Source organism: Coloeus monedula (genome assembly GCF_965178545.1).
Source record: "Coloeus monedula genome assembly, chromosome: 4".
NCBI classification, from domain to species: Eukaryota; Metazoa; Chordata; class Aves; order Passeriformes; family Corvidae; genus Coloeus; species Coloeus monedula.
This window is the reverse complement of record NC_138784.1, coordinates 33,824,744-33,896,832: the sequence shown is the minus strand read 5'-3', so window position 1 is coordinate 33,896,832 and position 72,089 is coordinate 33,824,744. Positions and strand designations below refer to the sequence as shown.

Below are 72,089 nucleotides of genomic sequence, written 5' to 3'. Positions count from 1 at the left end.
TAAATCTTTTGCACATGAAAATTTTGCCAAAATTTTGCAGTTAATGTTTTAAAAATATATTGACATTATTAAAGGCCTAAATAGAATCCTGCTATTTTTTTTTCAATTAGGATGAAAAGCTTATTTTATGAAACAGCTATGTTTTTAGTAAAATTTTTATTCACAGTATAATCACAGCGTCTTTTTTGCATAACTAGAGAAATAAAAATACCAATAAGACAGTATTTTTCTTGCTCAGAAATACTCAGGTATGATACCTGAGCAAGCTTTTTGCTGAAAAAGCTTTCTCTTCTTTCCTTCTTCCTAGCATCATGTTTTAAGTCCATCTGCCTTTGCCCTCTCAGAAACCCACAGCTGGTGTTGATACTGTCAATCCTACACTGAATCCTAGATTAGATTTGGAAAAAGCTCATGATGAAGTGCTTGAACAGTACCTCTTTTCATCTGCATCTTATTTTATTCTGGGCTTGTTGTACAGACATGATGGAATACGAAACTAAATGGAGACTTATGAAAATCCTCATTGAATGTTAGTATCTACCATCTCAGTACTCTGGCATTTCCTTCCAAATTAGCTGTTGTTTTAATATTCAAAAGAGATTAATTGTTCTTCTGTTGAGCCTGATGACATGTTGCTGGGAAAGTCACTGGCTGTATGAGTTGTTCCTTTTGGTTCAAGAACTCGAGTCATATTGCAGCTATTTGCCCCCTTCTGCAAAACAAGATGCTGTAAATAAACATAGACTTAGAAATACTACTCTGAATCTTGGTAAGATAATAAAATTGATCAGGGTATAAACTTTGGTAAGAGCTCTTCCATGGTGTTTGTCTTAGAATCTTTTTATACAAAAATGAACTTTATATAAAGTCTCTCTTTGAATATTGGTAACTCCAATGGTTTCCAATTAAGAGGCAGAACATTCACTTGTATATGAAATATATGGAATTGCTGGTATGGAATTGCTGGTATAGAAAAGATAATTTTCTAGTGATTATTCTAGGAAAAATACACATCTCATATGCTACATATTTTCTCATCTTTTCTTCATTAGGGATCACTCAGCCCAGGTAATTTTAGTCTTTCTTGCTATGTGAAATCAGTAAATAATTTCACTTAGCTCTTCCTTTTTCTTCCACATCACCCCCTTCATAGTATTTGTTTACAATTGTCATGTGTGTTTGTGGTTTGTAGTTTTGGTTTGGTTTCTTTTCACTGTCCAATAACTAATAAGGAATGGAAACCGAGTTTCAAAGAGATTAAACTCAATTAAAGCACAGCATATTGTTGTAGTGCTAGGTTTAGTTTAGCAAGCTGCAGCTTTTCCTGAGAGCTCAGCGGAGCTGCTTAGGGCAGTGCATTGTTGCACTCCCATAGTCCTTTTCCGACTCCGCGGTTTTGCTCCGGTAGCTATCAGCCCTACAACACAGTGACAGTGAAGGAGGCCAGAAGGGTCTCCCCATGAGGGTTTCAGAGGACTTTTAATCACATCTTGTCCCACCGACCCCCAGAGGCAGAGAGACCTCCTGATCCGGGTGCAGGGCGGTTTTCTCAGGGACTCAGGGGCAGTACATGGGTGGAGTTGGGGTACAGGAACCAATAGGGAGAGCCCAAGGGAGTGGCCAGGGCTAAGGGCAAGGAACGGGGAGGGGGGAACAATGTGGGATAGGAAAAACAATGGGTAAACAAATCGCCACCGTATATGACCAGTTTTGAAGCAAGGCAGAATATATATTTTTGCTGTAAGGATACAGAGTTAAATTTTTCTATGCTTTTTACACTGTCATGGGTCAGAAAGGAATGCTTTCTCCTTGGGAAAATGGAGGCAGTATCTGTAAAAAACCACAGTGTCCAGGCTTGGGTTTCTGATGCGTTCACTTGTCATACACACAGCACAATGCAATGTTAACTCACTCTTTTGAAAGATTGAAAGCTTTTTCTCTTCTCAGTCTCCCTAGTTAAATGAAGAATATTATTTTATGTCTTGGTGCATATGCAAAAAAAGCCAAAAACACAACCCTCACAGATAACTTACTTGAGTGTAAAGCAGATTGTGCACTGGGTCTAACAGCTATTCGTCTGAAGGGTGAAGTGAAAGTATGTAGGGCATTGTATTCCAACAAATTTCCCATTAAACTGGAGAAATGTAATCACTGAGTGTATTTCATTACCCTGCATTTAATGAAGGGAACAGGGACACATAGTATGAGGCAGAGAGCAACAGGACCTAAAGAAAACACACAGTGTGGGTATGGTACCCTTCTAAAAGTATGCTAAACATTGGCAAGCTTTGGACCAGACAATCTCCATGCTGCCCTTCCAACCTGTGTTCTCATCCTATGGTTTTGGTCAGATACTGTGGTTTAAGCATAGACAAATAAACATGTACCTCTCAATTCTTCCACTTCGGGGACTGAACTGTCCCTTTTATGGCTCTATTACTGGCTCTGGGGTTTTTTATGTGTGATAACACATGCCCAAGAAAACAGATATTCACTTGCTTCCCTGTTAATCTTTAAGTTTTTCAGTGTGTTATAGGAAAAAATTTAGAGCAAAACAATTCACATCCCCAAGCACTCTCAGTATTTCTGCTAACAATGGAGAACTTGTCCTTTCAGCCTCGCCTAAAACCATTTACATGAGACAGCCCTGCCTTTGCTCGCCTTCAGTTGACACCAGCCATTGGAAGCTGGCATATGCACAAGAATGTTTCATGGGGCTGTGCATGTTCAGATGAAATATGTATGCTCCAGTGTGTTCTGCTGTGCTCATGTATCTGTCCTGCTCAGTCAGGAGGAGATGAGCAGCTTCCCAAACAATCTGTGCTGCAATAGCAGAAGGTCCATTTGGGGAGCTGCATTCCTGGAAATACAGTGAAAAATAAGGAATTCAGAAAAGCATGTTCTGAATCAGACTGCAATACTAAGCAACAGTCTCAGTAATGGTGCTTTCTGCCAAACGTTGTTTCACTTGCCTTCAGAACTGTCTGCATTAATGACTACTTCCACTTGCTAGTTATTTACATAAAGTATTGTTCTCATGTCACTGCTAGCAGCTAGATAGCAGCTTCTTGCTAGGTGAGATGAAAAAGCAACAGATAGACCAAGTCGCAGATGAATTCAGAGAAAGCTGTGTTTAATGTGTTGGTAGTGTCTCGGTTTTGGAGACAAAACTTCAGGAGGAAACACTCCACAATGAGTGTCTCCTCTGAAGGAAAAAGGGCCTCCCCTTTTCCTCCACCAATAAGACAAGTGGGTCACAGCAAGTGAGAGTGGAAAAAACCCAAACTGTTTATTAACAACAAACAAAAACAGGGATAAACAGGGAAAAAAATCCTTCAAAATACAACAAATGCCTGGAAAGGGAACAGAGACATGGGTTCGGACCAGCCGGGGTCACTCCACGGCAGGGCCACGCACAGGCTCCCCAGACCGCAGAGGAGGGAAGTGAGGCAGTGAGGCAAGGGGAGAAGGGAAGGGAAAAAGAACAAGACAAACCAACAGAACCTTTTTCCTGCTACCTGGAACACAAAAGAACCCCAAAGAGCAGCACAGCACTCCTGGCTCACTACCTCCCGAGCCCAGCTGAGCCCGGCCGAGCCCGGCCGAGTCCCCGAGCCGCTGGGCCCGGCCGTTCAACTGCCCTACACTTGGGTCCATCCTAAAGAAACAGGGTCCTTGGGCATTGAGCGGATGGTTAAGGAATAAAGCGTCTTCATAACATCACTCCAGGACAGGTAGGGAGGATGAAGTATTCCTCCCACAATGTCCCCACCATGCACAAGGTCAAATACATCACCTCTGGGGATGCCCTTACAAGAGACCCTCACAGACAGGTGAAGAGGATGAGCCAAGGTGGTCTGTGCTTCCCTGCATCTCATAATTTGATGTGTTTCCTTGTTTCCAAACCTTTCCTGGCAAAAATGGGTGGACTTATAGGAACAAAAAAAAAAAAAAAAAAAAAAAAGAGAATATCAAGATTCTTGAGGAGAAGTCATAGGAAAAAAGAAATTGCAGACCTGCTCAGTGTCTGTGCTAGGTAGCACTTTTCCACAGTCTCTGGTGGGAATGCATGGTGTCTAACCCTCATGACCAGCTGTGAAGATCTTCACACAGCTAGAGAGGTCACCAGGCTGTCTGCCAAGTCTGGTGTTGCCGCATTGTTCCCACTTGTGTCTTAAATCAGCTTCAGGTTCCTGATGGTGGATAAGCAAATACAAGTAAGTCTGAAACATTAAATTCCTCCCCTGAACTTAAGTGTCTTCCCAGAGAAAAGGAGACCATTCAAATACATTCATACAAATTCATACAAATACACTTCAGTGTGATTTAAATTCTGCTCAAAAGGAGCTTCTTTTGTGCTTCTGGCCTGTGACACAGAACTGGCTACAGATCCAGAGGTTTTATCTGAAAAGCAAACCTTATCATATGCATATCCATTGGTAACACAAGTCAGCTAAAGACAATTCTAATATGCATTGAATAAATTAGAGCTCCAAAGGGTGCTATACTTATACTGCAACTTGACAGTGAGTGACTCTTCATAAAAGAATGAGAAAGGCTGAATGTAAAGCCCATGTCTAAAACCACAGGTTTTACTGCACTTTGCTGCTGAAACGTCAGATCCAACTGATCTCATTCCAGTATGACTCAGAGAGCTCTTCATTGTTTTGATTAATCTGCTCAAAAACATAAAACTTGATGACTTAGGATGGCTGTAATAATTGAAGCCGAAAAATCAGAGCATTTTTACTTAACTGAACAGGTATTTAGAGACATAATTACTATATAACTTATGCAATGTGCACTTACTGAAGGCAGTGAAATAAAATACATCAATATTTTGAAAAATTCCTGTAATAATCAAATTTTTTAAAATCTTGGGTGAATAATTACTTTCTGGACTAACGTGTTTCCCGGCTTTGTACAACACATTGATCTAAAGGATTTTAATACTTTTCCATTTTCGGCAGTTTTATTGCACCAGAAATGTGGCTGCAATGGTGACTTAGCAGCAAAATTAATTTCTATCAAAGCACAGTTTAAATTAAAGCAAGAAAACCTTATTAACCTAATTTAATAGACTCTAAATGTATAGAAAGGTTTTGAAGAGAGAAAGGTAATAGTCTGCTGTCCATTCTTTAGGAAAGAAAGTAACACAGTGCAGCAAGGGAGCAGTGAGACACTAAAGGACATTATTTTAGTGAACAAAGACTGCTGTTAGTTGAGTAGACGCAGAGAGATGATGAGCACATTAGCACTGGCAAGTAAAAATTACTTATTTCATAACTGATTAAGATAATACTGACTCTGTACTGGATAGAGGACAGGTTATTCTTCTAGCCTGTTTTCCTAACATACTGAAGTAAGAAACCGATCAATTTTGGAGCTTTACAACATAGTAGGAACTTTTGATAGAACATTTCATTTTATATTTCTAGACACAGGGGAGAGGGAAACTTAGTTATAAGCAGGGGGAAGAAAAGAAGGTGGTATCTCAAAACCTGAAATATCTTTTATTTCTTTGAGGCTTATTAATATTTGTATCTTTGTTATGCTACCTACTTAATATAATGAGGTTTATCTAGATCCACCTTATCATGCCAAACCTGAGTTAGAGCCACATAATATTAAATAGATCTTTCAAAAAATTGGTTAAGATTTTTTTAAACTGAAAATGCTTTAATATTTTTTAACTTTTTATTTGATGAAATGCTCTAGTTTTTTGTTCCTAGAGGTAGGCAGAAAAGGTCAAACAGGAGCTGAAGACACACACAACCAAAAGTGGGTTAAATTTAAGAGAAAACTATTACCAACAATCGTGAAGAAGGGGGGGGAAAAAAGGAAAAAAAAGTACAATAGTCCTTGGAATAAACAATGCAGATACTATGCTTGGCTGAATTCTAAATGTAACATTTTTGTAGACAGTAATCAATTTCAGACATGGTAAAGTAAATATTCCCAGTGGATGGATAAAATGTAACTGATGTTATTTTCTAGGGCAAAAACTGAGTCTTTGTCCTCAAGGTTAATGCGGGAAGCAAAATCTGCACATCAGAGCTTGCGGCAAACAAAGTGACTCAAAAGCTTTTCTTGAACCCAGAGATGTAATGTCTTAGAAAAATCACTTAAAAATTCATTACCATTCCATGTCTCTTTGTAGCTGCAAGGGCCAATAAGTTTGGTCATTTTTGCCCCACTGGTGCTCTGAAGTCCTGGCTGTCATTGAGGAACTGTCTGGAATGAGCAAAGCATGCCTCAAATAACGGGAAACTAGGCAAGAAGGGAGAGTTTAATCGTCTTGATTATTGTAAATCTAGTTTCTAGGGAATACCTTCAAAACTGGAGCTCATCCTTTGATATTTCTGAAGATCTTGTAGTATGACCAAGTGTCAGCTTCTGTGTTGCTATTCTCAGTTTGTTCTCAGGATGGCTGATTTGCCAGCCCACTCTGTCAGCATGTTTGTGTGTTTATTTTTAGTAGCAGACTGCAGACAGATGATTGCTATTGGCTGTGGTGTGATTTCTTCACATTTTCAGGTGTCCATTATCAGTCCTTTCCTGGATGTTGCCTCTCCCTCCAGAGCTTGCAGAATGTATGATGAGAGAGGTCCTCAACCCCTTGTAGTGCTCTATCGCCTACCTCAGCTTCATTTATTAAATAGGAGCAGTTTTTAAAGTGTTTCAAGTTTTCCTGATTCATTTGGTATTGAAACAGTGAGAAAGGCATACCTGAGCTCTTCTGCCAGCTTTCCTTTGAAAGCAGTAACCTCAGGCAGCGGAGCTGGGATATGGTGGGAAACTGTAACACACACAACCACTAGAGACTTCCCTGCAGATAAGCTTTCACTAGAGATGTAGCTTTGGTTGATTTCCAGAAGTGCTAAGATCCAAAACATGTTGAAACAGAAAGAATCTTTTAATGAGATGGGAAACAATTCATAAATAGTTGCAATGGAGTTCAATTCAGAAATGTATTTGGTGGCTGCGAAGGCAAGTTGCTGACCTTACTGATAGAGCAGAGAAGTATTTCAGGTCATAAAAATGGTTGTGAACAGAAAAGATACCTTACACTCTTCAAAAAAACCACACTTGTGTTGTTTTGCTGCTTCCTCCTCAAACAGATTTTTACATTTCCATGAAAAGTAACATCTTATCAAGTAGATGGCATGTTCTGTTATTTCAAATGCTTTATTTAATTGCCAGAATCAGATGATGCTTGCCTCTGTGTCCTGCAGGTGAACTTTGCCCTTACTAGAGCACTGTTATAACTTCATGGAACCACAAAGAAAAGTTTGAAGTGGAAATGATGTATTTTTTTTACATAATGACAGTTAATACTTTTCTGCATAGTAAAACTGCTTTCATATCACTTTCAATTCAGATTAAATAGTTATTTGCAATGTAAAATGTCCATTATAAATTGGCAGATTAAATTCAGGAATACCTGTGTGAAATTCCAAGGTTTATATGCAAGAGTTTCATATAACTATCTGGTAAGCAGGAATTAATAATTTGATATCATCTCCCTGTCTTTAATGCGTATTCTGCCCTCCAAAGAAGTCACAGAATTCCAGAACCTCGAAGTAATTTTCTCTAAAAAATAAATTACATGCAAACCTCCAAAACCTGATCTCTTGAGTGCATAGCTGCTGACTTGTTTATTGGATGTCAGGTTTTTTTTAAGTTTTTGGGTTGCTTTCTGTCACTATTTACAGAGCTAGGCAGACTTAGCAGAATTTAAAACATTGCTGTTTTTGTAAAGACTATTTTATTTTTTTGCTGATGCACAGTTTCTCAGAGGTATTACATTTTTCTAATCTTAAAAATGTAGAAAAGTCAAAGTTTCTAGTTTATTTTCAAGCCACTGTCATGATATTTAGACATGGTATTTACAAAACCCTTAGGGAATTTGACAATAATTTTGGACTGACTTCCTGCATTGTTGTTTATCTTTATATTTTCTTTAGAAATAGTGTTTTTATTTTGCTGCTTTTATTTTTAATATTGGCATGAGGGACTTGCTCCCCATCCCACCCCACACCCATCATTGCACACAAGGAGAATATATTCCTCCTATTACTCAATAGCTAAATCCCTAAAGCATTTGTCTGTGAAGGAGGGAAAATGACATAAAGGGCTTCTAAATCTCCTGCTCACCAAGCTGAGTGCATGGCCATGCTTCTCTCTCCCTTTGAATCCCTTTGAATTTGCTGTGCAAAATAAAGTGCAGTACTCCTGAGACCAGGGCAGATAGAAGCCAAAGACTGGCACTGCATGGCTTTCCACAGCCTGTGGAGCAGCACTGCTGTTGTGGCGTGAGGAGGCAGTGGACACTGTTTGCCTCCAAGGACAGACACCGTTGTGTCTGACTGGTCAGCACAACCAAGCCTGGCCTGGATGGCCATAAGAAGGTGCAGAAGGTGCTGGAATAGGTGCATTGCATGTGTTTGGTCTGGAAACATGTGTTGCTCCTCGGCCTTTGTCAACACAGCAAGGTTTGGGAATGAACATGGAGTTTAGGGTGGGAAGAGCACAGAGCTTGAGTTGATTCATGGTTGGATAGGCAAGGGCCAGAGGAGGTGGTGGGGATGTGACAGGATGAAACCCAGCAAAATGAGCTCAGGCTATAATCAGTCTGAGCAAGGTCAACAAGAGGGTCACGAGAAGGAAAGATTAGACTTCAGTCCTGTTCAGGAAGTTTTATCAGCAGGAACCCTATGAAAGACAACTGCACGAAGAAGCATCTGATTAAATTGACCGGCTCTTGCTATCTTAAATCTGATGGGCAAATATTTTTAGAGGAAAACAGGGTTAGCATATTTATTCAGCATAAACTGTTTGTTCCTCTGGGGAAAAACTGTGGGAATTTTTGTACTTGCAGCTGGCGCGCATACTGCTGTGCAGTGCAGTTTGCAGTCAGACCAGCAGTAGCCCGGTTATAGCTGACCCCAGAAGTCTGATCTTTTGCTAAACATTTTGAAGTGTTTTCTTCCTAAATATTTACTCAAATGTTTACTGTCTACATAAAAACTGCTAATGGTAGGGCTGCTAACTGCAACCAGGATACATGATGCTTTAATTGCAGAGTATGACTCAACAGGAGAGAACTGGGAGTCTGGGTGGGGGCTGAAGGAAGGACTGGATGACAGGAGACAAAGGTGTGTGTATGCAAGAGAGAAAACCTGGGGCTTTGCTGAGTTTCCACTTATAGTCCAGGTTGAAATACAGAAGACCAGTTATGCAGCCCAGAGCCAGATTTTTGGCTCTCAATGAAATAATGTTGGTGGCCTATATGGAAATATAGATGGATTCATTGCCCAAACCCCCAGGGACGTGGTAGGTGTGTGTGGTTCTGGCACATGTAGCCATGGAGCAGGAAGGGTGATGGTGCTGAGCTGCCAAGGGAGGAGGAGAACAGCACAGCGTGGGATGCCCAGCGAACCTTTTAATCAGTGCATGGAACTTGGCAATCCTGAGGCTCGCTCTCGCCAAGGGTTGGATTTGTGAAGAGATTCTGTAACATGCAGCCATTCCTTCAGGGTATATGACTGAAGTTCATGGCAGTTACCTGATTTGCTAAAAAATTTTCTAAATCCACGCACTGCCTCCTCCTCCACCCTGACCTGAAGCCCTCATCCCACACACATGCACACTACATTACAGGTACGTTAGGATGCCCACTTAAACTTTTCTATATAGCAGTGATTCTATTTGAAATGCAGTGAGTAGCCAGTTATAGCACCTAATAGCATTCTTTATTCCCACAACTCTTTGTTTGATCCAAAGTTTAGAGCATTTAAATTAAAATCAAGAAAACACCGTGCTTACTGAGGCAATTGGATTCCTCTGGAACAATATGAAACAAGACTTAACAACAAACTGCCAAGTGGTACCACCATGTCAATTAGATATTTTCTTCTCAACTTCTGGCAAAGGAGTAATTGCCTCTAAGAACTCATTGCTTTATTCTCAGGGATGATATTTAAAAGATTTAGATGCTATGTCTCTGCCTTCACTGATGCTATTAATTGGTTTTGAGACACATCCCCATTTTGTCATTTCTAAAGGTGAAGGCTGTTCTGTGTTTTGTTAATGATGACAGCATTGCTGAGAAAAAGGAAGGTCTAAAATATTTGACTTTAAGAACATGACAGATTAAATAACCTGGGGGGTCCTAATAATCATCATTCACAATGTAGGAGATGACAAGGTGAAATTTCTAAGATGACATTTTGTCACTTGTGGTAGTCACTTAAAATGACAAAAGCTATACATTCTGCTCTGCAGCTTCTTTACTCTAATTGGGCCAATTTTGCTATCATGCTATTATCCTGCAGAGCAGAACTGGTGACAAACAAAGAGGCTTTTGTGATCCCAGCTGAATATTTTTCCATGAGCTCAAGAAAATATCTTGCCAAAAAAGAATGAAAATTGTCCCCGCATTTTGTGACTGGCCAGAAGCCCAAGGCTCATGTCTGTCTGGAAAAAGTCTCATCTATATTTTTAGTTCCTGGTTGCTTATGGTGGGATTTTGTAGAAGGAGCCACAAGTCAGAGGAACTATAATTGCATTAGGGATTTTTCCTGTTATGTGTTGAAATAACTTACCTTGGGATATGGCGGAGGAAAAAGAGAACTAAACTTCCATTCCCTCACTCTCTGCAATTTTGTCAGTCTGCTTTAATTTAACCATGTTTTCCACTATACACCAGCACATAATTCTCTTTAAGTATGTAATGACACAAAACTTGATTGTGTTAGCACATGCTTCTTTGTAGCTATTGGGAAACTTAATCCATTTTAGAAATGTTTGAACTTTGGGAGAAAATTTATCATCAACAGCTACATGAAGAGTAGTAAGGAAGTGGTTCTATAAGCTGTTAATGTAGTGTGAAATCCTGAAACAACCCATCTTGTTAAGACAAAAACACATTATTCATTATCATTCAGAAACTTTGGGCAAAAATATGTTTCGTAACACACATTTGTTAACATGGAGTAAATTTACACTGGAATGTAACATGGAGTGTATGTAGCGTGGGCATATATCCAACTCATCTAAAACACAGTTATTTCATGGAACTGTTAAGCTGTTAAAATGTATTGCTATCAAGAAACAGTTGTTTATTATAATAAGCATTGTTTTTCTGCATGAAGGAATTAGGAAAATGTTATTATTAATGCTGTCCATGACTTGGAGAAAGATAGGCTTTGTTTCCTTCTACTGAACGAGATATTTATATTCATTGTTTTGGAGAACTAAAATTAGAAAACTGAAGGTAAATATTTCTCTCAATCCTCTAGGACATTTAAGTCTGCAGGGTTCAGATTGAGCAGTGGTGGTGGTGGTGTATAGTTAGTCAGCATTATGTAAGGCACCAAACATTGTAAGACAAACCACCAAAAATATCACGGTGGTGTCTCTTTGGCTGAAGAGGTACACATTTTCCCATACTTTCCCTCTTGCCCTTTAGTCCATCTACATATGTTACATTTCATAGAATCATACATTAGTTTGGGTTGCAGAAGTCCTTTAAAGACTATCTAGAACAGCTCCCCTGAAATGAGCAGGAACATCTTCAACTAGATCAGGTTGTTTTGAGCTCTATTCAACCTGACCTTCAATGTTTCCAGGGAACTCTCTGGACAACTTGTTCCAATATTTTACTTTTCTCATTGTAGAAAATTCCTTCTTTACATCTAGTCTGAATCTGTCCTCTTTTGGTTTAAAACCACTGTCCTTTTTCTGTTGCAACAGTTCTACTAAAAAGTCAGTCTCTATCTTTCGTATAAGCCCCGCTCTAAGTACTAGAAGGCTGCAATAAGGTCTCCCCAGAGCCTTCTCTTCTCCAAGCTAAATAGCCCCAGCTCTCTCACCCTTTCTTCATAGGAACATGTTTCATCCCCTTAAACATTTTTGTGTCCCTCTTCTGGACCCTCTCCAACAGGTCCATGACTCTTCTGTGTGGGGACCCCAGAGCTGGATGCAATACTTCAAGTGGAGTCTCACCAGAGTGGAGCACAGCAGAGGGCCAGAGTCACTTCCCTCAACCTGCTGGCCACGCTGCCTATTTATGCAGCTTGAGATACATTTGGGACCACTCAGCTTGGTGTTGTCTGTAAACATGGTAAGGGAGCACTTGCTCCCATTGTCTGTGACAATGATGAAGACATTAAACATGACCCTTCCCAGTACGGACCACTGAGGGACACCCCTCACCGCCAATCTCCATCTGGACATTGAACCAGATTATCAGCTACCAGCTCCTGACTTCAGCAAGAGTTGTTTTGTTAGCTAAGAATGCTCACATCTAATTTCTAGGTACCCTGCTGTTACTTCTGCCTTCCCGAAATTCCAAGTCAAATTGGACTTTTTGTTGCATTAATGCAGTTTCCACATGAAATACGTTCATTTCCAACTCTGCAGCTAAATGTTGCTCATGCAGCCTCAGCTGAAACTGAGTGCCATCATACTGCCAACCCACCTGAGCCTCCAGAGCTGCTCCTCAGGGCATGACTCCTGCTACACCATCAGTGCAGGTTGCTCCATGGCCTTCTTCAAGCCATCAGCTCTACGCTTCTGGCTGTGTCCAGATCAGCGGCCACAGCTTTAATTTATGTCTATACCCCAAATTCTGGCATCTCCAAATTATGTTCCCTTGTGTCCCAGTCCATTAATCCTGCTCTACTCTTCCTCATCAGTCCTGTCTGTACCTCACGCTTATTTTCAAATCCCTCTGTATCTGCCTACTGCAACTTCCCCTCTCATTATTCCAAGGCTCCTTAATGCTCTCTGAGGCAGGCTGAAAGTCTCAGCAGGTTTACCTCTTAAGCTGTCATCTTTCCATTCTCTCTCAGGAATGGAGAAGTGCCAAACTTCCCTGAGCAGCTCAGTTTTTTCCATCCCATCCTAGACTTCTTACAGAAAAGCCAAAATAAACTGCTGAAACCTTATAGGAAGGATGCCATCCTTACAGGATAAGCTCTGGTTTCTACTGAAAGACCCTGGTAAATGCCATTCACTGGAAAAAAGTGCATCAACATGAAATGTCTGCATCAAGTGAAGGAGTCTGCATCAAGTAGCATATGTTCTGACAGAGAATTCTTCCAGATGATGATAGGACTTAAAAAGGTCTTAAATGGGACTGACGCAATGCAATATACTAATTATTTGACAGTGCATAATATCTTTATTTAGAACAATAAAGTATATGTATATAATGTAAATTCCAAATATGAACTGGTATAAAAAGGGATCTGGTAAAACATCTACCTTTAAGAGGACACATATGTACATACACATCACATTTTATAAACTTTGTTGATTACCTTCAGTCAGAATGTAACTATGCAAAACTGTGCTGACATTTACATTGAAATAAATGAATTTGCCCATGATGCAACCAGCAAATGTCTGTGTCTCTATCACTAAAGAGTCTGAAGTTTCTGCGTTCCATCAATTTGATAACAAAATAGCAACATGCCACCATTACTGTAAATCTGCATTTAAGACAGTTGAATCATATTCCTGAATTGAAGAATGTTGGATAATTCTTAAATGTAAATCTAACTCAAAATATCAGTATTTTATATGTACAGTGAGATTTTCAATTTAATAATTCTATTTTGTGTACTGAACAGTTTCAGCGTATTACGTAGAGAACAGAGAAAACAGAGCTGCTGCAGATGAGAATCTAAAAAATGTGCAGGTTGTACACATACTCCATAGTAAAACACATTTTATAAGCTTGCTTATAAAATGACCTCGTGGTGAAGTAAGTACCATTAATTCATTCAAGTAAACACATGTCTAAAGTAGAACAGTTAGTATAAGACTATCTGCTTTTTTATTCTCACAAGGCCACTATTAATTGCATGCAAATTCAACTATTTCAAAGGAAACCTAAAAATGTTACGTTTCTCACCAAACCACAGACATCCAAAAGCCAAATTTGGTTGACTTATATATATAAAAAAAATAAACCACCCATTTTTTCCCCAATTTTATTTTAAGAGGAAGGGTGTTAATTTTCCGACGGTGTTAATGCATGGGCCCTGTCTACCCAAAAAGAAGACTGAAAAACCTGATCACTCTCTAGAAGTTAAACAGCTTACAATGGAATACAGAAGCAATTAAAGGACTATTTCTGCCACCCCATCTCCAACTGAAGAGTAACTTGATCTATTTCCATTGATTTCAAAGTCTGTAGTCTTTCAAAATTTCACTATGCCCAAAGTAAAGATCTCCTCAGCAGGCACAGAAAGTTTTCAGTAAATTCACGACCTGCTTCCAAGTGCCATGCCATCTAGTGTATCCACGCATGTCTAGAAGTCTCCTTCTGCTTTGCAAGAGGATTGAGAATGCCCAATGTTGTGTTCAGATCTCTTAAAAGGGGGGAAAAGAATGGGAAAACCAAAAGAATGTGGTCCAACAACAGTTCTGCTATTCCAGGTGTCATATGACTTTCATGCACATTCAAAGAACAGTGTTTGTGATGTGAAGGTCAAAAGTTTATACATGAATTTTCTTTCTGTTCTCATATAACCTTAAATTTACCTTGCTCTACAGAAGAGATTAAAGTGTCTGACATTATTTGAAAGCGACTTACTTTAAGATGTTGCTCCTGGAAGGTGAACATTTTGTCATGGTCAAAGTGTGTTTATTATATGTTTCAATTCATAAATGTTATTTTCTATAGTACTGAAGATTAAGAAGCCTAAAATATCATGCTTTTGAATATTAAAGTATTTGGGTATTTGATTTTCCGTAAAGAATGCATTTAGGAAAATGAATATTTTTTATCTACAAAGAGCATTAATAAATACCAGATTTTTGTTTTACTGAATATAAGAAAAAAAACAAACCCTCAAATATATAAGTTAGCCTCAAGAGCACATTGTATGAAGTATTCAAAGTTTTTATACAATGTGTAAGGATTGTATAAACACACTTCCATTTACTGTGGATACTTTTCCATTCAATCAAAACCAACACACAATTATTCTCTGCATTACCAATAAGGTGCAAATTTCCATCAATTAGGTCATGCTGACATTTCTTTTAGAGTAACTCTTCAATAAATTTGAAACTCAATATCTGAGAGCCTTGTGGGTAAAGAACTACACAAAGGAGACTAAGCTTCAGATGGGGAATTCCATTGTTTGAGCAATGCACTTACTTTTTAGAAGTGGTGAGCAACCCTGATTATTAACTGGTGAGTGCTCCAGCATCTTCAGAATAAACATGAAAGCCTAATCCCCACACTAAACTTCTTTTGATCTTGTCTAAGAAAAGTTCCTCAGGTGATGCAAACCCCAAAGTTATGCTTAATGGAACTATGCTGATTTATACCAGCTGAGTAGGACTTGAGGGCCCTTTTCTGACAAACAGAAAGTGCAAAAAGGGCCTGAGTATAAATAAAAATTCCACATGATCAAATCCTTGCATCAGTGAATTCATGAGAAATTTCAGCATTGATTACAGTAGGGTCAAAATTCCACATGGTGTGGCTACATGCACACATCAGCTCTGTCATCAAGTATGGTAAGGTTCTGAGATTTTTCCTTTTTTCTAAGTATGAAAGACAGTTTTACCAATAATACACACACACACATGCACGCACACACACATATATATTATATGTCTGACACATTCTTTTTATGCATGGTTCTCAGAAAATTCATCAGAAGATTAAAATTTCCACAAGAACTCTTAAAAAATTCAGTAACTATACATTTTAAAGAGAACTCAAACTTTATGCAAAACTTTAAAAGGGTTGTTTGGGGTTTTTTTTAAGTTTTCAAGTTACTTAAACTAAAACTTGCTGACCTGGTCAATATCACAACAGATGACAGTGTGTCACCTGATGTGAGCTGCAACCCTTTACCTTTCTGAATTACAACCCTAATACAGATAAATAACTCATTATCTGGCAAGAGCCAAGATGAAAGTTACTACACTTGTAACTTCTACTATGGTATTTTTAGGATTTACTTGAAAACGCACATCTGTACATCAGTCCTGTTCATATTCCATGGATGCTATAACAGTCATAGATGCAGAAGACAGGTGGGAAACAAAGCCTTTCTCTTTTGTTTCAAAAGAATTAACTTTCAAGAGTGGAGAATGCCAGGATATTAAAGCTTACTAATCACTTAAAACACAATGCAAACATTTATTACAGCTGATGTAAGTAAAAGCTAAATACACTCTCAGGATCTTTCAGATTTGCTATGCTATACATTTAAAGACAAGGTATCAATGGCATGCATCTTCAGAATTTAAAATGCAATTCCTGGGTTTGTCTTTATTCTGATGTTTGAACGCAATTCAGACTCTTTACTTTCCTTTAGCATGACTGGAAATTTCACCAGTGTTCACGTAACCAGCAGTTACTCTTAATTCTTCGAAGCTCCATGAGGTACATTCACCTCCTCTTTACTTTGTCTTCATCCACTATTTGCTTCTTCTGAACAGAGACCACCAACGCTGATGAATTCTTGAGGCTTTCTAGGGTGGGCAACCAGCCACCTGGCACCCGACAGAGACCACATGTTGCTGTACACACAGCCCTTGACAGATATAAACACAGATCCTTACAAGTCTAAGTCTAGAACACGAGCTCATGGCATGACTTTGCTTTCAAATTTTATATACAATATTGAAGTGTAGGTTATCTGTATCCATTTCTGCACTTTCTGTCTGTGCTTTATCTGAAGATATCAATGTAAGGTAGAGGACACAGAATTTAAATTAAGGATGCAAAGGTATTTATGACTTGCAATGATTACACACAGTTGGAGGCATTTGAAGGATGCTTTTTTGTTCAGGACATACTTTGTTTGCCAGAGTCAGCTGAAAGTACTAATGCAATTAAAAAACATCAAATGTCACACAAGGTAGATATTCACATAAGATACAGTCCTGCTAAGTGCACACTCTTCTTGTCATTGTTCAATTCAGTGTTGGTTTCACAGTAACAAACACAAATTGTCCTCATTTCTGTATCATGTCTATGGAGTCATGGGCGGCAACAACAGATGCAGACTCAGTCTGTCACTCCAGAAGGAATACGAATGTGGTTAAAGCTGCTTCATTTATGAAGCGAACATGGAACTGTTACCTGCCTGAAGAGAAAAACAGAAATTCTGATTTTGCTGATTAGTTTTCCTCTCTGTATTACTAAACACTAGAGCTTTTCACAGACATTCAACACAGACATTTTTTCCTTATACTTTTGGAAATAAAATTAATGACACTTGCATAGAGATTTCTTTACTCAGAAAGAAAAATCTTACAAGATGTACTTCCCTGGTCCAGCAACATACTTGCCTGCAAAATCTCATTGATTTCATCTAAGCTAATGAAACAACTCTCATGGCTTTACAGAACTGTTATGTTTGTGCATTTTGGTACTGGCAATCTCTGGCAGCAAACTTCCCTTTGAAGTCATCTGGACAAACCAAACTGAGCTTAAATCTTTGGAAAAATGGAACGAATTGTCCAATGCAGTCACAACTTTCCTTCTCAATGGACAGATGGTAGAACAAAGCAATTAAGGAGACTGAAAAAGCTCTCAAGTTGTAGCTAACTCAATCATAATGAACACCTGAGAGTAACTGCTACAGGATGAACTGCAAAACTGAGATTGTCTGTTATACTCTTATGTTGCTCTTTCCACTCATGATAAAACATGAAGAGAGTTCAGCACTGCCTGAGTTTTCCAGACCCTTACATTGATTCCCATGGGTTAAATACAGCAGTTTCTATGGTAAGAAGCCTCTTGCCAGAGAAGTGCACTGTTCTGCAGAGGACAGCTGGGACTGAGAAATCTCACTCACCTTTGCTCTTCCCTCTTACATACTAAAGCAAGAGTGATGCATCTGATAAGGCTACAGAGACTACAAAATGTGCTGACTAAGCTACAATTAATAAAAGCTCAGCTCTACTCAGCCTGTTCTCCTACAGTCACCTGCTAATTTTACCAGATTGTGTTTTTTAGTTCACATTGCCTTGAAACAGCTGCAGTATAACAGCTGAAGGCTTCTCTGTATCAGCTCTAACACCAAAAAGGAGAAGCAGTAGCTGTCCTTCATTCTGGAATTCTTGTAGATTTCATTTTTAAGCATTCAAGTTAAAAATCAAAGGTTTAAATTAATGATAAAGGATTAATTAAACTAGCTGCTAAAGATCTTATGCACAAATGAAGCCTACTGGTAGCAAGGTTTATTTTTTCCCCAAAATGGACTCTGAATCACTTTATATTGCAGCAGCTGAAAGTAGTTAAGTCTATGGTAAGACTCTCACCATAAGAACTTACCAGTACACAAAACAGTAACAGTGTTGAGGGAGAAAAAGCAACAGCTACACCTGTAGATGCTCCTTTTCTTTTTGCTGCAACATACTGGAATAAAAAGGTTCTTTATTACTACAGTACTAGTCTTTCAAGGAAATAGAATAGAAGGGTTTATAAGTTAGTTAAAATAAAAGGGAGCCCAAAGAATTATAATTTATGTTTGATATTAGGTCTTCCTACTTACAGATGAATAGTCCTAATTTCTCAGGGAGGAGAAATTTGTGATACTCATCTATGCCATATATGCCATAACACATGCCATATATTTAAGAAGACATCTGATGGAGAATGCAGTCTGTTTCAAGTTCCTGCTAAGGCCCTCTCCTGCATTTAACTGTTTAATCTTTCCTTCATATAAAACAATGTTTTATATTTTCTGTGACGTTAAAAGGGAGATGTATTTTCCATTCCACAGGTTTTAACATTTATGAGGATGAGGCGCAGAATGAGCTATTTGTAGCAACTAACATACTTGGTGAAATGAATACAGTCTTCCATTCTACATACTGTATGTGAAGAAAATTTGTTTAAAGAATTTATTACTTTAGCAAGCTTAAAGACTGAAAATTTCAGCTCCTGTGACCAAACTGCTAGATCAGAACCTTGCCTATTTCTGCCTTCAACAATGGGCAGCAGCAGGCATTTCACACACTGTGAGAAAACTACAGGATGTGTCCTTCTGCCACCTGCATCAGATCTTTCCCTAAATCATTCATAGTTAAAATCTGACCAAACATCATGCAATATGAAGTTAAACAATACTCTCAAAATGCTTTAGCATGGACTATTCTAACTTAAAATGTCCCTAAGTACTTTCCTGGATTTCACAGAACTCCTTGCCCAAGTCATATCCAAGGAGCTTCAAAGCCTTGAACTGTTATTTCTAAGGTGTATTTGATTGGCTGAGAACTTTTTCTCTTTAAAAATCAGATAAAGCAGTGTATAACTAGGAAGAGAGCCATGAATCATTTCAGGATGACCTTAGGAAGTTATTAGCATTTGAATGAGTTCTCATTAACTTTCTACAAACTTTAAAAAGAAAACAAAACAGAAAACATAGTACCCTGGGGAATGTAAAAAAAGTGAAAGAACATAAAAATGTTATTGTAAAGGGTATTTAAAAGGATTTAGGAGCGCAACCAAAAAGACATTGCTTTCTATTTATTTCCATAGTTTTGACCTAGCTTTACACCCCACAGCAAATAACAACATTTACTTTATTTTGTTTCTTTCCCTATAGGTCTCAGCAATCCTTTCTCACAGTGGGAATAAAGACAGACAAAGTAATGTCCCTGTAATAAAATGCTATATGCAGAACTATCATCCATATCAATTTCTACCTTTAAACCAGAAAGTCCTTTAAAGGGCACACTCTAAGCACATATTTTACCTCTGCAGCAAGAGTTTGTGTTTGGTTTTTTTTTTTTTTTTTGGTGTTTGTCACAGACCTAAATAGGAAGTAGTTCTCAGAGATAAAATTAAATATGTAAATACAAATATTAAGTGAAACAATATACCTTATCTCATTTTCCTCTTGATAGTCATGACACTGTGTAGTTTCATCACTTTCTGATCTGGATTTGGGATGTATTTTCTAGAAAGAAAATGTACTAAACATAAATATTCTAAAGCTTTAGTAACTCCCTAAACAATTGTATGTCACAATTTGCTTCAGATTTTCAATATAAAAGTCATCTTGCAAAACGTAGGCCAAATCTTGTCCTCTAACATACATCTACTACTGATATAAATTTTACTATTGAAGTTTTTGTATTGTTGGCAGGGGCATAGGGGGCAAAAGCAAAAAAAATCCTTTCTCAATATACAATAGGAGAAATGGCAAATTGGGTAAATCCCACAATTTTTGTTTCCAATTAGAGAGGGATCATGCTGATAAGATAGGATTTGCACTTTGATGGCGGAATTCAAGAATTTGACACACAGATTTACATCTGCAAGTCACAGTTAAGTGAAGATCAAAAGAGGTAGCTCTTGCTTTCAAATACAGAATGGTTCTGTTATTCCCATCTCCCCACAGCTAAGAAATGTAGCATCACAATCCAAACAATTATATGTAGTATGTCTTACCTTCCAGTATATGGCTCCCAAAATAAAGCCAATAACGAGAGACAGCAATGATGTCAGTGCTATGCTGATCCCTTGCAGGCTGGAGCTGCTAATGAAGCCAAGTGCTTCTTCTGTAATTAAAGATACTCTCATTAGTGAAGACAGATTTACAGCAGAAAACTATCTTCAGGGCAACGCTATTAGCAAGAGCACTTTCATGCACCACCTACATAACAGCATCTTAAATAGCAGAACAGATACTTCGAAATGCAATGTACATGAGAATCCCTTCATACAAAATCTTACAGGAAATTTTTGACCACAAGGATGCTCCACCCACTTCTGAAACAACCGTGTTGCTAAAGTACCAACACCAATTCTCTTTTTGTCATTTGTAGAGAATTATCTCTTTCGCACACTTCAAAGTTTTGGATTTAATAATTTTTGAAGGTCTTACTTTGAAACACAAAGCAATTCTGTGGAAAGTAATATATGTGAATTTGTGAATTTGCATTAGTTCCATCAGACAGCTCTCATAGACTACAGACACTTTGCCTTGCCACTAATGAATGACATGAGGCCTCTTGAGGGAGGTTGATTTAACAGAATAAGCCTGACCGCTTCTAATATCTTCCTGGAAAGGTACCACTGACTTCAGCAAGATCAAACTCTTGTACCTTGAGGTTTACTGTGTGTTATTTGGTTATAACCATTTCTTCATAGCTTTTAACATTTTATCTGGAAGAGCACCAATCCTATTCTTTTACGTACACAAACAATTCCACTCCCCTCACTGGGAGCTGCATGCATGCTGAGACTAAAATCTGGCCCTTCAGTTATTTCATCAAGAGCAGGATGTGGAAAGTCCTACAGAGTCACCTGGAGACCCTCCTTCTGAAATGCAAAGTGAACCACAGGAGACTGGTAGTTTAGATGTTGTCCACCCAGGTTTGGTTCATTTCAAATTGGGTGTCTGCAGCTCAAACAGTGGGTGTATTGACAGATTACAGGAAAAGAACCAAACTGTAGGCACTGGAAAAGTGTAGGTGATTGGATACATAGAAATGAAAATGAACTGACAGCACTCAAAATTTGTGTGACTCATGCAAACAGCAAATGTCTAAGCACATACAATATGACACACTGGGTCAAACAACATGTGTTTAGTACATTACTAAACAGCCTCCAAGAAAATACTTTCGTTTAGAAAGGAGTGTTCTTATAATTAACTAGCAATTAATTTTCAACTCTCAGATTTTCTTGTTGACATTTTTCAAGTTTTAGACTTGAAATATTCTTTTTATCTCTGAAATTCAGCTGTGTTTTCTAGGTTCAATGTAGACAGAAATAAAAAGACAACATAAAGCCTGTATCTTATATATTCATATACTACATATATGTCTGTGTCTCATACACTGTTTACAAAGATTGGTTCTGACTGTAGAGGCTTGAGTTTCACTTATGTTTGCTAGATTCGGCACATTAGAAGGAAACACCAGTCAAGCAGAACCGATGCTAGCTTACCATGAAAGAAATCTGTCTACAAAGGGAAAGATAGCAGACAAAGTTCTACAAAGTTCTACAGAGGTGAACATCAGCTGAGAAAGAGGGATTAGTCTTCCTCTGTCTGCTCAGACATTAAACCAAGAGCAGAAATTAACTGGGGAGACATAACTTTGCTAACTTTCTGTCCCAGACTAGGCACAGAGGGTGTTTGCTTGCAGAACTGATCTTCAAGAAAACTGGGCAAACTCCAGTGGAAGGAGCCAGCCTGAACAACTCAAAAAATGCTCTCCTATTGTTATTTTACCTGAATTGTAATCTCAGAAGAAAATTCTGATATTGCTCTTGTACTCTAGGCAAGTAAAAAGCAATATTCATTTGCCTAATGCCATTCTTGTCAGTGAGAGATTGCTGAGTTTTACAACTAAATTATGTAAATCATATGGGGATGGCCATGTTTTCTGGATTCCACCCCACAAACTTCAGAAAAAAATTAAAAAGTGAAATAAAAATCAAAGCAAAGACTCTTCAGGTCATGCATTTGATAACATGCTACAGTAGAGTGTATAATCTCAAAAACTCTCTGCCTACCTGTACTGCCGAGCAGCATGTCATGGCAAGCATGCTGGTTTTTATATGAACTATTAGAGAAATGTTCTCTATGTAGATTAATCAGTGATAATCTTGTACCTTTGTTTTTAACAGTATTTTTCACAAACTTAATGCAATTTAAGAAGAGGCCCCTTTGCAATAAGGTATCTAAAACTGGAAAAATCTGATTTCTGAGAAGATATTCCCAATGCAGATGATTTCTTCATCATCTATAGAAAACCAAAAAGAATTTATAATTATCTTTCCATGTGGGGACCTGCAACCCAGGGATCGAGCCTAAATGCAGTCCCATTGTGACACTCGCCTCAGCCTACCTTTCAAAATTGACAACACATTTTTTTTTTTTTTGCAAAACCTGAGAGTGTATGCATTAATTTGAAAGTTAAGTAACTCATAGCTACCTTAAAAAGCAAGGAACAATGGATTATTTAATTTCACTTTCAAGTCCAGAAAAAATTCTCTTGAAAGATCTGGGGAGAATGAAATGAGTCATGGCAGGTTTCTTCATGTGCCTTTTCTTTATATTAAAATTTAAAACAGAACAGGCTGAAAAATTTTCAGTCTAGAGAACCTCCCAGTGACTTGTGTCCTAATGAAGAAAAGGGAGAGAAGGAAAGAAAGCTGGCTACCACAGGGACTTTTTCCTCTGTTAGAAACTTCGGAGCTCTACACAGAAGGAATAGCAGGAACCAGGTGTACCAATAACTTTATGAACTCTTTGGGCAATTCCAGAGGAACTGCTGATTCCATCCAACAAAGTGGAAAAGGGGACAGGATGCAGGCCAGCATCTCTCAGAGTTCTCACTCTGCCTCTTGTGGAAGATTCCCTAAAGAAGTGAGCTCATTTGATGCTGATTTACATACATGGACATTGGGATGTTAAGCTATCAACAAAATATATTTACATTAAAAGCCACTCAGATACACAATGAAGTTATTGAGCTGCTTCCTACCTTGAGACATGTGTGATTATGATTGAAAGCACTGGCTCAATTATCTTTTGCCATATATGTCTCAAAGGAATTTTCAGTTTACCTCTGCTCAGTTCCAACACAATTACCACAAGATCTTATCTGTAAAAGTACAGAGCAGCTCTCACCTGTTCATTAGGGTTTTCCATTAACTATGGAGTTGGAACAAAGAAACAAAGGCACAAAAGGCTGCACCAATTGCATTAAGCCATGGGTGAATATTTTCAAATTGTTGTGCAATTACTGAATTAAACTATGGTATTTTTTGCTTAATTAAAAAAGGAGAGCTTCTTCCTAAAAACAGTTACAGACATCTCTGTGTTTACATGTTCTTTGAGCAGCTCATTACTAAATAATAGAGCTAAATTATTGTGAGGAAATTACAGACAAAAATGGAAGGAGGCAACACTGAACTTTTAATGAAATTATAAAGAACATTATGGCATTCGGTTGAAGGAGAAGTTTTAGTCACAGCTGGTAAGTTCAAGCTTTGATCAGAGCAATATGAAATTCATCTGATGGGTTCGACCACTGAGATAAGAGATTAGGACTCAAAACTTATCCTGACATGTGTTCTTTACATATGAACCATCACATCTATATTTTCTAGACCATGTGTGGTATAATGATCCAGAGAAATATGAGCAAGACTGGGACTTAAACAGTTAATTGGAACTTCAATGGACTACAGTCATGTAACACAAAGAGGAAAAAACAAACCAGCCTAAATAAATTTGGGATGGTGGTGGTGGTGTTTTGAGAATTTTATGGGGGAAAAGATGGAGTGGGAAAATGCCACAAATCTACATTCAATATTTAAAGAATGAAAACAGCACTATTACCATTCAAAAAAAAATTAGAATAGCATGATTGTTCTATTTTCCATTTAGCTCAGCTAAGACTTTTTGTGTAGATTTAGTTAAGATTCAACTCTATTATCATAGTTTAATTTTATTGTTGTGTAAGAACAATGGAGTCATGAAACATGACTCTTTCAACAAAAGTAGTAACAATAAAAATCCATAACTTAGCTAATTTATATACAATTTCTGTGATAAATATTTCACAAATTGTTTTATTAGATGATGCACTTCAGGTTTGACTAAGTTAAATTTAAAATTGGGGCAGTTCAAGTCATCTGACTACACAGACTTTATTAATAGATTCAAAATATATTAATCTGGAGGGGTCCTTTTGCAAACACTGAATGCTTCTAAATGCTCTAGAAATGATTAAAATGAAAAATAGCTCAATTTAAAACTGTTTAAAATTAAAAGGCTAATTTTAAAAAAATATTGTAGTTGGTGTCTGAAGATGCTTTTTTTCAGGCTTCCCCTCTTCTCAATGTTTTCCTTTTTGAAATTTCAATCTAGTGGAGCTGTTCTGAGAACAGTACTGAAGCCAAGGGAATGCTGTGCTTGGAAGTCTTCACAAGGGAAATACTAAGCTTTATTCATTGTTGCTCCTTCCAAGAAGGTAAGGATTAACTAAACCAAAATTTCGTCAGCAATAAAGGCAAGACAAAACTAAAACTGGCACTGAAGGCCATTTCAGGGAGTAAAGCAGTGACTCCAGTAAAGATTCCCCAGCTCCCTCCCTGCAAAAAACCTCCAAACAAATAACTACAATGTAACCAGTCAGCATCCAAGTTAATGTAACTTAATCTGATTATGCGTTCAGACTGTCCCCAGCCAGACATGCAGTCCTCACGTCATTTCTACATAAGGCTGTTAACTGATATCCAATTTTCCAATAAATTGCTTAAGAGAATGATAATCAGTTAAAACACACCTGTACAGCATATGGTAGCCAAGCAATTTCTTTGACTTACTGCATTATTTTAATTAGGCTTTTTTCCTACTTGTTTATCAGTTCCAATTCTAAAACAAGATTAATAATCCTGCTTCTGCACTCTCCTCCACAGTACAGACACAAGTGCCACACTCCACTGCGCTGCCCGGAATCCCTTCTGTTACTGTACTGGGTCAAACTCCTTTCATCTGAACAGCTCCTGTAATCTGTCTGTCTTTTGGCTTCTTCATCCATTCCCATTGCTTCTGGCTGTGGCTGAATATTTTTCCTCTAGCAGTGACAGAAAAAATTATCACATGTTCAGACCTGAGAGAGAGAGACAGGTATGCATTCTTTAACCCCTTCCTAGTGCCTCAGAGTTGGCCCTGGGCTCATCAGGCTGTTTGCAGACAGCTCTGTGACCTCCTGGCAAGGAGTCTATGGCAAGGAGTCTTCTCTTTTCCGAAGAGTCAGGCTGGCAGCCAGGAGAGGAGGGGGTTTTTTAATTCCTTCTGCTCTGAGGGTTCTGGGCTATGATGACTTAAGACCTACTCTTAATTAGAAAGCAATCAAGAAGGCCTTCAAATCTGATAGCAGCTGTGAGCCAACTACGAGGTAGCATGCATGCTGCTAAAACCTCGGAGGGTAACTAGATTACACATTCCAAAGAGAAAGAGCATGAGAAAAAACTCAGGCTTAGTAGCAACAGTGTCACCATCAGGAGCTACCTTTGTGCCCACTAGACTACATCAGGCTGCCCCTCTGCACGTGTTTCTTTAAGCACAGGGAGTACCAGCCACACACTTCATCACCACACATTCCGATAACATAGATGTTTGTGAAGTGAAAAGGGGAAATTGCAAAGAGAGCTAGATACACATTGTCATCCTGACATGTCTGGGAACAGGAACAAGAAAACAACAAGGTTAAGCTTTGATCACCATTTCAGGAACCTCTAAGGAAAATCCCCTTTTTTTCACATGAGAAACTCCAGATAGTGCTCACCTTGTTGTACATGATGTCACTAAAAGCCCCTGAAACGTCACTGTTTCCTTCTACCTCAGATGCCTATACCCTTTCTGACCTCATGACAGGTAATGTTGAGGCTCTTACAGTAACATTTCTGGACTCTTATCAGGTCATGGAACGCAGTGACCGAGACAGATAAGAAAGGTGGAGATGAGTATGCCAGAGAGAAGATAACAGCCTGCCAGAAGGGTAGTGACTTTGTCATTGACCCTAAAGGAAAGCATGCTGACCATGGAGGTGGCCCTACTGTGACTACAGCAAACAAACACAGGGACTGTCCTCAGGGCTGGTGTAAAGCTTGGGATTGACAGTACTCTCAAAATGCAATGTACAGGTATCCTCTTTGTCCATGTGAGTACTCTTGTCTGATTTAGGATAGCTATTCTGTTCATTTGGAGCAACTTCCTTTTCTGAGAGTTAAAATGAGGTGGCTGGGACAGCCAAATTTGCTGAGGCCATATGACTAGTGAGACCTCATGACAGCCAAAACGAAGAGCCCTGCCCTTTCCAAGTTGTAGAGATCTGTCACATAATTGTAACTTGATAGCATCTCTACATTTTGATTAGATAAGTTCATTGCATTTCAGTATGACAGCTGAGAAACACATGGTACACCATCAGGAACATGTAACTTCCCATTAATTTGCACAATTAATGACATTCTTTTCCTCTGAGCTCTCATAACAACCAACTACCAGAACAAAATGAAGACACATATATTCAATCACTTGTACTTACTGTTACTGCTAGTGCTACTGCCAATGCTGTCATTCCTAAGAGAGCTGGCAGCAACAGGAGGAAACAAAAATGTTTTTGTGACAGCGACTCTGGAATCTAAATAGAAAATGAATTTGTCAGCATTATGAAACTTAAAATACAGTTCCCTCTATATAAGATGATGGGCTACAGGACTACTCTGAGCTGGCTATAGGGCTGTCTTAAAAGCTGGCTGTAGGGCTGTTTATAAAGCAGATTAAGCCAAAAAAGGCAGTTTTATCAAGAGGCAGAAGTGTCTACATGCTAAGCTGCTGCTGAATAGCTAATTGGGAAAATCAGTTGCTGCTAACAAGTTCTTACGTTATGGCACTGATCTGCTTCTAGTTACTACAGAGGTAACTATACAACTGGACACATTGCCCTAATTAAAAAGCATCTGTCACTAGAGAGAGTAAAAGAAAAGGTAATACAAACCCTCCATTTACTGGAAGGATAAGAAAGAGCTACAGGAGCCTGACTTGAGCTTGTTAAAAATTTTAAATGAAGTAAACATTGCCCTGTTCAGGAAACATAGGATGAAATTGAAGGTGACTTGAGGCTGCTGCGATTTACAGCTTGTCCTAACTTCCTCTCCTTTCAGTTGTACAATCTTAGGCTCTTTTACTGCCTTATAAAACTAAATAGAGCATTAAGAGAAGATAAGAAGAACAGTGTAAAAAGACAATCTAGGATATATTTTGGATTAATAGAAACAGAGCAGCATAATGCAAGGTTATTTTGATTATACTGAGAAATGATGTATCTAGGAATGATGGCACTAGAACTTGACTTTGAACAGAAATACAAACTTCAGTGTCAGTAGTTACTTTAATTTGCAGTAAAAAGGTGACATGGAGGCATGGTATCAGATCCTTAGCATCTCTGAAATCCAAGGAAAACCACACATTTATATCTACTTAGATTCTGCTCCCCAAAAGGAGACTCCTCTTACCATTCACTGATGTTTCTACTGTTGAAGGCAAAATGCAGTCATTCCTATCCAATCTGTCTGCAGACTCTTTGTAGACCTCAATGGTACTATTAAAGTGCCTAAAAAAATCCTCAGGAATGAAGTGACCTTCTTCATAAAGGTGACCATTTTCTTTTACAAAATCCTACAGTAAAACAGAGAATTCAGCTGAAAGAAGGTCAAGGGAGATGCTCATTTCAACACCTCAACAAATGATAAAAATATCCAAAGATGATACAAAACAGTTTAAATTTTTAACCTGCAGACAACCAGACTGGCTGTATACAATCTTCATAAAACATACAAGCCTTCTGATCTGAGGATTTCAAATTAGCTTTGCAAATAGAAATGAATTATTAATACAGTGTTGCAAAATTGCTAAGGAATGAAAGATGGTCTCCCATCCTATACTGAAAACCAAGAGACTTTTTAAAATACCCCTCATTAAAAAAAACCCCTTGATTTCACTTTACTTTGTAAAGTTTTACACGATCCTTTTAATCTGAACTCATGAACACAAGACAACCATTGGTATTGTCATTGAGAGAATGGGGAACAGAATACAATAGCTGGGATACACCACTGCACAGAAACAGGTTGAGATGCCTGATAATGTACCTAAAAATAAGAGTGACTATAAACAAGGAAGCCAAATCACTCTGAGATCTAACAGACAAGTTTGTTATGCCAGACTAAACAACATGATTGAGATCCATGTTAAGACAATTGATGGGTTTATTTTCTTTTTTTTTATTTCTTCTTTTTTTTTCCCTTTTTTTTTTTTTTTTTTTTTTTTGGTCAGCAAGTCAAATTTGGCCTGAGGGTACTCTGTACTCCCAAGAAGGAGGACAGTGATAAGAACATGGTCTAAGTATGTCCTAAGGAAAACCTCCTGGTTTTGGCTCCAAAGTTATTTTATGCTTGATGCTGAAAGTACTAGACTTAACATCATTATTCTCTAAGGAAATCAATAGCTAGTTGTTTTGCTGAATTACAGAATAATTACTTTTCCATTCTGAAAAATAAAATTCCTCTTCCCCAGCCACATCCTAGCTGAGTGCTTTGAATCATCAGGACAAAAATAGAAAAGAAAAAAAACTATATATACACTGAAGATTGGAGATAATTCAGTTTGAAATGGAAAAGTAGGGAATGTCTAAATACTCACAGCATTGTAACCCAAATACATGATAACCTTACAAGGTTATTCCACTCTAAAGGCACCTGAGTGTTTTAGTTCACTTGACTCATTCTGGGTGTTAAAAAGGTGCAATTACAACTAAGGACTTAGCTGACCAAAATGACTGTATATGGAAGATTAAATACTTGCTCTGAAGAACATGATGGATTTTACCTGTTTTATTCAGTGGGACAAAACCTTCAACTACAGAACTTATTTTTAATTACTGATATTCTGGTCAGATCTGGATAAGGGAGTAGTAAATTAATTTCTTCCCCCCTTCCCTGCCTGTAGAGAGAATCAGACATCTCTTGAGTAAGACTCTTGGAATCCTTCCAGCTGCTGTCAGAATCCAGAAACCCATTGAAATGGACCTATATCCTTTGCTGTGCCTTTGTATAAAGAAGTTCATTAAACCATGGAGAAGCTTTCAGAGCTTCACACACTGTGATACATGCTAAGAGTATATTAATAAATTCAACCACATCATCTTTAAATTTACATTTAGATCACTAGCAAAATATATAATTTAAGCTGGATACACAAGGAAGATTTCTGCTAGTTTCAAAAAGACTGGAATGAATTAATTATCTTAAAGAAGATTGCTGCATTTCTGACTATTTAAACAACTGTATACAGGTCATTGTATATACTGTAATTCCTTGTAAGCCATTTTTCTTTGAAAAAGGAGATAACCATTAGCCAGTGTCAGCACAGTGTACTCAGTGCATTTCTAAACAAAGTAGGATTTTAGATGCACAGGAATAGAAATGAAAACAAATCTAATAAAGCCCTGGATATTTCTAAACTATTAGTGAATATTGCACAACAGAAAGTAAGAAATAAATATCCAGTATAAAAGCTGAAACTCTGTATAAGATTACCTTGTTTTTATCAAAAGCAAGGCATGCCATAAGATCATTAATTATCCTTGTGAGATTATTGATGATTAAATAGTTGCTTAAAACATCTGACATATCTGAAATATCTGAGAATTTCTGGAGAAGATTATGTAGACTCCTTGAAAATTCAGGCACCATCAAATGCAACCAACAGTGATTAGGCTGTCGGGGGATAAAAAGAGAAAGAGATGTAAATTAAATATCAGACATCTGTAAAAGCTGGTTAAACATCTCAATATGCAAAAGTAAATTAGACTGTTCTTTCCAATTTAAACTATCTCAAAAGTATAAATGACAATTCTTCTTTACTGTGGCCAATTTTCTCTTCAGTCCTTTTGGTAGTATTTCCATTCTTACAGATACTGACATATTTATGGTTGTCTGTTAAATGCCATCCCTTCATTAAATCCTCAATGAATGCCAAGTGTCAGTGTGTTGAGAGTTTGAGCCTTGGAACATGCTACTATGAACCCTAGTCCATGCTTTCATTAACTTATTTATTTTCTTTTCAACTCCTACTGCTTTAACAATTCTTTCAATATCAGTTTTCATTCATTATTGTTACTTTACATGACTCAGTTAACCCCAAAGATCCTTGATTTAAATTTCTTATCAGGAAGGTTTCCATAAACATTTTGCATGGAAACACTGTGTGCTTTTATCCACCTTTAAACCAGTTAGCTGAGTTAACTCCTTCTCTTCAGCTTTTTCACTAAATGCCATTACTGGGAACAGTTTCTAGATCTAGAAGCCTTTCTTCTCCCTGAGTCGACATCAAAAGTGTTCTGCACAGCCTGTCACTGTACACTAACACCTATGCAATTAGTTTGCAGACATAGTTTGTACAGCTGTTCACATGACTGAAACCTGGTAATTCACTTTGCTGTCTTAAAGGGAGTCATTAACTTCTTTTACTTAGATATACATAACAGTAGTCAAATAGACAAAAAAGTCACCCAGCTCAAGAAAAACTCTAACTCGGTATGATCAGCAAGAATACAGGTAATGTATTAGCCAGACTGCAATTTGTACCTGGAAACACCTTCCCAATAAAAGCTAAATTTTTATTGGCAAATGTTATGAGAATTTATTCCATATATGAAGTTATTTCTTCCAATATTGAAAATGTCTCATTAAAGCCTTCCAGATACAAAGATCTCGGCCCAACAAACCCTAAGTACTCTCAGTATCACTAAACCAATTTCCAATTGCTGCCCAGCAGATAGGCAGCACCCACTGAATCCACCTTCTGCAAAACACAGCAAATGTTTGGCAAAGTACACACTTCTAGGCTTAATCGCATTTTACTCGATTTCTTCAATAAACCCGCATGCAGTTTCTTTATTAAAAAAAAAAAAAATCCACAGGTGTTGTTCTGCTTTGATGTGTGAATGTTTCTCACAAGAAAAAATGCACTTCACCTTTTTGAAGACTAATCAGACTATTAGGCTTCCAGACTGAGAGAACCAAATGTAAATACATTGTCCAGCTCCACCTGAATTTCCACTTCTGTGTACAACTTTCTCACACAATGATAACTTGTGGCAAGTCAGTGATATCACCTTATGTAATTATCTCAACAATGACTTAAAAAAGAAAGAAATGGAAAATGAAATGGATTGCATTTGGCCTGAGTCTGCTTCCCTTTTTTCCTTCATGGACAACAAGATGAGGAGGGAGGCCGAAGGAAATAAATTAGAGAAAGCTTGTTGAAACATACTCTGTTCAAGCAGTGTATCTTGTACCATGTCCCACTACCCCCACGACATAGACAATGCATTTACTTTCCTCTGCTTGGTGTAGGAACACTGACACAGAACTATTGTGCTTCCCTGAACTGGAAACCTGGAAAACCTTTTCCTTTGAGGTTTTGTGGGTGAACATTCTCCTCTGGCAGGGACTAGCATAAGCTTGCTGCTTCTCCTAGTGAGCATTTGGCAATTCCAGCAGGGAGTCTATTTTGTTGCTCCCGCAGTTTAGCATGTGTGTGGGAGTCTCCTCTAACTGAACTGTTCTGACCTACAAAGCTGCATTTCACAAAAGCTCTAAGTTCTCTTTTCAGTAATGTCAAGCTGTGCAATCACTTGCTATGTCAATACCTATCAAACACAGGGATGAAACTGCTCAAATTGAAAAATGTGATATTGTTTGAAAGGAGAAATGTAGGTTTAACTCTGATATTTTGTGTAAACTTTGACCAAGATTTACATTTTAGGGTGATTGCAAACCTGATTTCCTTTGTACTTCGGGGTAGCCCTCATTTGGCTTTTGCTTTCTACACCTACATAAAAGTTTGAATGTTATTTCCTCTTCTGAATTCAGCCCTTTGCTGTCATCTTTGCCTTTTAACCTTCAGGTTTGACTACACAGTTCACTCTATACAAGACTACTTTTAAAGCCACTCAGTTGCTTTGAGCTAGTGCATAATGCAACAACCCTTCTGTTTAATGGATGGGTCAGTCTGTTCCTGTTACATGCACTACACTGGCTTCCCATCTGCTTTGCCTTCACCCTGCCTTCCTACCTTTAGTCATCTACATTTGGGACTTGCTACCTTGGGTACACTTCCCACTTCATGCACGCACCGAAGACCGAAATCTATTGAAAAAAATTGCAGAGCACCATTTCAATCCCTTCAGAGTTGAGCAAAGGGCATATACTTTAGGCAAAGTCATGGGTTTCCCAGCTTGCAGGGACCTTGCAGAACCCAGAACAAAGCCTACTTATTCAGCCAGCCTTGCTGTGGTATGCATAACACAACCTGAAATTCCCAGAGAGGAATTTGGCAAAGTGGGATCCGAATACTGCTGAATACTTCCTCCTGTGAAGGCATGTGGCCAAGAGCTGCACCTTACATTATCATGACTGAAAGTGGTGTACAAAGGGAACATGGAAATCTCAGCTCTGAACTTCTCTTCTTCCTTTTTATTTCTTGGCTGCTTGTTGTCAATGTAAACTGGATCTAAATTTCTGGATATGATGCATCAAGATGACACCTTGATCTTGGCACTGAAACTATGGAAAAGAATCTGCGTACTGGCAGTCAAAACTGAACCACAGAGAGAGGCAAGAGTGAGAACAACCAGGACTCATTGCTCAAGCAGGCTCCCTGACCTTCTTCATCTGCCAACGCCCCCAGGAACGCAGTGGAGGGAACAGCCTTGATCCAGCCCAACAGCTAATGGGCTCATCCTGGAAGCTGGGGAAACAGCATCTGACACAACCCTTCATAACCTCACAGCTGAGGGCCCTTCACTATCCCGCAGCCTCCGTTTCCTCCTCCCATATTCTTGTTATTCAGGACTGAATGTTGCTTCTGGCATCATTTTCCAATATCAATAGGGAATACTGCTAGGTTTGCCACATTGCTGTAGGGTAGGATGCATTTTTATATGTGTATCACATACAAACTGGATTTTTATAATGAAAACTTCGTACAGACACAAAACCAGCTTCTTACACCTAGGAGATGATTTTCAGCTACTGATGTATGTGTACAATGATTCATTCTTAAGACAGGCACAGGTATTGTTCAGTTTAACTGACAAAATCATAATTTTCTTACTTTTTTCCTTGCCATAAAACAATATAGCATTCAGCATAATTTGCACTTTTCTTTGTTTCCTTATCTCCCTTTTATTGCAATGTATGCAACAACCAAGAGAGCATTTTCAATACATCATTCCGAAATTGGTTTTGTTAAATCAAGGAAAACACAAAATTATTTAGTAGATTAAGCAATAAAATAACATGACTTTTTAATAAAAAGTGTTACAAAATTTCAAAGTGTGTAGATAATGCTTATTTGAAAGTATCATTACGTATTAAATACAGGATTATATAGAAAGAATAACACAAAGCATGTTTGAAATCCTACTGTTTGTTTAGTTACTGAGGATACCATTCACTGAATTTGGGATTCTCTTTACTGGCTACTAATTATTTGTTGTGCTCTAATGGCATTTCCACTGGCTGAAACAAGAAGGACTTCTACAGTGTGTTCCAAAGCACAATTAGAGAGAACCTGTTTCTTTAAGAAAGCAATATTTTTCAATTAGCACAATGAAATAATACTGATGAAATAATAACATGATGAAAATTTGACTTTTCTGGAAAAAAAATGTTAAAAAATTTAATATGAAGAATCATTTTTCTAGAATTCCTGTAGTTAAAAAGGTTTTAAGGGACTGCAGGAATCTCTCTACATTTCTTTTAAGTAAATACTTGGGAACCATATGAAAAGTGAAATAAACATTATTTAACTGTAACTTGGTAAGACATAGGACTAGGTACAAAATGTTACAGCCATCACTGGTTCCAGTGGGCTGTTTTATTGGGATTAACTTGAAGTGGTTGTACATACCAGACTATCCATCTTCGGGACATATTTAAGGGTTATCATATAATCATTTGGGAGATTTCCAACCTACAATAAACAGATAATAAAAATGTTATTACTTACTACACAAAGTAAGATTTCATTTCCATTACTGCATTCAACAAAATCTACCAGATATTCAACACAAATTTTCAGTAATTTACCAGGTACAGGCAAAAGAGGTTACATACCTACTTATTTTCCTGTGGAACTGCTATTGACCCTTATTTGCTCACAAGTGAACCATCTTTCCACAGTTCTGTAATATGCCCAGATTTGATCTGATCATGTTCAATGCTACTGCTTCCCAGCAGAATTAAAGTAAACAATGGGTTGAGAAGAAGTGATCTGAGGTTATTCATTACTGCAGGAACTCCACTGCCCTTCCACCTTTTAATGCCTTGAAGTGTCTACATGACAATTTGTACTGTAGGCAGTAGAGGACACAGAAGTATCCAGCTCTTTTTCCTTCAAATAATGTTGAACATGCATCTGAGCCTAAATAGGTGTCTGCCTTGTGCTTAGTACTGTACCAGGTCAGAAAAACACTTGAGCACAACTTTAACTTTGAAGTTGTGCCTCTTACTAATGATGAGCAATATAATTATATCATAGAAATGTCCTGGGGCAAAGGAGAGCTTCCACATATGTAAGCTTGAGTGCACCCTTGCAGATGTGGGTGAGCATGAAGTGTGCTGCAGCAAAGATAAGGAGTGGAAGAAGGGTTTCCACTGAATTATACAATACAATCTGCCACAGATGGGATCCAACACTATTGTGAAACATGGTTGAACATCTGGGGAACGTGCTGGGTTGGGAGATGAACAGTCCAACAGCCACTGGACTGCCACAAATCCACAGTCTTTTGAAGTATTTATTCAAAAGGTTTAACCATAATATAATGCTTAATGATACAGTAAACCTATTTTCTGTCAATGAAAAAGCCAACTGATATTTCTCATGCTGGTTTGAAATCCATGTAGTCAAAACCAATATGCACAGATGTAGCTCCTTTGGTGCAAAAGCAGTTCTCCTTCAGGTTAAAGATCATTCTGTTATGGCTGCTTTTGATTCTGCTGCTATAGCAACCAGCACAGGGATTTCTTTTCCCCCTGTGCAGTTTTTAGGTAGTATTTTGTTTGACAAAATATTTTATTTCTTAAATTAAAATTTTGTTTCAATTAAAAATTAAAACAGTTATTTCAAAATGTTATGGTTCTAGAAATGATCAAGGGCAATACTTATACACAGCCAAACACAACTGAATCCCAAACACTTCTTTTTAATTTATGTGGACTAAGCCACAATCTTCCCACTCAATGACATATATCCTTCTCCTACAGCTTTAAAACAGTTACTATACAAATGATCCTTCTAAATTCCCTCACATAAATCAGGTTTTTTTAATCTTCGTTTCTTCTTTTCTTCTTCTTTTATTTTTATACCTACACACTCCCAAAGCAGAAGCATCACTAAAATTCTCAATATTAATTTCAATTTACCTGGCATTTTGGAGAGCTGATTCAAGATGCTATAAATACTGAAAAATATGTCAATATATTTGTTCTTTGTTTAGAGGATCAGATTTATTCTAAATCCTCTTTCAATTTTTTTGTCTTTTATTCCTTTCTTTAAATATCACTGCATCGTGACATACTAATACGTATTCCATTTTTTTTCTAGCTTCCTTTGCGTGCCTAGAGAGGTAGGATTAGAAGCACTTCAAGCAGCATAGATAGTGAAGATGCTACTCTATGTGTAAAGTTTCCCATGCTCACTCTAGAGGGATTTCACACTTAGCAATGCCAGCAAAACCACTGTTCTTTAAGAAAGGTCACTGGAAGATTAAATTTGTTCCACATCAATGAACACTACAAGAATTGATATGCATTATGTATACAATCTACTCTCCTGGCATCAGAGCCTCTCAAGCACTTTTCATGCACAGTTAAAAAAATTTAACTGCCCAAGAGCTCTTACACCTTCTCAATCAGAGCTGGAGCATACAGATCAGCCTCAGATATTCTTCTCCTTGACAGACTGTGAATCAGATAAGATATTTTTGAATTTACTACTAAAAATGAAGACCACTGGGAGGAGGGTGTCAAAGACAAAATATATGCCCTGCCTCAAGATGAAACTTGTTAAAGTTTTGTTGACTGAACTCCACATGTCAGATGCTGTGCTGGAAACGGTGGATCTCAGTCAAAGCGAGGGAGTTACATTTGTGTCTCACTTGGACTTCCCAACTCACGCAACTCAGAAAATAGGGTAAAGCCCCTGATGTAAGAGTGAAGGATACGTCTCTACTACATCTGCACTCTGTACTCTCTTACTTTGCTGAAATGTGTCTTGAAATTCTGTTGAACACTAACCACCAAGATTTTAATCTTGATTTTCATCTGCTGAAATGATCCTGAAAGTAATGAATGGACTCTGCACACCCACTCTGTGCAGGGTGCCTGACTGCTGTGGCTTCCAACAAGGAGCAGATGACAAGGCAGCTCTGACCTTCCTAAGCAAAGGTATTTGGAAAAGAATTGTCCCTTGAAACCATCTGATTCCTGGAATGGCTTTTTTACTAGGTCCTCTACTCAACTCCTTAAGTACAGTGACAAATTTGGGGGGCCACAAAACACCTGCCTGCATGACTTACCTTGGTTTAAACAGAAGTAACAGTTTTGATGATTATAGAGAATGTCAAATGATAATCTTGGAAAGGAATGTATAGAACTAAAAGAACCCTGAGTTGCAATTAAAATGTCACAAAAATTTTCTCTGATTTAGTGGGTGTGTGTGATTGTAGAAGTCCTAACAGGCTCTGAGAAAAGGCGAAGAGCAGGGAAATCTAGACTTATGTCTACAAATCCATATAAAACCAACCATAAGTACTATATTCCCAGTTGTAACAAAAACTCAAACTGGGGAATGTAAGATTACTTTTGACATAGAGAGGTCTGAATATTTAATACAGCACTGTTAACATTGCATAACCCAAATATGTTTTTAAAAATGCTCACGGTCACATAGATGGGAGATGAAAAAAGGATGTAGAAGTGATTTGGGTTCCATAAACTACTCTTTCATCGCAACAGCAGACATGAGAGATGACTTATCTGCAGTCACATGCTTTGAAATGAGGGCTACCGCTCTTGAAAATTCCCTTTATTGTGCTTGTTATGAAAATTATAAGGAGACAAGCATAGATACAATTTTTTTATACACATATCAAAGATAAAGTATGTTAATAAAGTAAAAATTACCATTTTCCATTGTAAGTGTTTTCTTTTTTACTCTGAAGCATATGATGGGAAAAAAACATACTTTCCTTTTGGATACCATTTCTACCTTGAATTTCTCTCTGTTTCCCTTTTCCTATTCTTTTCATAGAATCATAGAATGGTTTGGGTTGGAAGGGACCTTACAGATCATCTGGTTCCAACCCCCCTGCCATGGACAGGGACACCTTCCAGTACACCAGGTGGCACAGAGCCCCATCCAACTTGGCCCTGACACTTTTCCAAGGAAGGGCCATCCACCACTTCTCTGGGCAACCTGCTCCAGTGCCTCATCACCCTCACAGGATTCTTCCTTATATCTACTCTAAACTTCCCCTCTTTCAGTTTAAAGCCATTCCCCCTTGTCCTATCACTACATGCCTTTGTCAAAAGTCCCTCTCCAGCTCTTCATCTTTCTCACTGCTTCCCTGGCTTTTCTTTTCCTGCAGGAGCTTGTCTGTACATCATCTCTGCAATCTACTCTTATCTCATCTGCTAATGAAGCAGTTAATAAAATCTTCATCATTTGGCTTAAGACAACATGCTAACGATTTCCGTTCACACTTTTTACAGTCATAGTGGCAGATTATTTGCAGCATAACAACTCTGGATAATTTTTTATAACCCCTTCACTCAGGAGAGTTAGCTCCATTTAAAAATAAAAATCAAATGTGGCAGAGAGTGTAAAGTACACATTTCCAGCAAAGATGTAATGTGAAAGCAAAGTATTTGACAGCATGTCTCAAACAAAGAACTGGTCAGTAAATCCTGACTATTGTTTGGGCTTCCAAAACTGAAAAGAAGAAAATTGCTTTAGAGAAGTAATTAAGAAGAGGTATCTTAGATTTTGTTAATGGACAAAACAAAAATATGTAGGTATATTCTGTACATACTGCACAGCTCAGGGAAAATTCTATTTATAATTAGGTTTTGATGTTCATATTAAACAAACATATATACAACTGATTCCTAATTCTTATGCAAAATCAAATGCACAATTACAGCAGCTTTCTGCTGACTTACTGTGCTGAAAAGAACAATGGGGACAGACTTTATTGACAGGTGCTGCAATTACAGTTTCATAATACGGAACATTTGTTCATCAAGTAATGTGCTTTCCTCCAGACATCTTCATTACAAATGAAGCAGGAGTTCATGTGATGAGTAGGGCAGAATGAATGCTCTCTAAATACTTTCATTCTCTATAGGTAAGAAATTATGCTCTTTTAAAGTTCTCACCATGAAAAAACAAAAATGATTGTTCAATTGTTCTTTGCTTCTTAATATAATTTCATTTAGGACATATTCTTCATATGACAAAATTATATTACCTAGATATGAATGAATTTAATCTTACAGAAAATAAAAGTAATTTTTTTATTAACAGATACCAATCTGGTTTGGTCTTACATTGATTAATGCTCAGAAACCCTGTCGTTATTGAATTTCTTTCTTTCCAATTCCATCTTCTGATGTGAGTCTAGCATGATGCTAGTGAAAATCCAGATTAAGACCATTGAAAACAAGTTACGCCACACATCTGTCCTCAATTTATTACTCAACACAAAGTTGATTAGCCAAATGACCCACATTTTCGGGCACTGCACAGAATGCCTTACTTATTCTCCAGTAGCTTAGGCTTAGTAGACATCCCATGTCTATATTCACAGAGGGTCTTGACTGAGGCATGTTCTCATATCCCTGTAGGACAATAAAGTTGAGCAGAACACAGCCACAGTCATGCTCAGGAGTTTTCTACAAGTAATGGAGGGGGTTTACAGTACTTGGAGCAAGCCCAGTACCAAATAAACAAAGACTATGTTGTAGGGAATTGTGGCACTGTTTTGCAAGCTGTAGGTGCACTGCAGTAGAAGTGTGTGTGTGGGGAAAACCTAGTGGGGAAAAAGCAAAATGAGGGATATGGATTCATGCTGCAAAGAATTTTAGCATGAGATAGGAAGAGGATGAGAATCTGCCGGGAGTTCGTCAAGGAGCATCTTTCCTGTGGCTACAAACAGTGTAACAGATACCATGGAAATAACGAGGAGAAGCTGAGGGCAAACTCAGCATGTGTTACAACAACACAGGCAGTGTTAATAGTACCTTTAAGATAAACCCAAGAAGCTTGCCATTGGTAGTGAAAAAAAAAGGAGGAACAGCTTGAAGGAAATAAGTAGAAGATAAAGGGTCAGAGCAGCATGTGAACAAACAGAAGAGCAAAACTACACAAGCTGAAGCTAGAAAAAGATTTTTCATAGACCGAATTTTTGTCCACCAAGACTTTGGAAGAAAAATGTACTTGTATGTCCAGAGAACTAAAAAAAAAAAAATTCTACTATTATGACAAGAAAAACAATGAAGCTTTTAAAAGTGAATTTGAAGGGTCTGTGAAGCATCAAGAGCCAAATCAGACACCTTTGTTGAAGACCTGAATGGCAGGGGAGAGATGGTGATGTAACTTTACAGTGAGGAGAAATGGCCCAGGAAAGGCTAACATTTTGGGGAGATGAAAGAGATTGTATTCTGCCTCCGAGGAAGATTCAGGCCAAACTGAATCTAGGCTGATGTCTAAGAATTTGTGATGAGACAGGAAGAAGAGAGGCCAATATCCTAAGGCAAGTGATGGGATTTGTGTACTACCACTGAACAGATAGCTTAATGCCCACAGAGATGGGACTGTACTCACAACTGTGGACAAAAAGGGTTAAAGAACATGACAGTCTGGCTGAGAATAAAGCATTTAGGAACAACTATTATATCACTGTTGCCAAGTGTGACAGCTTGTGGATAACATCATAATAACTATGGGCAATAACTGTACACGCAACACTTCTGTGAAATCTTACAGGCTACAATTTGTTCTCAGTGTGAAAGGGGAGGATATTTATTAAAGACCCTATGTTCTACAGGCACAGATTCTTTGGATCAGTTTAGAAATAAAACTTTTACTTAAAGGCCAACAGGATCTCCAGTCAGAGGGAAAGGCTCTGGATGTTTTCCATCTGGATTTCAGTAAAGCCTTTGATACTGTCTCCCACAGCATCTTCCTGGGGAAGCTGGCAGCTCATGCTTTGGACAGGTACACATTTCACTGGGTAAAAACTGGATGGCCGGGCCCAGAGACTGATGGTGAATGGTGCCACATCCATGGGGTGAATTAGTGTTCCCCAGGGCTCACTATTGAGGTCAGCCAGTATCGGTTTATTATCTTTATTGATGATCTCGACAAAGCAATCAAGAACATCTTCAGTCACTAAGTTGGGTGGCAGAGTTGGTGCTGGAAGGCTCTGCCAGAGGAGCTGGACAGGCTGGAGCAATTGACTGGGACCAGTTGTCTGAGGATCAATAAAGCAAACTGCCAGGTCCTGCACTTCTCACAGGAACTCTACACTGTGCTACAGGCTAGGGGAACAGTAGCTGCCTGGGGGCAAAAGACCTGGAGGTGCTAGTTGACAGCTGGCTGAACATGATCCAACATGTGCCCAGGTGGCCAAGAAGGCCAATCGTATCCTGGCCTGTATCAGCAAGAGTATGGCCAGCAGGACCAGGGAAGTGATTGTCTCCCTGCACTTGGCACTTGTGAGGCCACAGCTTGAGTCCTGTGTCCAGTTCTGGGCCCCTAACTACAAGAAGAACAACAGAGAAGAAAAGCAAAGCTGGGGAGGGGTCTAGAGAGTGAGTCATATGAGGAGGGGCTGAGGGATTGTGTAGCCTGGAGAAAAGGAGACTCAGGAGACACTTTATCACTCTCTAGAACTACCTGGAATAAAGGTTGTAACACAATGGGAGACAGCCTCTCCTCCCAGGACAAGAAAAAATGGCTGCCCAGGGAGGTGGTGGACTTACCATTCCTGAAGGTGTTCAAGAAATCTCTGGATGCTGTACTTAGTGCTATGCTTTAGTTGGCATGGTGGTGTTTGGTCAAAGGCTGGGCTCTACCTTAGAGGCCTTAATGATTCTATGATTCTAATCAAGAACCCAACCACCCATGTGTGCAATGTCTAATTCTGAAGATACACATCATAAGAATATCATTCCTTAATTCAAGGAGTATATTGTGTTTCAAAAAGCAGAAATGGTACAAAACTTTTACTATAATTTGCAAGAGTTTTAGGGTCTCCTGAACCATATTTTTAAGAAATTTCACGCTGGAGTCCTTTTTATATGTACTAAGGATATATTTCATAGAACATAAAAAACTTGTACTTGATACAAAGTAGTATGATCAGTCAGTATTCTCTGTAGGCTTCTCCCTTCTCATATTCACAGTGTCAGCTAACAAAGTTTTGCTTTAAAAGTACTTTAAAGCTTATTATGTATTTTTTCATTTTGTTCTCAATGTCAAGTTGTCACACTGTAGAATTTCAAAAGAGAATGACCAACATGCAATATAGTCACATTAATTGAAACCAAGGGTTCTTACACTAAATTGAAGTACTAAACTCATTTTCACCATATCCTTTTAATTCTCAAGTGACTTTATTGAAATTCTTTCTGCAAATATTAACACAGACAAAACAGGGAGACAGACATTCCTCAAAACATTCTCAGAACAACTCAAGAATCTCAAAACAGAGAGAATCTATGTGTCTGGGGCTTTGTACTTTCTGCATCTTTCTTATTTCTGCAACCCAAAGTATCTTTGAACTTGCTAGTTAACTTCACCCGAATTTTGCATTTGTAGGGAGATCTGAAAGACATGACCTAAGTCAGGAGAATGACCATACAGCATCCTCATGGAGGAGTTTCTGAAGAAGCTCAGCCCAACCCCACTCTGCTCAGGCTTGGCAGTAGCAGAACAGTATAACCCAGACAGTGTGATTATTCAAGCTGCTTGCACATTTTTTGTAATCTGTATTTATACAGTCTTGAAATTTAAATTGTACTAAAGGGAAAGTTAAAGCATTTGTTCTCAGGACACATAATTGATGAAAAGTTATTGCTATCCCTGAACTACACAATTTCACCAGCCCTCACAGGAATTCTGTTGTTCTTTCATGCTTTCAACAGGTTTACACCAAAGCTTAATACTCTTCCAAGAGATGAAATATTATCTGGAATAAATATGCCAATACTTCAAAATTCTGCCTAAAGGGACTAATTTGAAGCACTAAACATTTAAGTAAGACTACAGAGCACACCTAGAGAGGTGCACTATGTGCCAATGTATATAAAAAGGACCAAAGAAAACAAGTTAAGAACACTGCACAGGCAGCAAATACTAGGGGCTCCAATTTAAGTGTTTGATAATAATAACAGTGATGTTGCAACTGTTTTTCCATAACGAAGCCACAATTTTTAGTTAGATTCAATATGTAGATGAAAATACGCTTGTTAAGCGTTCAGTATATATTGTTTCTTAAAAACTTCAGTGTTATATCCTGCACTACTGCAAAACAGCATAATTATTAACTCCAGTGGAGTTAAACAGCAATTGAATTCACAAGCAGATACAGTTTTTCAGGTTAATGCAGTGGTCAATTAAGTAACAGTTAAAATTTCCTTAAATGAATTTAGTTTTTATATGAAGCCATGAGTCCTTCAGACTTAAACTTCTGGGTACAGCAAGTAGAAAAACACATAATGAGTGTAACCCACTGACACCTAAAGAATGTGAAACCTGTTCAGTTGTTATTGCTTTGATTGCTACAACAATGTCTAATATCATACTATTTTTATATATATACTTTCATATTCCCTAGGTAAAGACTTCTGCTTTAATTCAGCTGTGTTTGCCACCAGTCTGCTCCAAGCAAGTCAGTAACACGAAGACAATACTCTTTCATCTGCATGGGGAACAATCTGCTCTGAAATAATGTTTGAGGAAATAAAGATTTTTGGCAATTTTTATTGAAGTTTGGAGTGAGAAAACTGCATATGTACATACACTCTATCTTGGTCAAAGTAATCTCTTCAATTAACGCTGAAACTACTCTCACTGCAAAAAAAGGTTTTGTTCAAGTGACAGATACTGATGGATTTTTTTTTTTAATATTCCCCTGGTTCTAATGCAGATTTACTAACTTCACATAGAAATGTAAGTGCCTTTAGACAATGACTGTTGTTTAACATATAGAATAATGTAAAATAAAAGGTACTTACCAATTTTGCAATGTCATTCACATCATCTGTGACTGGATTCCCGCAGGAACTCTGGGCTTTGACAAGAGGATTAAGTAGGAGTAGTTGAAGACAAAAGCAAGTGATAATCCAAGTCTGTTCAGTAAAAAAGAAAACAGAAACAAGAAACAAGAAACCTCAACTAAGCAATCGCCAAACATGAAGTAACAAGAGATTGCAGTAATGTTTCTCATATGTGAAGTCTAGAGGCAACAATACTCTTTATCCTTCATGAGGGTATACTTGTACCATTATAGTATCATCTTCATGGCAGGAATCCACGAAAATGCACTTAACTGATCTTTTCTGGAAGCAAATATTAATGGGAAACCTAGTATTGAGCCATCAGGTTACTTGCACAGGATCATGCTTACCTGGGTTTTCGCAAAGTTTACGGATAACAAGAAAAAGAGAGAAACTTTGCAATATTCTCTATCATCAGAATAAAGCTGACTACATATTTGTCATTCATCTGATAGATCTGCATCCCTAATGTGATAAATGATAAGGAACAAAATTATACCAGACTACATCAAGACAAAAGGAGAAAGTTCATAATCACAGCCATTTCATCTGAGTACTTAAACTGCAAGCAAACCCACAACTGGACTCTGCCCAAATACTGACATCTCAAGCAGCACTGCAGTACATTTTCTCCAAGTGACGCGCTCTGGCCTCTCAGAAGTGCCAGCTTGGCTTTGGCACTACATTCCCCTCCTAAATCCTATTGGAAACAGCAATGCAATGTACTTACACAGGCTTGTGAGACTCACAGAGAAAAGCAGCAGATAACTAGCTGCGATGCACCTGGGTGTCTCCTTGGCTACACTGCCTGAACTTCCTTGCCTTCTGTTGTTCCTTGTGCTTCACTGGTTTCCCACAGAGCCCTATGCCAACTTTAAGCTGCAGATCTTTATTTCCAGAATGTTAAAGCATTTAAGTTATGGATAATCAAAAGTTGCCTCGGGTTGTGAAACTTCTTGTGCCAACTGACTGGAGCTGTCAGCAAAAGCCGATGATGGTGTACATCTACAGCAAGTATGGAATTTGCCTGTGCAGGCTCCTCAGCCTCCATAAGGGCAGGACTGAGATCAGAATTTGCTTTTGCACAAACCAAGATACAGTTCAGCTCCGTCTGTTCTGTGTGACAGGTAGAGAACTCCTGCCTCCACCCTTGCATTCATGTGCTCTCCAACATTTCAATTTAAGACCAAAGCAAATGAAACAACAGAGACAAAATTCTCTATGAGAACAAGAGAAAAATCACAGATTAAAAAGATGAGGCATCATTATAGTAATCTAGAGGGCCTAAGAAAGAATGATAATCAAGATTGCTCAGGAGCTACATAAACTTGACAGAACAGTGCCAGGCACTTTACCTAAAAGAGTTGTTAAATGACAAGAGTAATCTCTTTCTTGTATCTTGTAGCTCTTAAATCTTTTATCTATCCTACATGTAAAACTAGTTATTTGTTTTCTTAGAATATAGCTTCCTGACTCATTTACGTAAAATCAGTGTGGGCTGTTGGTGGAAAAGACAATCCAGCCTCCTCTCTCTACCTCTTGCACTGGCGCTGATGGTTTAGCCAGTTGCACCAGGCAGACAACTTCCATTTTTGTTTTCATGTAGTATTTGTCAGCTTTCTGATCCAAGTAACTGAGACAGATTAAATGCTCTGTCAAAGATGGGACAGGCCAGGACTGCTGATTTCAGTGGAGCCTACACTTGCCTTTCCCTTAATTGTATCCTCAGATGCCACAGGACACACAGAAAGAAACCAAAAAAAATTCTGAGCAAAGTGCATTTTCAATATGCATTTTCGATATTGAGAATGTCCCTTGCTTCAACAAAACTAGCATTTAGAAATACATTAATTTAGTATTTCTACAAGTAATTACTGAGCGTAATTACCAGTGTGAAGGATTGATAATAATTAATAGTTCATCTTACAAAATCTCTGTATTTTATGCTATACAAAGCTTTGTAGTTATGTATAACGAACAATTTGAGCTGTGGGGAGATGCAAAGAAGATGCTGCTAGCCTCAGAAAGGACCTTTGAAAGCTCCTTTCAGTGTATAAGAGCTCAAAGCTGTTTAAGAACTTGTTTTAGGTGATCAAGAGAAACATCTCCCTTTCCTACATAAGCGCCAGAATCACAGAGGAAACCAAAGGTGACCAAGTTAACAGGCTACCTCCTCATTCACAATTTTTGGAAATAAATTGTTGTAAAAAAGGCAAGGAATTAATGACAACTAGCTCCAAAATGAAATAACTATTCTGCTTTCAAGAATAAAAACTGAGTAGTTGAACCTCTGGAGTAAAACAGTGCATTAGCAGTTACACTGGCAGGGACTTTTCCCTGACATGTTTGTTGGAGATGGAGTTCACACCAGGAACTGGTGATTTCTTTATTGGATTCCTCAGTATTGATTAGTTGGTAAAGATGGGATTTTTTCCACTGAACTGTGTCATAGTCATAGGATGATGTTCAACATAACAGTCTAATAATCAAAAAATAACAAAATTCTTTAACTGGAAATAGTTTTTCAGCAGATCAACTAAGTAATATTAATAAACACAGTAGCATGCTCCAAATAAAACCAGAACTTTGATGCACCTTGTCAATTTTCATTCTTCTGAATATAAAGACAGCCCATACATGAAGCTTAAAATCACTGTACATTTTATAATTACATAAACCAATAAGAACACTTTTTCTATGTAAATAATGGGATTTAAAAGCATAGTAATTTTATAACTGCTATTAAAATCAATGATTTGTAAATTCTGAGATTATTTGATATTTTTCTTGCTTATTTGCTCCCTGTGTCATACAGCAGGAACTGCAGATCTTCAAAATACGGCTAGTTTCAACATGTCTGTTATCCAAAATCTTTTAATTATTTGCACTTACAAAATATTTATATTACACATGCCTTCAGGCACATTGTATGTAAGGACTGTACAGATCAAAGAGCTGAGCTATTTTTGTGTTATTTACTAATGAGCAAACCTGCTGTTTGAGCAAAACTTGAATAGACTGAATTAAATCAAGGACAGAACAAAAGGGAACCTTAAACAATAGCTTTATAGAGATGCCCATTTTATACATTACTAAGCATAAATAAAAGTTACCTACACAGCACTCATAACAGATTTCCATATTTAATTACCCCTAAGTTAACATGGGATTTTTCAAAGCTGGTCTCAGAATTTAGTCACACATCATCTTAATAGATGATTAAATTGAAGATATATGGCACACAGGAAGCAGACCTGTAAACTAAAGCACCTCTTCCTATTTTTGGCTCAAAAAATATTCAGTTGTCTTTAGATTCTGAAATCTCTTAAATACTGAGTATTTAAGTTTGTGCAAGGGGAAAAAATAATGATTAGACTCAAAAGGATAATTAAAACTAAAGATTTCATGTATTCATGTTTGATTATTATGCACTACTGCTTGCAAGCCATAATCTAGAATTTCAGTAAAGACCATTTTAAAAGCTTAGCTAGCTGTCCAGTGTGTTGAAGACCGCCCTTTCAGTTGTAAATCAACATCCTTTTAATTTATGTTCTTCATTTACAATCTGAAGTGTTGACAAAGGCTGCTGAGTGAGTGGTTTAGCATCTCTTTCACAGTATGCTATGAAAGATAATCATGTCAATGTTCAGTTAATTCCTTAAGTGGAAAGCAGCAAGGGGAATCCCACATTGCTAAATAAACCAAACTTTGGAAAGTCTGGACATTTCCAAATACCTAGTTTGTCCTGGTAACACTTTTAATCACAAGTAGGGAGAAATCATTAATAAAAAGGCAAATAATAAACCCACAAAAAACCATTAAGCACAGGGAGAGGTAGTTACTACCCAGACGAATGGGTTCTCCATTCTAAAATTTCTTGCATTCAAATCATATCAGCCATGGAATTTTTCAGCCCAGTTTCCTGAGCAAATCATCCAATTAACCAGAACCAAGCCACAGCTGAAGTAAGTTAGCTGACAAAGTGGAACAATATTCACCCTGGGCCAGGCTTCCCAAATTTATTTTTCACTTCTGTTAATGTTGGAGTAGGAACATCTCTCAATATCGGCCCCTCAGACAGTGCTTACATGCTGCTTTGCTGAGACAGCTTGTGAACTTCTGCCACAGACAACACTGGTTGGTCAGTCATGGATAGCTAACTTACTGTTCATACTTATGCCTCAAAAAGCCTTTTGTAAGAAGATTCAGAGAAAATGAAAATAGCAAGGAAAGATATTTCTCGTCTTATTTTTTTTAAGCCACAAAACATGAAGATGTATAAAAACACAGTAATTCTTTCCTATGTCTATTTCGTTATTTAGCTGTGACAGAGATTAAATAATTAAAGTCATGGAAGAACTGTTTTTAACCAATTAAGAAACTAACTGACAGCATAGAAAAATTTTTAAATGAAAGAAGAGCATTTATACAGAATGTAATCCAATTACCATTTTCATGGTATTCAGTGATACCTTCATACCAGCAAATGGCAGTGGCTAACTTTAATACCCCACACGGCTGTGCCTAAATACTGCTTAAGTGCTAAATATTGCTCAAGCCTCTCAAAAAGTGAGTTAAGTGTGGAAAAAGAAGTAACCCACCCATGACCACCTAGTTCTGGAAACAAGTAATTTGGCAAGCACATTTGGAACTGGCAGTGTCCCCTGCACACTCTCAAGCACCCAGGAAATGACTTCAGAGTAGTAGAAGGAAGCACTGTGTTAACTCTGAACAAAGCACAGTTAAGTATTAAGTCTAGTGTGTACACCCACTGTCCATCAAAACTGGCACTAGTCTCACCAAATACAATAGCCTACCACCTAGGGTGCTCTCTAAGCGACAGACCTGGATTACATTTCCTGTAATTCCAACTCATGTGAGTTGGGCTACGCTCCTCTGATATATCTACCTTGTGACTACCATGGAACCATAGAATCATTTAGGTTGGAAAAGACCTCTAAAATCATCAAGTCCAACCATAAACCCAGCACTGCCAAATCTACCAGTACACCATGTCCCTAAGTGCCACATCTACACATCTACCACTGGAGGTGCTTTCCTATCTGTGATGGTTTCCTGGCTAAAAGGGGCAAACGAGGGGTACAGCTGGTATTCCTGACCCTTATTTTTCACAACATTTATGCATTTTGCATTGTCAAACCAATATGTAGAAATATAGACATGTTCACTGAACAGGCATCAGAATGTCTATGTGTATCCTTGTCTCACACATGCTCTTCCATCTGGGCACCCTAACTTCTGGGAAGCTCCCCAGTCAACATGTGAGTCTTCCTGAACAACCTTTTGGCAGTCCAATGAAAAAACCACATAACTCCAGCTCAGTGAGTCACTCTGCAGGGGTGAGACACCTAAAAATCTCTGGATCATGCCCTACATGCTTTGTTATGACTACAAAATCCAGATGTATACTTTTCTAGTGACTAATAACCACTCTTCATTTTTTTAACCTTGATGTGTAGTAAGGAGTATGATGATAAAAGTAAGAAACAGAGAGTAACAGAGTGATTTTTCTGGGTTTTGATTTAAACACAGACTATAGAAATACTACTCACTCTTTTTCAGAGTAGTTTTAGAGTGTTTTGGACACAAAATATTTGAACATATAGTTAGTCATTTACAAAACACAGAATATATTCTACCCAGTTCTGCATGTAATATCTAAAATACATAGTATGAGGGTACTTCAAGGGGTTAAGGGTAAGGAAATTAACAAGTCTGAGCTACAATTATAAGCAGGGAAAGGTGGCATTGCTACCTGCATTCAAATGAGTTCAACAGGCAACCTGCTTTCACAGCTGTTTGATCTTTTTGTGACCATTCTGTATTAGTCCTTCTGTGATTTTCCACAGAACCTCCTCCCCCACACTTTTGCACTCACTTGCTTCCCATAGGCAACTCCCAGAATGCCAAATGATAACTGACAAGAACAGGAGTTTTCATCTAATTGTCCATTTGGTGGCAGAATGTTAAAGTGGCACTTGCCACGTGTGCAAAAGCAAAGCCAATTGCAATTCAGATGCTTATGGGCCAGTTCCCTGCTAAGGTACACTGTTAATGAACTGGAAATAATTCTATTCAGGTCAAGGGATAAAAGGTAGTCCCCAACCTGTTCAGTGCTAATGCAGAACCACTTTTTTTTCCAATATTTTTCTTTTTCAGTTGGAAGGAGAAACCATTCTCTAGTTCTGCCAAGTCATACACATCTATTTTCTGAATTAGACAAATTTAAGATACATAGTCTTACAGTGCTGAGAAAATGATGAGTCACACCATTTTTTCCCACCATCCAGATCTTGGGAAAATGGGGAAGCTGCTTAGACTATATGCCAACTTCATTTCATATGACCTCAGGCCAATTGCTGTTATCCTCTACCCCTTGCAGCTCTTCTCAACAGAAGCATCTGGCTGCTCCAGCCAATGTACTACTGCTGTACCTGGTAAAGAGCACCCAAACTCCTGCTGAGTTTGGTTTGTGTGTTTCAGTTGAAACCAAGATGAATGTGATAAGCAAGAAGTGTAAATTGATACAGAGTTTGCCTTGCAAATCAGTGCAATCCAGGTATTTTGCAATTGCATTCAGTTAACTACAAAAAAAGTCTTTTTAATGTGCAAATTAAAATATTTCTTTTCAATCTCTATAAAGATACCATTGCAAAAATATTTGGCTATGACAAAAATATAAGCTCTGGCTCTTTAAAAATGTTAGCTGATCCATAATAAATTTTGTCCACTCTTTAATCTCACCTGACTATCAGGGATTCAGGCAGTTTCCATGCAGCCTAAATCTGTCCTGGATGACAGCCAGTTTGTTTAGTTCCCAAGTACTGGGAAGTGAAGTTACCAAGAGACAGGTAATTATACACCAATGTTGCCTCTGGAACTCATGTTAAAAGCGTCTGAATAAATATTTACTAATCATAATCCATCAGGTGGCATTCTAGTTCTGTAAAAGAGACAGGAGATTTAAAGGACAAAAGTGTTTCAGTTGGAAGGATAAAAAATTTAAAAACATATATTTTGAAAGAAATCTTCCTATTAAATCAGAATCAGAGAGTATGAGGATCTGAAGAGGTCCTGCACTTAGCAGCCTTTTTAGGATGTGTACTGGCAAGAAAGATTTTTCTTTTCCACTTCTTGTGGAAGCATACATAGCTTGTATATCCTTGTATTGCTTGTATTGCTTTCCATAGCAAACATCCAGGATTGATACTGAAATTTTTCATTTTTCTATCTACAGAGTGATAAAGGCCAATACTTTCTTGTTCTGTTAACGAAGACACTGAGATCCAAATCCGTGCACGATCAAAATAGAAATAAGCAGAACACCAGACTTCAGTTGACTCAACAAAACCTCCCACGAACTCCAAAGAGGAAGTTGTCTCTTTTTTTTTCCCTGCCGGGAACTTACTGAAAGAATTTTCTAGCATAGATCCAAAGGCATGTTTAAGTAATTTAAAGGGGAAGGCAACGTAAGATACAAGATTATCTTTGCAGGGAGGACAAGCTCCTCATACTGTATGAAGGTGGATGATCTGACTTCCTCAGGGAATGAAAAGACATTCTCTTAGATGAAATACTTAATTAAAGATTTTTTTTCTAAAGATCTCTTTCAGAGGTCCTGCTTGCTTGCCAAGTTCATGCAAAAAATAGTCCACTATATTGAATATTCTTTTGAATTATAATGAAAATATAGACAGAGCAATCTTCTTTAATCTTGGACTTTCAAGCCCCAGTAAAGGAAATGAAATAAGACTTGTTACGGAAATTCTTTACTGGATCTCTAATTCTTACCATCTGCTACAAATTATATGGTATTTGAGTTGGAGGAACTATTACTCTGACAAAATAAATTAAAATAAATAAGATCATCTAGAAAAGTGAAAACAGCAGCTATATTGATACTTGGCATACAGTAAAACCCATGTACATGATGAAAATGACCTCCCTTGTATATCATTCTTAGTATGAAGCAAAACATGTTAGGTGGACTTTCAGTCTTCCATGCACAGAAACTTTGCTAGAAAATAAATTGCATGATAAATCTGAAGACTTTTCAGCTCATGCTTGAGCCTGTGGAAAGCAAACATCAGGAAAAAAATATATTCTTATACAAAATGAAAAGGAATTTAGGTGCTTTTCTTCTTTGTTTTTTTTTTTTCAATCCTTTTATACTTTTTGTATAAGCAGAGGAAGATTTTTGAAATATAAATCTCAGAATCACCAACCTGGTTTTAAACCAAAGACATGTTCTCAGAAAGACCCTGTTCTGTTTCTGAACTCTGATTTTTTTTTTTTATAACATCCCTGATAGGCACTGTATCTTTATAGGAATATAAATCCAGAACTAATTTCTCTCACATGCTTCATATGAGACCTCATAATTAATTGCTGAACACAGACTGAAACTAGATGCCAGTGCAGTCGAGACTGTGTTTCATCTACCTCCCTTAACTTACATTTTTAGAATTACAAGCTTAGCTGTGATTAAAGAATACTGTTTGAAGCTCCTGGATATGCCAACACCAGTATAAGCTTTGACAGTGCTGATGGATGACAACTTTGCACATCAGTATTGTACTATATATTGTAAGACTATTCATTTCCTGACTTTTTATAGCTGCTGTCTACATTAGCGGTCTACAAGAACACTCAGGATAAGGTGAGGAAATAGAGGTTGCATTAATTATATGGTTTGCATCATGATAAAGATCATGGGATCCAGCACCAGCAGTTTTCCTCAATCCCTCTCTCATTGTGAAGGTCTCATGACCAACATTAGGCAAATTTGGTCCTCTGCAGTCCATCCAGAAAGGCTTTGGCATCATCTGCTACTAAAGGCAAATGATATCAGTAACCTGAATTCCAACGTACAGGGATAGGTCTAACCAGTCCTCCTTGACAGGCATTCAGAAGCTTGGTATTCCTGGAGCATAAATCTCTTCAGTAACTTTATCTGTCCCACACCACAGCAGGTATCAGTTTTCAAAGACACTGTGGGCTTCAGGTACCTGGGACAGGTAGGCTGAGGATAACATTTTGTTATACACCACTCTTTTGATAAGATAGCTTATATTTTAATAGGACTGGGTAAAACCAAACAGAAAGTGTGGAGTAAAGTGGGAGTGGAGGGAAAAATCACAAAACCATTTAGGTTGGAAAAGACCTCCAAGATCAAGTCCAACTGTAAACTGAGCATTGCCACTACTAAAACATGTCTCTAAGCATCACATCTATACATCTTTAAAATACCTCCAGAGCTGATGACTCAACCACTTCCCTGGGCAGCCTGTGCCAGTGCTTGGCCAACATTTGGTGAAGAAATTTTTCCAAATGTCCAATCTAAACTTTCCATGGCACAACTTGAGGCCATTTCCTCTTATTCTATTGTTTGTTACTTGGGAGAAGAGATCAATTCTCGCCTGGCTACAAACTCCTTTCAGGTGACTGTAGAGAGTGATAAGGTCTCTCCTGAGCTTCTTTTTCTCCAGGCTAAAGAGCTCCCCAGCTCCCTTAGCTGTTTCTGTTAAGACTTGTGCTCCAGACCCTTCACCAGCTCTGTTGCCCTTCTCTAGACATGCTCCAGCACCTCAGCGTCTTTCTTGTAGTGAGGTGTTCAGAACTGAACAGAGGATCTGAGGTGAATCTTGGGAAATTACTCCAGATCTTCACTGTTCTGATGGTTAAAACCTTGGGCTGTCCACTGTAAGTGTACTGACAGTGGTTTATATCAATGCATTCTCATGGCAATGCTGCTCCTTTGCTTGTGTATTTATACTCCCATCTTTCTGGTGTGTTGTTTTCATGTACTTAGGAAGATCAACCCTACCATTTGAGTCTTTGCTATGCCTAATTAAAACGTCCATTTGACTTTTATGGCTTCGTGACAAAAAAGCAACATAAAACCCCTGCCAAACCTCATGGAAAATAAAGAAAATTTTCTCTCTTACCTCTTCTCGATTACAAATTTTATTTAATTGCTTTCTGCTATATCTTAGCTTCACAGACTCTCCAGAAAATGTAAATAAAGGATTGCCCTAACTCTTACTAAGTATTGTTACAACCGTCACAATGGGTGCAGTATCAAACCAGGCGGTTGCTTCTGAAGCGAAGACAAGCAAACCAGCACTAAGTCACGCAACCTTTAAATGGGATCCCTGATAATTACTCAGAGCAGTTTCTCCTATTGATAAGTAACTGCTGACATAAAAAGTATTCCACATTTACTTTTCACAAAAGCTGGCTTCTTTGGATATATTCCAGACAGCAGCACCTGCATCAACTTAAAAAGGTTTGAAACAGGAAATAATAAGTTTTCACTTTGATCGCTCAAAACCTCAGCTGAGAACTTTTCAAATTATGATGTAACATGTATGTTGGTGAGGAAAGTGATTTTGTATTTTGAAGAGTGTTGTGGTTTAACCCCAGATGGCAACTAAGCACCAGCACTAACATAGCTGCTCATTCACTCTTCCTCCCCAGTGGGATGTGGGAACGAATCATAAGAGTAAAAGTGAGAAAACACATAGGTTGAGATCAAGACAGTTTAATGGGACATAAAAAGAAGAAAATAAAAAGGGTAACAATAGCAACAAAATAATTAGAATATACAAAACTAGTGATGCACAATGCAATTGCTCGCCACCTACTGACTGGCCAGCTCCCAAGCAGCAGCGGCCCTCAGCCAGATTTCCCCCTAGTTTATATGGTGAGCATGATGCCATATGGTATGTAATATCCCTTTGGCCAGTTTGGGTCACCTGTCCTGGCCATGTCCCCTCCCAGCTTCTTGTGCCCCTCCAGCTTCTCAGTGGCAGGGCATGAGAAGCTGAGAAGTCCATGACTTAGGGCAAGCTCTACTTAGCAACATCTAAAAACATCAGCATGTCATCAGCATTATTCTCATACTAAATCCAAAACACAATGCTATACCAGCTATTAGGAAGAAAATTAACTCTATCCCCGCTGAAACCAGGACAAAGAGATTTAAAAAAATAAAACAAACCTATCAGATAGTTAGCCAGGCCTGTGGTGAAAGTTTTCAACACCAACTACAACACTGATGAAAGAAGGTCATTCTGCTCTACAGCTGCATTAAGTCTTGGATCTTTTGGGAAATAAAGAAGAGATATTTTAGCTTTTCCTTCTATCATCAGTAAGGACACCTAAAATTTTGAACATAAGTAATAAAAACTGTTACTCATTCTTCAGAATTCAAAAGATACTTTTATAAACATTATTCTAAACCTAAATTATTACCTTGTGGCATGTATCAAGGATGAAAAGTATTTTGAACACATTGATCTTCTGTAGGATGAGGGAGTGCCATTACACAACTCAGCTGCAGAAATGGGGCAAGGTTATGGTCTTCCATAGTGAAGCCTGAGTTTCTGCTCCTCACTATTTTTCATTTCAGCGCAAAATTTACTATATCCCACATAATGTCTATTAATGACGTGCCATTCATGATTTAGAAACATGGTTTTACAGATTATATATTTTTATGAATTTATTATGAATACTATATTTTACAGCCATCTTGTACACTGTGCTAAGTCAATAGAAGTATGTGCCATAAGAGAATGAATGAGGAAAATTCAACAAAACAGTGCCTTGTTTGTTAGAAACAGTTTGAAATTTAAAATAAAAACCCTTTCCACATCACGTTCTGTCTGTTTTGAACAAAACATGTTGTTAGGCAATGAAGTCAGCTTCTGGCCCCATAAACGGCTCCTGCAGACATTTTAACAATTATTTATAGTCAATTTTTACAAAAACTGCAAAAGGTTTTGCTAAGATACTTTGTCAGGGGAAAAGATTGAAAGCAGCTACGGGCAAGCTGTTTAAGAGTCAGCATACTGAAAAACCAAAAATGTGAAAAATGAAACCTGCATCTCCTGGCCTTGGTGCTAAGTTTTCATCTTCCTTCACCAAGACATATAAGAAAACCCCTGAGGACTTTCAACATGTTGAACATATTTGTCACAACAAAAATCCTGTTCTTCTTTGTACAGCGTTTATTGCTACAGTAGTTACCTGACCATTAGCTAGCATAATGTATGTCAAGGTATTTCCCTGGGAAATGTATAAGTTTAAAACTTACCATTCAAAAACTTGGAGCCCATGATTCCATATTTGTCAAGAACAAATGAAGTTTCAATGAGCCTATCATAAAAACACTGCTAGGTTTCCAATCCCCCTAAAACTATTTAAAACTATACATTTCCAAGGTTTCACTAATCTTGATTTTGCACTTCTTATCAGTGTGCATGAGAAGCTGTACATACTAGTAGTGCTTCAAGAAATGTTTGTGAGAATCATGCATGCTTATCTCAGCTGTTTCCAAGTAACACAGAGTAAAACCAAATCAGATTTAGAATACTTTCTAACTGGGAAAAAAGCCCCACAAAACGCCACAACTTTTTCCAGATCCTGATTTCAACTCAGTTCTCTCATAACTCTCCAACAACATTTTATTTCCTACGTAATTTGAATTGCGTGTCTTCTTATACATACTCAAAACCAAAGTGAACCATTTAGCTTTAAGGTAATGATCTGTAAAAGGATACGTTACATTGACACCGTTATTAGAACATAAGTACATTAAGAATAGATCTATATTTTTTGTGAAAGGAGTATTTATCCAAAGTGATAGACCAATGAATGAGATTATTGTCGAATGTATTGAAGCTTGTGAGACTGCAGACAAATCAGGTAAGAGGCACATCAAATTAGAAACTAATCTTCAAAACATTTAAGTACACTTGCAGGACAACGTAAGCACTGAGCAGCCAATAAGCCATTTACCTCAGCAAGCTGGAATTACAAACACATTATGCCTTGTCTTAAAGCAATTACATTAGTATGTTAATAAAAAAAATCAACTATACATTTTTCAGGTTTTTGATCTAAACTGAAAATATTTTTATATGTCAAAAATACTTTAGTTGTTATTATTACTCTAACTGCAAATTTTTACCATAGAAAATGAGCATGAATTCCTTTTTTCAAGATGTACTAAAATGCATCACGCCATTATTAATTTTAAAAATTCTTTCTGAAATTATTTTACTGAGACATATGTTTGGTGGTTTTTTTAAGAAAGCAAATTGTCAGAATGGCCATTTTAGGAATTTCAACCCACGTGTAAGGTTTTTCCAGGAAAATGTAAGTTTAAGATGGCAAAAATGGGATGGGACTGATCAAAATGCTTCCTTAATGCAAAAAAATCCAGCAACTGTATTACTGAATCAGAACTCAAGCATATTTTTAATTCCTACGCACCCCTACAAGGGGACAAACACTTTTAAGTGCTTTGTCCTGCTAATACTGAAGTGCTGTACAAGAGTATCTTTCAGGGATGATGCATGGAAACTCCACTGGTTTTCAATGGCTAGAGCTATGTAACAACTTCAAATAAAATTTTGAGTTCTCACAATTGATAGTCACATGCTAAAGGAACGATCTTTCAGTATAAACATCTCAGCTGTCATTACTTTCACATGTAACTGAAGTTCAGCTACAATATATCTTAAAGTGTTTTCCTTTCCTCTAAGCTAAAGGCTGAATTGTTACAGATGGTAATTTTGGCAGATGGTTGTATATGAAACTGAGTTTATAATTAGGCCAAATCTGACTTGTACAATTAAGGCAATGAAGATTTGGAAAATAAGAAGTGTACATGATTGATCTGGTGCCCAGTGAAGACTGAAGAAACCTGATCATTCACATTTACAGAATATATTGCCTATATGAAAATTTCTTCTGAATTGCATGATTAGAAGATAAGAAACCTTTCATGCATATAGTGTAAACTAAAGTAACCATGGCATTTTACCTACTTAAGTGTATAATCCCTTTTTCTTCAGTTGAGGCTAATGAGATGGTCTGAAGCCATCTAACAGCTCCCTGCTGCTGAGAGAGGGCTCTCAGCATCTCCTTCTCTGCAGCCTCCCTCCCTCTGACATTCACCTGACCCCTAAGCAAGCCAGTAAATTCAAAGATAGTGACTAGCCAATTCAGCTCCGAGACAAAAAGTAATCCCTGAGGAACGAGCAGAGGAGGAGGTGAGATGTGCAAGGATGGGAAGACTAGGACTACCCCTTTCTGGATGTGACCTCTTGGGCTCACTCTAATGTATATCAAGCTGCATTTCAAGCAATATTCTATCTAGTGTCAAAAACCTTTCCAGACTCGTAATTTTGTGTTAAGGTAGCATTGCCTGTTTTAGCCTCTTCTGTTAAATATTTGTTTGTTCTTGTACCAAGAAAGGATCAGTAATGTCCAGCAACTATTCTCTCTTTCTACTTCCTGCATATCATTCAGTAGTTTCTTGCAATCAACTTTCAGTCCCTCTTTATAAGCAAATTGTTCCCTTATAATGCTTTTGCTTAGTTTAGGATCCCTATTTATGCTATGCTCTTTTTTTCAATGAGAAAACCAGAACTTTATTCAGGATGGCTGATGAACACTATCATAAATGCACTCCCCTTTCAAATTTCTTTCTGCTCCTACTGCATCCCAATATGCTGGCTGATTTGTTCTACTATGAGCACAATATAGCACATTCATTTTTTCCTGACCAAGCATTGCTACAGGAACATAAATAAGAGTTTGTGAGAAGCTTCGAGAAGCAATTGAAACTGACTTTATTAATGCAGCTACAATTAGTTCAAAACATTTCTTCCAAAATGCATCCCCCTTGCTCTTCAACACAAACTCCACTTGCCATCATGCCATCTGTTCTCCCATCTCCTCTAAACCTTTACAAAGTTCCTCAGAATCTCTTTTAGTTTCAATTAACCTGAGTAATTTATGTAGCTTGCACATGTTGTCATCAATCTGTGAACCCTATTACCAGATTGAACTATATGAGGTTACTGACAATTAGAGAACATTACCTTTTAGGTTTTTTCCATGTTACAAATTAATGACTTGTTCCCACATTTTGCTTTCTGTCACAAGTATTTTTTTTTCCCCAAACTGTTATGATAAGGGAGATACACTATGAGGCCACTTAGGTTTTTTCTTAGATCATTATTTTTTAAGAATCTAAATAAGTAAATTCCATTCTTTCTCCTTATTCATCCATTTTGAAACACAAATATTTTTAGTGCATTGAACGCATTTCTTTTACAGGAACTGGGCTTTTCTATTCCTTTCATTGAACTCTATTAATACAGAGTTCCCATCTGCCTTCTACCAAGCAAATTAAATACAGCAAGATGTGCTAGCAATGCAACAATAGAGGCAAGCTGGTAAGAAGAATTCTTTTCAACTCTGGACATATTAATTAATTCAAAGGACAAGAATTAAGAGTTAATGTGTTAAGAGTTACTATATATTTAATAAAATGAAAAAACCACCATGTTGACCTATTTCTATGAAGGTATAATCACCTTGTCTTTACTGTAAAATTAACCCAACTTGCAATTTATATCCTGCCCCGAACTTTACATCTGTTCACACGAACTGTATTTTTAATATCCTGGTGGTCTGTGGGTGGCTTTAGAGGGTTTTCTGGTGGGTTTTGTTTGGTTGGTTTTGGTTTTGACTGGGATTTGTACAGACTAACAACTACAAACTCCCTCCAAGTGTTTCTGGTATTCCAGTGTTTCCCCACAATTCTCCTATGTGTCCAGGAAGAACAAGCACATTACTATGATATATACCAACATGCAAGTGCTCTCAGCTTATAGCAAAGAGACATAGGCTATATCCCAGCTAACTTCATCATCACAGAACTGTGACCACAGAATTAATATGAGTGTCATTCACATGCTGTCTCAATGTTTTTATTTGAGTTATGCTAACTAGAGAGAGCTGTAAATATCTAATCTTAAACCTGAAGATCCACTTGCGGTTTTCCTTAGAAAAAACACAGAAATTGTGGGGTAAACATTCCAAAAATAACTTAAGTCACTCACTTTACAGTTTGGTATGACTAGGGAAATGCACATATAACTGGACAAAACAAATGCACATATAATGGACCAAAAAAAAAAAATCTGAGGAAATAAAGCTCCCTATGTCTGTAAAATTTTGAAGAAATATAAATGCCTATTAGATACGGATGCCTATAAAACATACTCTTACACCAGTAACACAGTATTATGAATTTAGTTAAATAACTAGTACAAAATATTAGGTATCCTCACATCTTCTGCAACGATACCACAGAACACAACACTGAAAAAACAGCTATTTTACCTTACTTTTACTGATAATTTTCACAGGGGTTACTCATTAAAAAATGTGATTTTAAATTGCATGTAGTGTGATACAGAGCTTTACATTTGGTCAAAAGTATTCATGTGAATTAGAAAGAACAGCAGCTGTCAGTAGTGAAATTATTCTGGTACATGTTCAACAGCATCCTTGTTACAGATGTGCTGATAGAAAAACTCATACAAATATTAACATAATATAATATGATTTATTGGATTATTTTTACATCTAGTTCTCAAGTGTTTCCTAGGATCATTCTTATTAAAGAAGACACATTAATTTGCCTGGCGTATTATGAAATTTCTTTGGCTTCCAGAATTAATCTCACAGAAAATATAACCCACTGTTGAGAAGATTAGTGTAAATCTCCACAGAGCATATAATTTTCAATGTCTACACTCTAAAATTCCAGTTATGCATTTTCATAATGGATACAATTTTTGAGCAAGTTTACTTGAGTGACACTTGTCAATTTTTACAGGAAAAAAATCTTCCCAGTTTTATAGGAATTGTGCCATTTACTTTGAAATAAGTAATGCAATATGTATGTTAAGAAGATGACTCTGTCCTAGTGAATAAAGCCAAAAAGACCATAATTGTTTGACAAATAGCACTTTGAACAGGTACTAATTCAACAGTAACTGAAATAATGTTCTTGGATGCAATGGAGTTGTTTCAATAGAAATAAACCAGATTTTAGTAGGCTAAAAGCAGATTAACTTCACATATGTCTCAGGCCATTTGTAAATGTCAACAACATTCTGTTACACTGGGAAATGACCAAGAGTACTGTAGAGAACCTGACCATTACTGGCAAATGTTTATCTGATCCTAAAACCTGCATGTGAGAAGAGATTTATTTTTTTAATGTGCTGAGAAGAAAGAGAAGATAGAAATTCACTTCAGTTATTTAAAGAATTTATTAGGCCAGAACTTTTTAAAGGTAAAATGAAAGCACCAAATCAGGTATTTCTGACTTGGTTAGGTAAAAAAGCTGAGAGGTATGGGGGAAAGCAATAACAATTACTTCTAAAAGGATTTCTTAGGTCTCAATAAGTACCTGACCATTAAAATTTAAAAAAAAAAAAATTAAAAAAAAAAAGCAAGCATTTTCTTAATATATGACGAAATTACTGACTTTACAGAGAAAAAAGGTATTGTCACTTCTAGAAATGGCAGACCAGTATTTCAGAGGGCTCTTCCTAACTGTAATAATAGCTTGCAAGTGTCATAATACAAAAAACCCAATATATTCCAGGGAACAATGTATTCATTCTAATCCTGTCCAAAGAGACACTTTGTTTCTACAGATGATACAAAATACAGCAACAACAGGTTATTCAGAAGACTAATATTTGAAGCGAGCCCCAAAAGGTAACAGGAAGTAAAAATGCCATAAAAAATGTAGAGAACATTCACTGGAGATGTAGCTTAAGCTGTAGGGGAGCAAACAAGACGCTGACAGACACACCTTTAGAATTGTAGATTCCAGAAGTGCTGAAGTTCTATTGTCATAGGTGAGAACACTGACTTAAACACAGCAGAAGCCAGGAAAGGTGCACAAAGAAATGCAGGCAGTTTTCTGTCTTAAGGGGAAGAGGAGAGAAACTTGCAGGATAACCAGTCATTTTCAGATGTGGCCTTGAAATATGATGATGGGGGGGAAAAAAGCCAAAAGAAAATGGATGGAGTATTATGAACACCATCTGACTTGAGATTAGAGTCAATTTTTTAAAATAGCAAGATTTTAACTGATTTTAGTGGCCTGAAACACTGCCTAGCGTTACACTATTAATGGAACAAACACTAAAGAAATATATCTAAACAGTTTGGAACAGACTACAATTATGGGCAGAATTTTTAGAGAGTGCATGGCAAATCTAGGGCACATTCTTTGCCAGGGATTATAATACAGCAGATCAAAGTACCTTCAGTGACAGTATTTAAATTTACAGTTTATAAGAGGTTTGCATTTCCTAGCAAATAAAGCAACGCCTATCAGAATCATTTAAACTGGTGTCAAACACAGCACTGGTAGTTTTTGCTGTTAGAATAGAAATGGAATCCACAATTGCTGAACCACAGCAACTTGAAAAAGACACCCGTTATGAATACTGGAGATATATTTTTCCCTCCTTTTTAAAATAGCCACCAAAAATCTCTGTTTATTCAGGAACATGTTTTTTAATCCAAACGAAAGAGGGTGCCAAGCAGTGTTATACAAGCTTCCTAAATTCATTTGGCTGACTAATGTTCCTATTCCTGCATGCTTCAAAGTAGTAAAAGAAAAACAAATCTCAGGAAGAACTGACATTCAGATCTGTATCAGTTTAAAGACATGATGCATAATGTTGTCTGCTTGTTATTTAATGCAAAAGACAAATTTTGCTGAGTTCACTTAATAATGAGCAAATGGAGGGTGGAAATTAGAGGGTTGGAACTTAGGACTTTTTTACAATAGACTATTAGCATGTTTAAATTTCAACCTCCCTAAATTTCTAAGCACTTCTTTTCATTTAGTGAATTATTTTGCATATATACAGCATATTATTAATTTAAATGTATCATGCCTGACTCCTTAGTGTCTTACTTCAGATAGACCACAAAAGCCAGCACCTTGATATCATACTCCCATTTTATACAATTACAAAATCTCCATAAAGACACAGGAATTTTTTTGGACCGACATGAAATGGAGGAAGAAACTTTCCTACACGCTTTTAACCCTCCACATTTACAGGCACTTTACAACATTAAATATTATATATTATTTTATATTAATATTATATATTAATAAAATATTTAAAGTTTAAATATTAACTTTTTTAAATTACACCACATTTTCAGTATGTGCTGTATACACATCATCAAGTTCATTCTTTTGTCCTGGAACAACTCTTATAAAAAGAGTTGCTGTATGCTTTGCAAAGAGTTAATTTTCCGTTTTAAACAGAGATAGATTGCCAGAACATGCACAACTTAGTTTTACAGTCTGACTTATACTGCCAGAACAACTTTTTTCCAAAAGTAATTAAAGTTCATGTGCTACTAAACAGACCAAAGAATCCATCCAGCAATGATGTATCATGCTGCAAATGTAAAAGGAAGACATACCTTGGTTTGTTGCTACCAAGCAAGCATAAGCTAATGAGGAAAGTTACAAAACAGTCTGATTCATTTAGGAGGAAAGACACTGGAAGGTTATCAGTAAAAGTCATCCTGACTACAGTGAGTAGAGAGATTCCAGCCATAGCAAATGCAGAATCTAGGTCCACAATAAATACACCACATACACTTAACATATCTCTAAAATTGTATTTTAGGGTGCTTCCTAAAACTTCTCAAAGTGTATCTAAACAAGAGATGACACAGCTAATTGGACTAAGTCTATCCTTGGCCTTAACTGTCAAGTGAACTGATGTTCCTGGAGCTGATGGTAACAGAACAAATGAAAGGCAGAAGGCCTGCTAAGTAAGACACTGGATAAGGATTTCTTGTCACTAAGACAGTTAAGGTGATTGAAGCCAGGTTCAGTCACATGGGACTGGCCAAGCTACAAGAACAGATACAACAGACTGATATTTTCAGACTCTGACTTGAAAATGCTTAAATCTTTCTGAATGAAGGTTCAGAGGGTGGCATGATTCACAATCTGTGAATTTGGACTTGTGGTCTGAAATACAGTCTCCCCTACATTCTTAGCTCATGTGTAAGCCACCCTCAAGATTGAACAAATAAACCTTCAAAAGAACAGCTTCAACAAGATAAACAAGATATTCAGAACCTTCCCAGAGACATAAGATGCTACCCAAGAAAATAAGTGAACGTGTGTCTCTCTCACTCCAGTGAGTATGCTCACGTAAATTTTTCTAGATTAGCTTTTCAGTCTGGATTGAATCGAGGTTGTTCACAAAGCCAGAGAAAACCTCTGTACACCATACATGTATCCTTTTGTGACAGCCCAGACTAAACCTGCAGACTTTGCAGAGCATCAGTCTAAGCTGAAGTGTGTAGCCCATCGCCTGGCCCAACTCCAAGGCTGCCAGGACACAATACCCCTCTCTGACTTCCCAGCTCTGCTGCCTAAAACCAGTGAGAAGCCAGTAAAGGTAGAAGAGGACTGAGATACCCAGCTGGGCTCCAAGAAATGCTTCACTGGAACGTTAGCAAATACATGTGAATGATTGTTATACAGGTGCCAAATCACAGGTAGGAGAAAGGGTGGCTCTTGTGTCTTGGGCTAAATATGATCTTGAGGGTCCTGAACTTGATCTCCATTAAGTAGGTTTTGCAGCAAAAGTGAAGAAAAGTAACCAAGTACTGCTGTCCCTGAATGCTTTAAGTGTTCTTTAGCAGCAGTGAAAGTTTAGGGCTGGGAGGTAAGTGAAAGGTGACCTTTCAGAAGAACTGCTTGAGAGATCCTTCCAGGAGCATTGACCACTGTGAATCAGCAGTCAGCTCTTGGCCCTGCAACAGAGGAGCCTGCACTTGGTCCCCCAAGCCTGCACCACATGGTCTCACCTTTACTGTTGCTTCAAGAGGTGCTGAAATAGCTGGAAGCTAAGGATTTACCTCCCCATGTTGCAACAGTGTGCTCCAAAGTATGGCTGCAAAGCAGTGAGAACAACAAGGGACGTCTTCAGGTAATACCTGCAATGATATCTGAGACCTGATGCTATTTTCACCTTGCACCCAAAATTAGGTCTGCTCCACACAGCAACAATAATGGCAAAAATACATATAGAGCAGAAAATTCCTAATGAGATTTAAAAGCATTACTGCATCCATCTACCTTGTATAATTTAAACATGGTTTAAACAGAAACAGCAACCAATCATTCACCCAGTGGTTATTAGATAACTGTAGGAAATTAGATGACAATTTATTTCCTATACTAATATGATCCAAAGTGTTCATTAATCTGAGCTCCTAAACAGCCTTTTATTCAGACATACAGTAGAATTAATGTCTTCATTAGCATACTATCAATGACCTCTGATATTATACATGCTACTAGCTTTAATAAAATAAAATACTTAACACCGTTTTTGTTTTCTCATATTTTCACTCACATACTAATAGATGTCTGATACTATTTACATTTGTTACTAGGTAAACCATCCAGCAAAGAAATCTGTATTTCATGGGCTCCCTGCAGCCAGTTATTTCAGCACGGGTAATATTTACGAAAAGTCAGTTTTGCAGGTTTACATATGACTGGGTAGGCAGTGCAAACACGAGCCAAGCAACAAAATTAAAGAGAAGCGCTACTCCTTGCCACTCACCTTACATTTGTCCATCTCCTTTTCCCACAAACACATGGAGAAAAACACAATCAACAAAAAACAAGCGGTTTTACAGTGTGTTTAAAAGGCTGACTGATCTCAGGTTTGGCACACCAAAGACCAGGGCGAGAACAAGCACTTTCATTTTCATGTCAGCTCCCACAACACTCAAATGGAATTGCGTAGGGAGATTTTTCCTTCCTTACTTCTAATAAATGGGTGTTGTGTTTACATACTGCATACTGAGCATTGCCCATCTGAAGCCAAGGGCTGCATCTTGCCAACTCTTAACTTTCATACAATATGGCGATTACATGAGCCAGCATACCATTAAATCACATAACAAAACTTGGAGAATGGCACTGTCAGCTTGGAGAACCGTACCTGAAGGACTGACATCCACTGCATAAAGGGAAAAACTAGATTTCAGTGCAATGGCAGAACTGGGTCAGGAGAAGACTGGGTTACTGGCCTCACTTTAAACTACAAAGCCAAGTGCCAAATAGTTCAGAGATAAAAACTTGCAGGCACATAATAAAAGCAGGTGAAGAAAAGAAATAAATTAAAAGATCACTAAACATGCCTTACAAAATGCTCCCCCACCCTTGAATCTTTCAGGTCATCCGCTGTTTATTCTCCATACAACTCTTTACTCCAGGATGTTCTTTCCAGCTGCAGTACTTGCAAACTGGCTTCCCTTGAGCGGAGTCAAAACCAGGGGAACAGAGACCATTGCTGAACGTGAATAGCACAGCATCTTTCTGGCTCCAGCAAATTCTCTTTTTCTATTTAATGAGCAGCAGATCTATACCTGCCATGAGCTCTAAATGTCTTCTAATACCTAATGTTCATGTTTTGCAGAATGAGCAAGAAAGATTGATGATCAGAAGTCACTATTTCCTAAAAGGAAGCTCACACCAAGGTATCAGGTATCTGATTTGCATTTTTGATTTAGCCTGCTGATATGAGACTGGAACTGCCAATTTGAGTACTAATTCTTATTCCAGGTACCAGCCCACAATAATTTCTACAGAGGCTTCCACTTCAGTGACACAAACATACAGATAGGACAACCTGAGATGGCAATTTAACTGCCAACAATAATGCACACATTCAGAGGTAGAAAGCTGCGCTGAGATCTAATACTCAGATTTTACTCTCTACTAGAGATTTTAATAGCTAATACTGAGATTTTAACACTGAGGTTTCTAAGAGGATGTGCATCTAACTCACTGCAGGAGATCAAGTGCCTGAACCATCTATCTGTGATACCTTATCAGCCTTCAGAGCTACCCTACAGATGCAAAATATTTCTTAGTAACTTAATCCTATTTAGATTGTCTTCAAATCACACAAAGAACAAGCAAATCAGAAAACTGCTACATGTTTTTGCAAGACCATATCACACTCACATCACTGACCCTGTTATAGTCAAATTGTAAAAGGCTGTCCAGGCATCAGAGACATTTTATTTGTTGTAATATTAGCATGCAGAAGGACATAAACTCACTTCTGATAATAGTTTTAATTACTAAGCATATAAACCTACAAATCCTCTCATCCAAGTTATGCTTCGATAAGAATTCGTGGAAATAGCCCCATCGAAGAAGGATTTGTATGACTGAACCCTAAATGCTTAATCACTTTTTTAAAGAAATCATGACTTTAAAAAAAAAAAAATCCAGGTGTTGGTATGTTTAAAACAGGGGGTTTATATATCCATCAAACCACAGAGTTTCATAAACATCACTTCTAGGAGTGACACTGTTGGGGAATGTGCTTCTGCAGTTCCTGTGGTTTCTCAGGTTAAGACTGATTTAAATAAACAGACCAACTTGCTCACGTTGTGTCCAGTGCTCAGCACGACTCTTCTTTCAGCACTTTCGTTGTACTGATCTATGACTCAGCTACTCCTTCAGCTGTACTAGTTATATATTATCACTGTGCAATATTACCTCAAAGATCCAAGTCCCTGATTTATTTTAAGCAGTATCCAGGCATTACCAAGTGTTTGCAAAGTTCAGTGAGTTTGCAGGTCTTGCTTTCTGTACTATGTCTATTGCAGAATATTTTATTATAAGAAACATTAATGTCTTTCCTGGGTTTCCAATCTTGTTCTTTTCACTATGACAGTTACCAGTCTAGACAATGACAGAAGTACCCACAGGAGAGCATATAGATTAAGATTTACTTTAATGTGTCGAGTGCCCCCATATGCATAAGTCCTCCTTCTTGCACCCACTTCCCTTGATCTCGCTCTTTGCACAGCGTCTTCATGGTTTTAACGGCAATTCTTCTTGAAATATCTCCTGCTCTGATCCCTTTGGAATGATTAATGGTTTGGTATCACATTTGTTTGCTACTCCTTAAAATATAGGAAACAACCCTTTGGAGAACTAGGAGTCTGTCACTGCCTCCAAAAAGCAAGAAGCGTAACTGCTTGAAGGCTGACAGATGCTTCACCACCATGACAAGAAGCTGTTCCACAGGCTACAGCTTGTGAGCCCCTGAGTCAAGCCATATGGTCCTGAATGCCAAGACTGCCTGTCTTTCCCAGTTTATTGGGAGAGAGGGATTGTTCCTGCTTTGCTCTGAATTTGCAAGAGTACTCTTGATTTTTACAAGTTTACAGTTTGATGTAATAAAATGCTTGACTGCTTCCACTCATAAATCCTCATTCATTTGCTGAACATTTTTCCTTCACAAAAGAAACAGCCCTTCTTGTATGCTTCCATGGGTTAGGATAACATCTTGCGACTTTTTTGCTACCCATTCCAATATTAAATGAATGCATACAACCGAGCACACATAAACATGGCTCTCAGACTTTAAGAGACCATCAATAATCTATTCAGCACATATAAATAATTGTGTATACAGAGTCTGAAACAACATCTTTGAGGTATAAGGCATCTATAGTAATCTAATGGGAATAACAGCAACGGATAAACATTGCTAGAATTCAGAGCTGATAATTTAAGATAAAACCCTGGTGTACTTCAGTATCACAAAAAATAAGCCTTCAAGTTTTAAGTTCTTAAACATGGGTATATTCTCCAGTGCTTTGGCCGGGTGAAATTTAAATATTTCAGGAAGTATTTCTAATTCCTGTCATCTCTCAAAAAATGATTTAACTACTCACAATACTTCAGTAAGGTCTTTTAAAAAAAAATCTTAAAGTATGTTTTATGTCTTTTCCATTGACTATATCCTGAAGTGTCTTCAGGCTACTGGTGTGTAGGTGACCCAGCAATGGCCAAGAAACAGACGACGGCAAAAAGTGTCTTGCTTCTAACCCAGAAATGAAGGGGGAGGCAAAAGTCCCCAGCGCAGAGGCAGCGGTGTGCGTCTATGCATTTTTCTCTCCCAGAGCAGTCGTGGCTCTCGCTGAGGTCTGCCAGGATAGAGGGTATCGGCACCTTGCAAAGTCCAGCCTCAAACTTTCTCCCTTTAAAGTTTCCTCGAGCTGCTTCTTGTTACAATTTTCTACTCATGTCTGTCCCTTTGCTTCCTTCTAATCAACGCACAGCATAGCGACTGCAATCCCTACAGAACCTGCAGAAATAATGACGGGGTCCCCGCAGCGGCACTGAGCGGCACTTCCCGACGGGATGCGGGAGAACGAAGGGCGGAATGCCGGGGTTCCCACAGCACCCGCCCGGCGCCGCACGCTGGAGCGCCGTGCGGGGAGACACCGGGAACCGCAGCCACGGCACTGCTTTCCCCGATCATTTCATGTTCTCACACTAGTCAGGGTAACACAGACAACTGATTTATTATGGCAATTTTCCCCAGTGCCTTCAGAGATCCCCCAAGGCTCGGCCGCCGGTCCGGCCGCTTGCTGCAACTTTTCCACGGGCAAGACCGGGCAGTAATCTTTTTTGTCCCACTCACCTCGCTCTCCCAAACCGCTCCCCGGCGGCATCGGCTCCCATCCCATCGCGTACCCCTCACCCCTCGGACAGCCCGGGAGAGCCGCCGCCCCTGCGGACGCGCACTCCCCGCCCGGCGGCTGCCCCAGCCCGTGCCCCCTCCGCGCCGGCGGCCCCGGCCCCGGCCCCGCTCCGCCGGGCAGCCCCGCCCGCGGGCAGGTGGGTGCCCCCCGCCGCCGCCCGGCCGCACTCACTTGTGCCTTCTTCATAAGGAACGGCAGCGCTGCAGTCCAGCCCAGCCGGCCGTGTGCAAACTCCCTTCAGCGGAACTGTAGCTCCAGCATAATGCAGCAGCCGATAGTCCACGCATTGGGGTTGCCCACGGCGAGCCCCGCGCTGCCTCCGCCTGTCCCGCCGCAGCTCCGCGCGCCCCGCTGCGCCGTCTCCCCACGGCCTGAGCGTCCGCGCTCACTGAAGCCACTGCCAGCCCCCGGCCAGGTCTTTTATATCTCCGATCTGCCTCCAACAGCGGCGGCGGCGGCAGCCCAGGCAGGACACGCCTTTCCCCTCCCTCCCGCCCTCCTGGAGGACCGGGAGCCCAGGCAGACCCTGCGGGGCGGGGGAAACCCGAGTTAACTTGGGGGAAGTTGGAGGCAGGAACAAGCCGAGCCTGCCCCTCGCCAGCGCCGGAGGGGAGCGGGGCCGCGGGCGGGCCGCCGCGGGGAGCGGCGGGCGGGGATGCGGGCAAGGGTGTGGGCATGCGGGGCGGGGCGCCGTGGCTACCGGCCCCGCGGGGTGGGTGCAGGGGGCTCCTCCCGCCCGGGGCTGCGGCGGCTGCCCGGTGCTCGCAGCCGACCGCGGGGAGCGGGGCGGGGGTCTCCGGCCTTGCCCGCGTGGGCGCTGGCAGCGTGCAGGGAAGCGGCGCGCCGCCGCGGCATTCGGGGTCAGCCAGGCTGCGGGTGCCGAGCCAAGCCCTTGGGTTGGGTCCCCCCACCCAGGCTAGTGAAAAGGGGGTGCCCCCCGGCTGAACCCGCCGCCGGGCGCCGCCTCGGCCCGCGGCGGGGAGGGCAGCGGCCTCGGAGGCTGGCGGGGCTCCCAGCCGGTGCCCGGTGTTCCCAGCGCAGCAGCCGCTGCAGCGGCGCGCACAGCCGAGGTGGCAGCTCCGGGTTTGCCATTGCCATTCCGGTGCTGCTTTCCCATACTCGGTTAGTGCAAGTTAAGTACTGGGATAAGCATTTCAGCTGGAGCTTAGAAACTCCTATTACCTGCTCCAGACACCGAAAAATTGTTGAGCAGTGCCTCCTAACGCTTCTGCAAAGGTGATCCTGCGGGTCTTTCCACATGCTATTACAATTTACATCCCGTGTAAATAATGCATTAGTGTTGGGTGTGGAAAAGCGGCTTGACTGTTACTGCTTGGAGTCTTCTGGCCAATCCATCACAGCAGTAGCCACAGAATTTGAGTCCTCTTTAGAGAAGGCAGTTCCCAAGGTTAACATGGATTAAATTTTGAGTGTGAATGAATGGAATGTCGAGCAATTTATGGAACTAGTATTTCCTGAAACAGTGATACTAGGTGAAAATTTAAAGAACATTAAAATGAAGAAAGAATAGTCTGCCCCTGTCAATGGTCATTTCCTAAAAGAGATTAGGTATGCTCAGAGTGTACAGTAAGAGATTTCATTAGAAAATTCTGTCTAGTTTTCACCTAGAATTAATGATAAGTTTTTTAAGGACTATATTTCTGCCAAAGTAAAGGTCAGCTGTTCAGGTACAGAAAGGTTTTGAACTCATCCCCAACTCTGCTATATATTTGGAGTTAAGGGTAGAGCAGATAAACATCTAATATTTTACTTCTGCATCCAATCCAGAAAAAATGGGTCAATACTTTTCTTTTACAACATGACAGTATTGATGGGTTAATTCCCTTTTTTTTGTTGTTGGGGTTTTTTTGTTTTTTTTTTTTTTTTTTGCATTTCATTACTATTACTGTGCTGAATTATCGTGGAGTTCTTATGTTTCCCTCTGAGCTTTGTCAGACTTTTATATGCATATAGTAATCTCTTCCTCTAAAGCAATAGACAAGCAGTGAAAGGGAGGAAGCCTGTAACAACAAAAGAAATCAAAGACCTCATTCACTGACAGGATAGTTTGTGCATTATCTGTAGTGATCAACCAAAGCTGCTTCCACTGTCTACACATTTAAAAAATCGGGCCAGAAAATTAAGATGTTGTGGCATATTTCCTCCTTAGAACAGATGACCAGTTTAGTCTCCTGGGGAGAAGCCCTGGAAAGTGTGAAAGAGCAGTCTGTTGCAGCAGTTACTTATCTTATGGAAAGCACTTCTGGTCTTTTTTCCATGTTGAGCCCTATCACAGTTCACCGTTAGTCATGACAGGAAAACTTTAGTGGATTCCCTGTATCCAGTTACCTTACTGATAGTTGTGCAGAGAGAATAACACTCTTGGGCATCATTAAGTTTCTTTACCACCCTGGCATCATGCACCTTTTCTCTGCATCCCTGATCTGACTTCTTGAATCTGCCCTTGTGTTTAACCAAGCCCAGCTACAGTGGAGTAGTGCCCTTTTCATCTCTTCCTTTTGTGTTGGCAATTTGAAAGTGTATTACTGCTGACATTGTCCTCAATTTGGTTTGGGAAGTTTTTTTCTATGAAATTCAGAGCTTAATAGTTTAAACTCATTAATATCTTGTGTCTGTATCCCATAAGAAAGCATGTTTTAATTAGTCT

At 38.5% G+C, this 72,089-nt stretch overlaps 1 protein-coding gene across 1 annotated transcript; it reads right to left on the bottom strand.

The window, feature by feature from the left end:
- Positions 1-13,263: 13,263 nt before the first annotated feature.
- Positions 13,264-69,759, bottom strand: KITLG (KIT ligand). Its single transcript, XM_082280617.1, has 10 exons — positions 69,593-69,759; positions 43,895-44,008; positions 34,500-34,562; positions 30,119-30,298; positions 28,037-28,199; positions 27,067-27,162; positions 20,444-20,553; positions 19,873-19,949; positions 18,320-18,403; positions 13,264-17,126 (listed from the first exon to the last, which is right to left on the bottom strand). The coding sequence occupies exons 1-9, from the start codon at positions 69,605-69,607 to the stop codon at positions 18,364-18,366; spliced, it is 858 nt and encodes a 285-aa protein (XP_082136743.1). The 5' UTR covers positions 69,608-69,759; the 3' UTR covers positions 13,264-17,126; positions 18,320-18,363.
- Between the last annotated feature and the right edge of the window lie 2,330 nt (positions 69,760-72,089).

What these genes read in the sequence shown, in the direction of transcription:
- KITLG (XM_082280617.1), bottom strand. An exon ending in TCCCGAAGATGGATAGTCTG is followed by an intron (nt 30,299 to 34,499) that starts GTATGTACAACC and finishes ATCCCCCGACAG; the next exon opens with CCTAATCACTGTTGGTTGCA. An exon ending in TTGCTTTTGATAAAAACAAG is followed by an intron (nt 28,200 to 30,118) that starts GTAATCTTATAC and finishes GTTTTACTGTAG; the next exon opens with GATTTTGTAAAAGAAAATGG.